The sequence below is a fragment of the Hakea prostrata genome, chromosome 4 (assembly GCF_041222555.1).
Source record: "Hakea prostrata isolate BN-2017 chromosome 4, UWA_Hpros_2, whole genome shotgun sequence".
Taxonomy (NCBI): domain Eukaryota; kingdom Viridiplantae; phylum Streptophyta; class Magnoliopsida; order Proteales; family Proteaceae; genus Hakea; species Hakea prostrata.
Genome location: NC_142603.1, coordinates 16,678,068 through 16,750,156, shown reverse-complemented (window position 1 = coordinate 16,750,156; position 72,089 = coordinate 16,678,068). Strand labels below are relative to the sequence as shown.

The following is a 72,089-nucleotide window of genomic DNA, read 5'->3' as shown; positions in this document are numbered from 1 at the left end:
CTTCCCCAAGGGACATAGAAATGATTGAAACCCTACCTCTTTCCCCACATCTCAATGCCAAATCTGGAATAATAGATTCCAACTCTCTCAAATGTTGCCATTGATATAAATGTAATCTACTCCTATAGATCATGGCACAAAGACTCATGAACTCACGCATTAACAGCTCCCTCATCGTCGAAAAGCCTACCTCCACCTTGCAGGTCCTTCTGTCGTCACCACCTTCTTCCACGGCAGTTTTGCCAGTGGTTGTGACGCCCTGTCAATTTCCACTCTCCACCACTGATGCATTTTCCCTTGAAAATGAACTAAGTTTCAGTTTCCAAGTTCACCAATCACACAAGACTGACGATGACCATTCTTTTTCTATGCCCGATACCCGATGGTCATTCTCTTTAATCCCTTCTTCTCTTCATATTATCTCTTCCTCTCTTGTTCTGGCATCTCTTCATAAACATTCTCCTCCTTCACAAGCTTTTTTTATATCTCCTATTGAACTAGGAATTTCTTAGCGCCCCCACTTCACTATTCTCACCTTCCACCTCTAGGTTTCGCAATCCCTTAGTTTTTAATGGCAATTGTTGCTTCACGACAACAAGCTCCCAGTGCTCCAAGTACCCGCTTGCTTGTGGTCTTCCCTGAACCTAAATCCATTTTTAGGGCTTCCTTGAAGCACAACTCCGACCAATTCTTCCGATAAACCCATGCTAATGCCTTTCCTTCCAAATGTTGGAGCACCACCCCCAACCTATGCTCATCCTCAATCTGGTGTTCCCAATAGAAGAGCATAACTTCAAGAAGCCATCTCTGCACATCCCCTTCGCAGGAAAACATGCATAATCTAATCTCCATCTTCTTTCTGTTGGATTGAAACGTGCTCGAATACCAGTTGACAAGAAACCGCAAATCAAATATGAAAATTAACATCAAAACAAAGAAACTAACAAAGATAATCCTGTAATAATGGTGCCAGTCACCTCCAGAGCATACAATGCTGCCCCTCAGCCAAAGGCTGCCCAAAAAACCGCTTATAAATATTCCATGACCTTCCCTCACTCCTTTCCCCATATTTATAAGCCACCAACCAACAGTTGGTTCCCTTTCTCTCCTCCACATGAAATGAACAGTTACCAAGGAAGAAGCCTGCGGCTGCTAGGTGTTTTCTGATTTTGCTGAAGTTCTTTAACCTCTATTCCCTCATAACAAGTACACACCCCATCCCTGCCCCTACCCTTCTCCTCTCTTCTTCCCTTTCTTTTCCCCCTCCCCTAGCCTGCAGCATCTCTTCATCCCTTCCCCTAACCCTAGTTCTTCTAGTTCCCCATCTCCCATCACAGCCCTAGAACAACAACCCTCTTTCCTCCCCAACCCCACCCCTATCGCACCTTCCCCTTTCCCCTCTTTTCTCTTTCTTGCAGCAGCCAAACTTTTCCCCAATTCCTAAACCCTAGGCTTCCCATTCCCTCTCCCACACCCCAAACCCCTTTGGCCCAGTCACCCCCTCCCTTTTTCCTAACTTTTGATCCCCATTTGCATCCCTAGTTTCTTCTCAAAACCATAAATTTCTGCACTTTTCTTCCCAAAACCCTTGTAACCCTAACCTTCTATCACCTAGATCTCTCAAACCCTTCAGCTAAATCCTATTTCCTTTTGGGCTCATCCTCCCCTATCCCTCTTCTACCTTCGATCTTAACCCTAAGCCTAGCCACCCCCTAAAAACACTTAACTTGGAAAGCCCTAATTTCTGGATTCCCAGATCCTAGGAAATTGAACCTGAATTTTAAATAACCCAATTCAGATATAGACCTCCATAAATCGTAGCTCCTAAACCCCGACCAAATCTTGTTTACCCTATTACCAAATCCTAGATCTTTCAAAAAAGCCCCTACACCATAACCATAGGGTTTAGAACCCTAATTTACTGCTGAATTCAACTTAACTGATCCTAAAGACAGGCACTCAATTTGAAGTTACATCTCCTTTGGTCTTGACCAAGGTTTAAAGTATCGCGTATCCGTAATGTATCATTTGAGTGATATTAAAAGACGTTTCATTGTGTATCGTATTGTATTGTAGATACATATCGACAAGCGTAAAATAGGATGGAAATTATCAAAATACATATGGAAATGGTTTAGTTTGAGCGAAAAACAGTAGATATAGGTAATAATAGTCATTTTATCATGCATAAACAGTCAAAATGTAACAGGGGAACTGGAGATACTAGTGAATTCCATAAAAACAGGCTGATTATACTTGTACCAAAAGTTTGAATCTATGCAACTCAATGAGTAGTAGTTGTTCACTAAATTGAAACACAAGAGAAAGCATAATGTCACTCTAAGAACTCTCAAAATACCAAATACATTTCCAGATCTTCACGGTCACCTCATCCAAACCAAGGTCCAAATAAATATCACCAAGTTGGTGTGTGAATTCGATTCAGCTAAAAGTCTTCACCTAGGCACCTAGCTATGAGAGCTCACTAGAATGTCAAATTTTAAGCAAGTGTGTTTTTCTTGGACAAAGAAGAGATCAATATTTTTGTTCACAAATACAGCCAAACTGTAACATGAGCCCCTAATCCTGTAGCCACAGAACAGATCTGTACCCTTTCATTATAAGTATGAGAAGTGACAAAACAGACAACCTTTGTAGCAACACAGACAGACAAAAGGGTCATTTAGACATGGGTTTTCTTTGTCAAGGGAAAGAGAAAGGGGAGAGAGAGAGAGAGAGAGAGAGAGAGAGAGAGAGAGAGAGAAGGAAAAAAGAAGAAGAAGAAACCCATGAATTGCCAGGTAAGTCATTAGAGAATAGAACAGCAGATTAAAGAGGGGAAGTGGCCATTTTAGATAAGGGTTTTCTCTATCAAAGTGAATAGAAAGAAAGAAAAAACCCGTGAATTGACAGAATAGAACAACAGGTTAAACAGGGAAACTCGTCGCCTGAAGTACAGAGTTGACAAAGGCAAGAACATTTCTCTGCATTTTGATGGTCACAACCTATTGATGAGGAAGATGTGAGGCATCATCGTCATCTGTGAGCACTGAATCCATCTTCCTGTATCTGTTTTTGGCTCCCCAAAGAAGGTTAGAGAAGCCACCTCCATTCCCATTTTCTTGCAGTCAAACGATTCCATTGAACCCAAAGAAGATGAAAAGAAAAGGACACAGAAAGAGATAAACACACAGGAACCCAGTTTTGTTTTTGTTTTGTGTTTGAGAGTAATTCAGCTCCTGAATTTAATCTAAGAATAAAATCTCAGGAGTCTTGAAGCAAGGTTTCACTTGTAGCTAGTTCAGCCTCTGTAAATGACTTCCTTTACTTTTTTTTAAGCTGAATCGATACGTACCGATGGTATCGATATGTACCGGTTCGTATGTATCAATCCGTATCAGTTCGATACTCATCGGTACATTTGATACTACTGATAGTTATCGATAAATTTAAATTAAAAAAAAAAAAGCGTGTCAGTGGATCAGTACATATTGTCCGATACATTGAAATACATGAAAAACAAGACAGAAAAAAATATATAGAGACATATTGGGCTGATACATAACGGTCAATACAAAACGACACACGATATTTTAAACCTTGGTCTTGACTGCAGTCTTCTAGATGATAGTCAAGGACAACATATCCAGCAGATCATCTAATCAAGAGATCAGAAATCTGTATTTGACAGTATTAATCACTTGACTATTAATGCACATATCCCATTCTTTCTTAGTAAACAGGTTGGTTTAGTGCAGGAGCTCTTAGTATCTCAAGCAAATCCCTTTTTCAGAAACTTCCAATTGCCTTTCGACTTGGCATGCTCTATCAGCTGAAGTGATAAATGGACCAATTAGGTAATACTGATCCGGGCACAATGTTAATGGCATATTGGCTGTCTCTCACATTGGTGGCAGCTCATCTAAAAGTCCTCGTGTACTAAGTCTAGAGGATGTTACTATGTTGATTGAAGGATACGATTGACACAGTGCTAATAGCTTGGTTCCACTAGACTTGTTTCTTTGTGTCTTACCACTGGTTTTTATGTTGTGTGTGCCTTTAACAGAAACACTATTTTTCTTTCCTCTAAGCAACACATCACCGTCATAAATCTATGGGTCTTGAGGTCTTCCAAGTAGAACATAAGTCAGATGAAGGAGGAACCATGGAAGTCAATGCATGTGATGAGGACATCAGTGAACAGTTCTGAGTTTACCGGCGACACCGACGTAGAGATCATCCCACGACAGCATCTATGTGGATGGATGATGAGTTCGGAGGTTATCGGATTGCTAGGATCCTATGGTTTGATGAGAAACATTGCTCATAGGCAGTTTGTAATTTTATTTTCCTTAGTCTTAGTGGGTTGGGTAGTAGTTTACTATTGAAATGTTTTAATTTCATGTTTGAGTCTTTATGGGCTGGGACTAGACTCTATTTTGGCCCAATTTTGAATTATTTTGGGTTTGGGTTATATTTACAACTTAAATTGGGGTTATTTTGGGAATTAAACATGTGGGGTTGTGAGGGATCAATTTTTTTTATTTAAACCTTGTATGAAATTCGTTTTTAGCAATCAATGAATAAAGAAAAGAATTAGAAAAGAAGTTCTCTCTCTCTCTCTCTCTCTCCTCCCTCCCTCTCCTGACGGAACTAGCTCTTCCCCCTCTCTCTAGGTAATCTCTCTCTCCTCCTTTCACCCTTGTTTCCCACTAGAAAGAATTACCTTGCTCTCCTCTACAAAGATCTACTCTCTTTTTTCTCAAAAAAAATTTAGTTTATTTCCTGGAAATCTTCTTCTTCTTCCCCAAACCCCACAGTTGTTCTGTTTTTTTTTGCAAAAAAAATCTTTGTTTCTTTTTTTTCTTTTTTCTTCCCTCTTTCCCTTATACGGCAGTCTAGTTTTCTTTTGTTAATCTCCCTTCCCGTCTCTTTGTTTTTTTTTTTCTCTCCCTCTCTCTTATCACCTACTCTCTTTCCTAGGATACACCATTACTTCAAAATATATTTTTCTCCTTTCCTAGGATTCACCACTACCTCAAAATATTTTTTCTTTCTCTTATTTCTGTTCCTAAATGCTTTCTAACCCCTGTTTTACAGCCAGGATCAGCAAGTAACATTATCTCTCCCTAAATATTTCTCATTTATTCTTTGGCAGTAGTTTTGTTTAAAACAAAAACTTTCTAAGACTCCATTAACATTGTTAATTGTTGAATTCCTTGTTAGAAATCAGATATTGATTAGGACAGCTCTATTTTCTTTAAGTTTCTTAATACCCTTGCATTCAATTTAATGTTATAGTGCCAAGATCCCCATCCCCTTGTTTCCCTATTGATTCTTGTTTAGTTGTGCTTACCAGTAGGACTTATTATGTTTATTTCTCTAATTTAGCTGTCTTACATGCATGATTAATCAGAATTCAAGTGCTGCAAATTCCTTTCTTTACTATCTGTCAAGAATAGGTGTCTAATTCTAAGAGTCTAGTAGCCCACTTTGTAGGTCCCCTAGTTTCTAGGGTTTCTCCTACATCAGCATGCCTCTCCAACTCTAGGTCAGCTAGCTGGCTATTCGACTGTAGAAAACAAAATGGCACCGCCAATCTTTACCTTTTGATTCAGGGATCAAAATGCAGTTCTGAAGCAATGAGCAGGAATTGTTTTTCATATAAAATATTTTAAGTTGGTAGTTAAGCAAACAATTAATTTTTTTTCTTATAAAACTTTGACTTAAATCACCAGTCTCAAGATGGCCCAGCCTCAGAGAACTGATAGCATCTACTTTGGGCTTATCCAATTAAGAACTAGAGCGGAAGACAAAGCCAACAACAGAAACAACAAAACCCAACAGGATATCCTATTGATACAATATTTGAATCATAGCTTAACAAGCCAAGACAGTTAAAACACCCCCCCCCCCCACCGACCCCCCCCCCCCCCATCCCAAAAAATAAAAAAAGAAGAAGAAAGAAAACTTTGAACATACAAATAAGAAGTTTTTATCATTGTGCAGTTAATAAATAGAAAAGCCTATCAGAAGTCAAGTGCAAGATCCATCAGTTGATAACTCCTATTGGACCAAACGCTACTTCACTTATATGATCTATGTAGAATTTTTTCAATTAAACAAAATACCACGAATAGAAGTCCAGCATATAGAATAACGTAATAGCATTCTATTACCTGTCCTGTATTCCTGCTGATAGCTGCATGCTCTTTAAGGAGAGCTTGCTCCCCAGAGCCACCGCCATCCTCCAGATCTAGTCTGCTTCTGTCAAATTCACGGAAATCCTCAAGAAGTGAAGCATGCTCCCTTTTGGATTTAAGGCTAGTTCGGAGCCGATAAAACTCCTGCACTTCAATCATGTTGAACATAGAATTAGTGTTTCACCATTGCAATCTGTCTGAAAACCTTTATCATGATCACATAATAAAAATGCCGAGCTTCGGCTTTAAAAAATTGCCACTTGCGGAAAAATAAGAATAACACCTGAGTAAGATCCTGCAGAATTTCTTGGTGCCGTGTCAGAGTATGGGAAACCATTTCAGAGCCCCCTGTTGATACCCAATCTCGCATCTGTGAATTTACTTGCTGAAGCTGTTTAAGCAATCGTTCGATCCCGGATTCCAGATCGTTGTCCGTATCATCAGCTTTTGTAGAAACCAACCTACGATATGAACTCAGCTGCTCATCCAATTGTGCTTCAAGTTTCCTTGCCTGATAGATCAAGGTTCAAGAAATTGCAATAAACTTGTGAGATAACCAGATCAGGATTCTCAAACAAAGAACAAGAAGAATTCAAAATAGAAATGAAAAAAACAAAAATCCCCTCAAAATCAGACACTACAGATGAGACCAATTACCAATTGAGGTAAATATCAAAAACCCATAACCCTAAAATGCGAGACGAAGCAATTGAAAACAGAATCAACTGGGGAACTGCGGGGATCTGGATGGATACCTGTTTACGCAGGGCGTCCCATGAGGTCTGCGACTCCATGGTTCGCTACTGCTTCTGCTTCTACTTGACTGTTTCTGATGAATCTGAACCCTCTCCTCTATCTTCTCTTGTTTTCTTCGTCTGCTCGAGCCGGCGAAGGTCGCGTGGTTTCAGCTTTCAACGGTACTCCTGCCTGGTTTTGGTCGAGACTCGGAACAATTGCTTTGACGTTAGATATTCTCAACAACCGTCAGGTGCTCAAGATTAACCGCAAAAAGATATCCTTTGAATTAGAAAATTTTGGTTATACAATTACCAAAAGAGATCTCGATAATGTACGTGATACGTCCAAAATTTTGTCGGTTTAGTGTCTTATATAATTGTGGGTGCACCCTGAAGAAACATGCTATTAATATAACGCCTCCATGCCAAAGGTGGTATGTTAAAGCGGTTAAAGATCCAACTTCCTTAGGGGAGGTCTTGGATTTGCACCCACTCGACGCATTAATATAAAACTACCCCCTGAGGAATTAAATCATGGTAACCCCAAACTGGCTTGGATGAACCTCAGTTTCAAAAAAAAAACCACAATCATAAATCATAAAGAATATATACAAAAGCAAAGAGTAGAAGAGACAGAGACATATATCTAAAAAGTTTTCTTTTCTAATTTGAGAATGTTTTCCTACCTAAGGTGAGATCCAATATGATATGGTAATGTTATGCCAATTTAGACCAAGTACTCAGCTTGGTCCCAAACCATGGGGTCAACTAGTCTTGCCACTCTAATCAAACCAAAACGAAGCAGACCACGGAGCTTGATCCTAAGTCCTTGGGTAGGTCCAGAGTCAGATCGTGAAAAGATGACCTAGAGATGCTACTGAATTGAAGCTTAAAAATTTTAGTTCAAGAGCTCATTGAAAATTAGAGCAAGGACTACCAATTGAGTTTCGTATTCATTACGAACGTGACATCCGATGCCAAATGCAAAAGGGATGGAGTGCACCCTGAGTAGCTCAAGATATGGCTATATAATAAACTCCCCAATTTTATTGGGATTGGGTTATATAGCCCATTATGGAAAGCCCTAACCAACTAACATCCAACTGTTGAGAAAAGAAGGAAATTCAACAACTAGCAATCTAACCGTCCTAGACGATTAGGTCACTTTATTTAAACCCTAAGCCTATCTCCTTCAATGCAACAAATGCTTGCTTCTCAACCGTTCTATGAGTTCTAAGTTTGGAGCCTTTCTTAGCCCCAACCAACAGGAAGTGTTGTTTCCACTTATTGATTCAATCGTTGAGGGCAGGCCGCCAACCAATCTGGTCAGCCTACTCTCACCGTTACTTTAGGTGACATGTTCCATTCTGAATTGGATTGGCTTCGTGAACAAGTTGGTTAAATTAAGGACACAAGAAATAGATTTTTCCTATTACTTTACCCAAAAAAAAGAATCTTTATTAAAATTTCTAGAGAACAAACTACAACTCAATTGAACGATTCCAATTGTCATAAGCTAGATGGAAGAAATCTCCCATTTCTTGTATCATGTTTTAATATATCTATGATCCTTTACACTATATAATCTTTTCACTTATTAATGTAATAACAATTGACAAGACGAGGAACAAACAATATCTATTTTTGAGTAAAAAAATCAAATTTTGGGTTCAATAGTATTTGTTTTCTCTACTTTATTTAACTTCAATTTGGATCTTTAAAATAAAAAACTAACTCAGTTTTATTTACAATGCCAAAAATAATAAACACCCAAGAAGGAGAAACTTCATTATGTGAAATATGTTATAAAATTGAAAAGATATATTAAAAATAAATAAGAAAATTATGACAAGATGATTTGAACATTTTCATTGAGTTATATGTATTACATTTTTATAGTAGAAATAGTATCTTCTCTAATATGAAAATAACATAATCATACATGGAAATAAAAATATATGACTCTTGCACACAATAAGATGCTCTTGATATTGGATGATAGATTGATGCCTATGATAAAAGGTGCACAAAATAGAAATATTAATTGTCAATATTGTGTGTTGAGATGACTATGATCTTCAATTAATATGGGAACATAGATCACCAAAATTAAACATTAAAGTGGCTGAGATCTTCGCTTGGAAGTTACACCTTTTGGTATTATCTCTTTAGGCATGATGAACATCCACAATCAATGTTATTTATAATATTCCCTCCGATCTTGTTGGAAACTTTGTGGAGGAATTTGCACAAACACTTGAGAGGTTGTTGTAATCAAGATACTTTGTCTGAGCTGAAACTTTCCAAATGTACTTTCTTTAAGGTATTTAGACACCCTGATTTATGCAATACATGTACCAAATGTGTCTTACCCCAAGATCTACCTTTAAGGTTACACCCTAGAAATGTTACTTCAGGTGTAATTAGGTTATGCGCACTGCTTAATAGAATAACAACAGAGAGAGAGAGAGAGAGAGAGAGAGAGAGAGAGAGAGAGAGAGAGAGAGAGAGAGAGAGAGAGAGAGAGAGAGAGAGAGAGAGAGAGAGAGAGAGAGAGAGAGAGAGAGAGAGAGAGAGAGAGAGGAAATTCATAAATAAAAATGAACTCGAAAATGGGTTTATATAAAGCCCCAAAGGCTGTTGGTGAAAGTGTAAGGTCACCTCCCTTTGTGAGGGCACTTATTTAGCTCAACTTCCTATAGGAAAGTATCTATTTAGTTGACCTCCCTAAGGAAAAGTGCCTCTTTAATGGCATCTCCATACTTCCACCCAGCAGTGGGTTTTCCAGATTAAGACCCATGGAAAAATGGATCTATTAAATACTAAGGATGAGACCTTTTGCAAGTTCAAGGAGTGGATGGCTTCGGTTGAAAATAAGAGTGAAAAATCTGTTAAGGTTCTTAGGACTGATAATGGGTTGGAGTTTGTCAATAAATCCTTTACAAATTATTGTAAGTTCAAGGGAGTAAAGAGACAAAGGACAATGAAGGCCACATCACAGCAAAGGGATAGCCAAAGGATCAATATGACCATTCTAAACAAGACTAGATGTATGCTTATAAGTTCAGGGGTTCCAAAACGTTTACCCAATTAATAGATGCCCTACAATCACACTATACCTCAAATCACCTGAAGAAGTTTGGTTAGGGAGACACCCTAATCTTAGGAATTGTGGAGTGTTTGGGTGTAAGGCCTATATACATCAAAACATAGGGAATTTGAATCTAGAAGTAGAAAATGTATTTTTTTTATAGGCTAACTTGAGGGGAGTAAAAGGTTATAAATTATGAGATAGGTCTATTGCAGGTACTTAGACCTTAGTGAGCTGTTTTCTTGATGTGGTATTTAGAGAGAGTGTCTTTCTTTGTTTAAGCATGATAATACCAATATGCTATTAGCATATCAAAGGCTGACTCATTTTACTCAATTTGAATTAGTCAAGAAGTTGTCCCTACAAAAGAAGATGTTGGTGTTCAAACAGAGGATGTTTTAGAACCTGAAATTACATATACACCCCTTTTCATACTCCAATAAATTTGGTAGTAATGATTTGCAAGTGAAGGGAGAGGCAGGGAGTCTATCGGTGTTGAAACTGAACTTCAGACCTTGAACAATTAGCTAGGAGAGAGTTAGGAGAGAGATTTGGGCATGTAGAAGGTACATGGTTAACCTTGCTGTAGTTGAAGAAACATCCTTGGATTTTGGGTTTTTTGAGCTCAGTACCTATGATGAGGCCATGAATTATGATAAAAGTTATGGTTGAAAGCAATGAGTGAGGAAATGAACTCAATAAATAAAAATCAGACTTTGGTACTTGTAGATAGACTTAAAAATTAGAAATTATTACCTTGTAAATGAATTTATAAAATTAAAGATGATGGTTCTAGTAAGAGGTATAATGCTAGGTTAATTAGTAGCTAAAGGGTTCGTATAACGAGGAGTGGATTTTAGTCACCAGACACCAATAGTTAAGTATTTGGACAACAAGATTGTTGTTGTCCTTGGTTGTTCAATTTGATATATTTTTAGACCAATTATATGTTAAAACTGCATTTCTTCATAGTGACTTGAAAGAAAGAACTTATATGCAACAACATGATGGTTTCATATCTATTGGTAATCATAATAAAGTTTGTTTGTTATTGAAATCCTTTTACGGACTAAAAGAAGCCCCTATGCAGTAGAACTAGGATTCTTTTAAGATTAATAACGTTTTCAAAGAAGTGATATTGACAGCTGCTTCTATTTTCTACAAATTTTGCCCATTTGTATTTGCTACTATATGTAGCTAACATATTGATTGCATATTCCATTTCTTGTGTAACTGTTAAACTTAAGAGTGAGTTCAAAACTGAATTTGAAATGAAAGATTTATAATTTCTTGTTTGTCTGTTTCAGTTTTCTTGCTTTTTCATTTTTGGCTTAGAAAGCTCTGATACCATAAAAGACAAATGGAGTGTTTTATTTTCTATCTTTTAATGAGATGATAAACATCACCATATATAATACTACAATTTGTTCACGTGGCTATCCTACTTCCCTAATATGAGGTACCAAAATTAAATAAAAAATTTTTGAATTAAAAATCACCATGTTAAATAGAAATGTAAAACAAAGCAAATCAGTTCTTTGAGTCACAAAAGGGAGCAAATCATGTCCCTGAGATAGAGAGAGAAAGTTGGTAGAATTTATACTTTAAAACCCACATCTAGTGGGCATGGTCTGGACAAAAACTTGCAAAATATTTAAGAATACTTTCACTCTATCAGAATGGTAATTACAACAATGAAGGTATTTTTCCCTTCAGACTCAAGAGTTGGAATGTTCTCTCTAGTTTAGTCTAATGATTGAAGAAATACTTCAACAAAGGAGAAAAACATGATTGGGTTTGATCAGGTTTGACTATGGTGAATCACCAGGTTTTTTTGAAATATGAAATGAATGGGAAAAAATCCGATTTCAAACTATGTTTTCACAAATCCAAAGGCCAACATTTGTCCTTTTTACGAATTACAATAAAACCAATAACCACAAACCACAACCTCAAAAGGGAATTTGAAGAAATCAAAACACCTCCAACTAATGCAAACAACAAATAAATTGGTCTCATTGGTGCAGTCTCAGATGCTCGATACTTTCCATCAATCTCATATGCTTTGAGAACCTAGCCTCTTTGTGCTTGGCTTTCAATAATCATTGCCCCGCTTTTCTTCTGCTTCCACAAAGTAGAGCCACCTCCTTTTTCATTTTCTCCACATAATATTCTGCCTTCTCCGTTTCCAGTCGTTCAAGTATGCTCCAAAGTCTTTGTCAAGGCAATATGAACTAATTGAAATGATCCCTAACACCTTTAATACTACCACTTGTGTATGATTGTAATGATTCAAGGCAAAGAGTATGAATTATTCAAAATATAAAAACCTCAAATTCTTTCCTTGTAAGCCACATCCTTCCTTTCTCTCTTTATGCGATGACTTGTCTAAGCTTCAAGCACTACTAGTGTTTTCCTTCGTTACTTCAGAGAATTGTTATAGCTAAAAGGTCATCAATGGTGGGTGGGCTGGGATATCCGGCACCGTTGCATGTACTGATGGTGGTTGATGACATTGTACACACAAGATATACAGAAGCAAGCAGCTGCATATCACCTTAACTAGATGAACCAGCCTCGTTCTTTTGAATATGCGCCTCCTCAAGCATCTGTTCTACATCTTTCATCACACTTGCAACCCTCCAAGCCCAATTTCGGTTTTCATCGCAGCAGCAATCCTCTATTTCAATTCTCCTCCACCCTGCATCTTATCTCTAGCAATGGAAATATCGAGATTTCGCTAATTCTCAAATTTCGCCAACCAACAGAAGGCAAAATTCGCAGCTTATTCTAAATTAAAGAGCCCAATTGCTAAGGTATTCTCTATTCAAATATGATATATGAAAGTCGGAAACTCTCAAATCTATCACAGATATAGTTTTAATTGGAGGTATTTCTTATCCTTCTCATCAACTTTTGGATTCTAATCCTCAGATTACTCTCACAATTTTCACACCCAGGGTTCCTCCTTCCAGTCTTAAAGAGAAAGGACATTGAATAACAACAGAATTTTACGAAATCATTGAAACTATATATTTGGATTTGAAGCTGGTGACTGACTTAGTGTTTCTTTACCCCTCAACTTATTGTAAGATTCACACAATTTTCTTTTTTGTTAGATAACCTAGAGTAGTTTACTTTAAAAATGAATCGTTAAGAGAACATCAATTTTGTACTAAAAATAGAAGAAACCCTTCAACCAAAAAAAAAAAACCCACTATGATATCAAAGGTTATATAAAAAACCATAGAAACCTACGACAAACACATTTTATTTGACTTATTTCCTTTCTCTTGGATGAGTACTACTGGAAGGACACCCCTGCTTGGCTATGGGGTAGAAAGAGTTCTAAGAATTACTTAAATGAATAATTGCCGGGTGGAACCTAGAGTCTTCCAAAAACTTAGTAAAGCAAGTGCCGAACGGTACACCAAGCTTGTCCTTGTTGAGTCTTCCATCCACAATGAGAGAGAGAGAGAGAGAGAGAGAGAGAGAGAGAGAGAGAGAGAGAGAGAGAGAGAGAGTTCTCTAGGAATTGCTTAAATGAATAATTGCTAGGTGGAACCTGGAGTTCCTCCAAACACTTCAGTAAAGCAAGTGCCGAAGGGTTAACCAGCTTTTGCTGAAGTGCTGGAAGGAACTCTAGGGTACACCAAGCTGCTTGTCTTTGTTGAGTCTTCCATCCACAATGAAAAGAGGCTTACCTTGCACTACAATTTATACTATCTTCTTGCATGAATGTAGACTCACAAAAAACTTGTAGTTCCAAAATCTCATTGAACTTGGACGAACCTGGATGGTATTGCGGCCTTGGCGGAAGAGAATCTTATGTTGTGGACATTAATTAGAGAGAATCTCATAGTGGGGCTAGCCTCTCTAAACCTTGTTTGTCTTGGGTGTTGTGTAATTAATCCGCAACACCTCCAGCTTAGGGTCGAGATTTTGATATCGATCGTCCGTTTTGCAAATGGGTGAAAAGTCTGATGCAACGGTCGATCTTGATCGTAGGCAGCACAATGCTGCGCATTAACTGAAGCACGACCCCCAACCTTGGCAGTTGCTAAAATCTTCTGAAATTTGATTGGAAAACTAGTTGATATTCTTCTTTTTTGTTTTTCCTCGCACACTTCTTTTTTCTTATATTTTCCTTTTCTTGGTTCTGTGCATGGACCATGTAGAGGGACCATTAAAACTGAGTGGCTTAAGCCTTAGTGATTTCATTTGATGGTTTTCTGAATCAACTTGTAACTCTCTTGATGGTATAGAGGGTTTCAATAAATTTTATTAGAGAGAAAGGTGATGGTTTTACAAGCAGCACAGGCGAAATCCATCTTTGTTGCTATGGTAAGGACCAAAACTCTAGACCATTCAAGTTGGGAAGATAAACACCGAAAGCGACAGAGATTCTCTTACCCAACGCCAGGCCACCACACCAATCCAACATTTCTGCAAAGGACGAAAATCCATCCAGGTTCGCTGAACACAATCTCTGTCACTTCCCTTTAACATCGTAACAGAAGGCAGTATAAAAATAAACAACATTTGCGCTTATTGAAGCAGGATAATAGGATCAATTACCAGAGCCTCTTGGTGGACAGCACCAGGTTTTATCTCTCTACGAGCATCTTCGATCCCCGAACTCTTGTCAACTTGATGCCCCAAAATCCGTTCTTAAGACTCCTTCTGATTTTCTCACCCAAGAATCCTTGACGTCCATCACTAAAACCTCCTTTGCCAGCTCGCACCACAGGAACATTGGCCTTCAAAGTTGCAGAGCAAGAATCCATTGTTGCAGCAGTTTCACTGTTATTACGATCCTGGGAAACAAGAAGCCCAGAGGATGTTATCAAAGTAAGAAAAGAGAAGCAGCCCAGTAAATAGAATAGGGGCCGGAGACAGAGGGACGGGATCACAGGGCAAACGGATGTTATAAACACAAGAAGGAGAAAAGAAATCACAGATGATTGGAATCACGAGAACCTGAGGAGAAATGGCTATATCAGTATATGAATATATGAGGAACGTGATCGGAGTGGATGCCTTCGCTTTAAGGCATAGTGCAGCTCAAGAGTAACCAAATGCGGTGAATATGAAACTGAGTAGTCACTGAACTCATGTAAAAAATGAATGTAGTTTAATTTTTAAGAAGGATCAGAAGGAAAAACAAATTAAAGGCACGTTTGGTGTTTCCTGGAGTTCCTCCATTCACTTCAGCAGAGATCGATTTTATTCTCTCTCACAAGCTTTCGTAGCTGAAGTGTTTGGAGGAACTCTGGGTACCACCAAACAATCAACATTCGTATTCAGCTCGTTTTAGGTCTGTCAGCTTCTTCTGTATCGTACTCACTCCTTCATTTTAAGATTTAATTTTCCTTTTTCATTTTTAGGGTTTCTGGCATATACTGTATTATACATTTATACTGCAATGTGTTTTTATATATGAAAACGTCTTCTTCATATTGTAGAATTGCTTGGGAGCAGCGCTGCTCCCAAGCAAAATCCTTCATACTCATGCTAGACTTCATCAGCAGCAGCTAGCTATTTTTACTTCATCAGCATACATGGGAGAAGATGTTCTGGACACAGCAAGAGAGATGAATGGATGACCATAGTTATTAAGTCAATCTGGCTTCTGTTTAGTTACATGAGTCGATGGAACTTCTAGATGCAATTTTTGGTTCAGTTTTATGGAAATTTGAGTAAAAATGGGTTGACACTCTTTGCTTTTGTTTCCAGAAGATGGAGAGACAAATTGTTTGTCAAAGGTCAGGTGTAATTGGTTAAGTTTAGTGTAGTATTTAAATTAACTTACATTAATTGGCTTTTAAATAAAAATTTGATCTAAGGTTTGATTGAAAGATTTTAATTTGATAAACTTCAATTGGAGGAGAAGTATCCACTCTAGACTTCATCACCTCACTGAAGACTATATTCTTGATCTCCAGTCCTCAAAGAAAAAGAACCCCCAAAAAAAAAAAGGAAAAAAAAGGTTTCGACTTAATTTGTCTTTGGCTTTTTGTTCTCAGACTTTAATGCTTAGCTCCTTGTTTTTTGTTTTGTTCGCTTGCCTTGTTGGCACTGCTAGAGAGATATCCTTTGTTTCTCGTTGTTCCTCCCCCCTTCTTTCCTTTCGGTTAATAAATTTTTAACTCATTCAAAAATAAATAAATAAATAAAAACTTCAACAACATGACAAGTAGTACATACCCTCTACATGACAAGTAGAGTTTATCCCTGAAGGGGGAGAAAATATTTTTACTGAAATTCACTGGCAATTTTCTTACAAAATACCAGCAAAAATCGTTGAAACTCCACAATACCTGAGATCTAGCTAGTTGCCGGAATCTTCACTGGAATTACCGAATTCTTTCCTCGTAAGCCACCTCCTTCCTTTCTCTCTTTATGCGATGATTCGTCTAAGCTTCAAGCACTACTGGTATATTCCTTCGTTACTTTAGAGAATTGTTATAGCTAAAAGGTCATCAATGGCAGGTGGGGCTGGGATATCCGGCATCGCTACATGTACTAACAGTGGTTGATAACACTGTACCCACAAGATATACAAAGGCAAGTAGCTGCATATCACCTTAACCAGATGAACCATCCTCGTTCTTTTCAATTTGCACCTCCTCAAGCATCTGTTCAACATCCTTCATCACACTTGCAACCCTCCAAGCCCAATTTCGGTTTTCATCGCAGCAGCAATCCTCTATTTCAGTTCTCTTTCACCCTGCACCTTATCTCTTGCACTAGAAATATCAAGATTTCACTGATTCGCTAGTTTCGGCAACCAGCGAAAGCCGAAATTCTCACCTTGTTCTAAACTAAAGAGCCCAATTGCTGAGGTATTTCTCTTTTCAATATGATATATGAAAGTCTGAAACTCTCAAACTTGTCACAAATATAGTTTTAATTGGAGGTATTTCCAATCCTTCTCATCTAGATTCTAATCCTCAGACTACTCTCACAATTTTCACACCCAGGGTTCCTCCTTACAGTCTTAAAGAGAAAGGACATTGAAAGTAACAGCAGAATTTTATGAAATCATTGAAACTATATATTTGGATTTGAAGCTGGTGATTGACTTAGTGTCTCCCCCCCCCCCCCCAGCTTATTGTAAGAATCACACCATTTTTTGTTAGATAACCTAGAGTTGTTTACCTCAAAATTGAATCATTAAGAGAGCATCAATTCTGTAATAAAAACAGAAGAAACATTCCTTCAACAAAAAAACAAAGTTAAAAAAAACCACTATGACATCAAAAGTTATATAAAAATCCACAGAAACCTACAACAGACACATTTTATTTAACTTATTTCTTCTTTCTTGGATGAGTACTACTGGAAGGACACCCCTGCTTGGCTTTAGGGTAGAGAGAGTTCTAGGAATCGCTTAAATGAATAATTTCCGGGTGGAACCTAGAGTTCCTCCAAACACTTTAGTAAAGCAAGTGCGAAAGGTTAACCAGCTTTTGTTGAAGTGCTAGAAGTAACTCTAGGGTACACCAAGGTTGTCCTTGTTGAGTCTTCCATCCACAATGTGAGAGTGTGTGTGTGTGTGTGAGAGAGAGAGAGAGAGAGAGAGAGAGAGAGAGAGAGAGAGAGAGAGAGAGAGAGAGAGAGAGAGAGAGAGAGAGAGAGAGAGAGAGAGAGAGAGAGAGAGAGAGAGAGAGAGAGAGCAGAGAGAGAGAGAGCGAGAGTGGAGGGTGAGAGAGAGAGGTGGAGAGGAGACCGAGAGAGAGAGAGGGTGAGCCATCCACAGAGAGAGAGAGAGAGAGTTCTCTAGGAATTGCTTAAATGAATAATTGCTTAATTGCTGTGTGGAACCTGGAGTTCCTCCAAACACTTAGTAAAGCAAGTGTTGAAGGGTTAACTAGCTTTTCCTGAAGTGCTGGAAGGAACTCTAGGGTACACCAAGCTTGTCTTTGTTGAGTCTTCCATCCACAATGTGAGAAGAGAGAGAGAGTGGTCTCTAGGAATTGTTCGCAATGTTTGGTGGAACTTAGGAGTTCCTCCAAACACTTCAACACAAGCTAATGTGCCGAAGGGTCCCCTAACCTAGCATTTTAAAAGCTTGAAGTGTTTGAAAGGAACTCTCTGTTCCGGCCACACTCTACAGTCTCCTTTGTCTTTGGTTTGAGTCTTGGACCGTCTAGAAGGCCCAATGAACTAGGAGGTTTACCTTAGTGCTACAATTTATACTATCTGAATCCACTTGTACCCATGGTAGACTCACAAATTTATTAGGGGAAAGGTGTAGTTTTCCAACAATCTCATTGAACCAACTGGACGTAAAGACCAGAATTGGTATGCCCATTCAGTTGGTGGATCAGAAAATCTTATGTTGTGGACATTAATTAGACAATCCGACATCGCAAAGAAGGGGAAAATCCTCCAGTCCATTGACGCAACCTTCTCCCTTAACATCTAAACCGTGTTTGGCTAATGGGTGTTGTGTAATTAATCCAAATTAGTGTTTTAATCTTGGCCTTCTATTTAGCATAGGGTTGAGATTTTGATGTCGATCGTCCATTTCCCGCAAATGGGTGAAAACTTTTAGGCTTTTATGGCGATCTCGATCAGCAAGCGTGCCCCCCGCCGCTCGCCCATTAGAACTCTCTCTCTCTCTCTCTCTTCTCTCTGAGAGGCTATCATCGTTTGCAGACAGTCGCGATGAATTATGAATAGTTGGTGGGTGGTACTAGAGAATTGATATGGAGGAGACGACTTTGCTGGAGCTAAGATGGAGACATCCTCTAGCTGGGAATCCTCCCTGATTTGTACGCTTTTCTTTTCTTTTCTTTTTTTTTTTTTTTGGGGGGGGGGGTAGAGCTGATTTCCAGGCTATCATATCAGAATTAGGGGTGTAAACAAATTGGATTCGGATCGGATAATGGTAATACTGTATCTGAATTCTATTATATTTGGACGGATTCGAATAATACCCTATCAGACGGATGATAATTAGATAGTTATAAATGAGCCAGAATAGCTAGATATTTAATACAAGTTTTCGACTACTTGTTGATAGCTTTATGATTTTATTTGTAAGGATTAAGTTTGAAATTTAAGAATTTAGCAACTTTGGTAGTTATCTTAGTAGAAAATCTAGAAAAATAGTCACATATTTCAAGTAAAAAATTATAAAAATAAGAAAAATAAATCCAAATAAGTAACTTAATCGGACGGATAATAATCGGTGGGAAATGGGCATACCATATCCACATCTTATTAGTAATTGGATGGATTCGCTAAACAGGTTGCAGCTGTGGATTTCGATTATCCATTTACACTCCTAATAAGAATATCAAATGGGTCCCACCCACCGCACGCATCTGTATAATTACAGCGTGACATGTTTAGCATTTTGCCGATTCATTAAACAAAAAAACACAAGATTACATTTCATTCCAAAACACAACTCATGTTATCTTCAATTCAAGGATCAATGCTTCTCAATTGTCCAAAATAAAAATAAAGATTATATTTCATAGAATATGAAATATATATATATATATATATATATATATAAAAATATATATTATAAAAATATTATATATATATATATATATATATATATATATATATATATATATATATATATATATATATATATATATATATATATATTGTAAACACTTTAGTGATCAACGTTATTTGTTAATTATATAATACAATGAGAAACTCATGGATGAAGCATAAGCCCATGAATTGGAATTGAACCAAATCGTCTTACCGGTAATGTCTTGTGGATTACCCATACAAACAAACCCCTTCTTCCAACCAAGTTGCATTAATCTTCATCATCTCACAATCGGCATAATTTTATTCATTTTTAACAAAGTAGCAGTACATTTTATTCTTCGGAGTTGTAATGACATGGTAGCAACCTTAAAATGGACTTCTAACTCCAGATCTTCAACAAAACCCAATGAAGACCTTTTCTTTCTAGTTTTATGACTCTTTTTTTCTGGCCATTTGTAGGCTTTCCTTACCAGTAATAGAGAAGCACAAGTTGTTTTGTGGGAGGCTTCATTCCTCTACAATTAATTATGGAGGGAAGTACCAAAATCAAATTTAAAAATTTCTGAATTAAAAATCACCATGTTAAATAGAAATGTAAAACCTAGCAAATCAGTTCTTTGAGTCACAAAAGGGAGCAAATCATGTCCCTGAGATAGAGAGAGAAAGTTGGTGGAATTTCTACTTTAAAACCCACATCTAGTGGGGCATGGTCTGGACAAAAACTTGCAGAATATTTAAGAATACTTTCACTCGATCAGAATGGTAATTATAGCAATGAAGGTATTCTTCTCTTCAGACTCAAGAGTTGGAATGTTCTCTCTAGTTTAGTCTTATGATTGAAGAAATACTTCAACAAAAGAGAAAAACGTGATTGGGTCTGATCAGTTTGACTAGGCTGAATCACAGGGTTTTTTCGAAATACGAAATGAATGGAAAAAAACACGGTTTCAAACTATGTTTTCACAAATTCAAAGGCCAACATTTGTCCTATTTACAAATAACAATTAAACCAATAACCACAAACCACAACCTCAGAAGGAGAATTTGAAGAAATCAGAACACCTCCATCTAATGCAAACAACAAATAAATTGGTCTCATTGGTGCAGTCTCAGATGCTCGATACTTTCCATCAATCTCATATGCTTTGAGAACCTCTTCATGCTTGGCTTTCAATAATCATTGCCGCTTTTCTTCTTGCTTCCACAAAGTAGAGCCACCTCCTTTTTCATTTTCTCCGTACATAATGTGCCTTCTCCATTTCTAGTTGTTCCAGTAAGCCCCAAAGTTTTTGTCAAGGCAATATGATCGAACTAATTGAAAAGTTCCATAATACCTTTAATACTACCACTTGTGTATGATTGTAATGATTCAAGGCAAGGAGTACGAATTATTCAAAATATAGAGACCTTAAATTCTTTCCTTGTAAGCCTCCTCCTTCCTTTCTCTCTTTATGCGATGATTTGTCTAAGCTTCAAGCACTACTGGTATATTCCTTTGTTACTTTAGAGAATTGTTATAGCTAAAAGGTCATCAATGGCAGGTGGGGCTGGGATATCCGGCACCGCTGCATGTACTAACGGTGGTTGATAACACTATACCCACAAGATATATACAGAGGCAAGCAGCTGCATATCACCTTAACTAGATGAACCATCCTTGTTCTTTTCAATATGCGCCTCCTCAAGCATCTGTTCTACATCCTTCATCACACTTGCAACCCTCCAAGCCCAATTTCGGTTTTCATCATAGCAACAATCCTCTATTTCAGTTCTCCTCCACCTTGCATCTTATCTCTAGCACTGGAAATATCGAGATTTGCAAATTCATGGGTTTCCCCAACTAACGAAAGGCGAAATTCGCACCTTAATTATTCTAAATTAAAGAGCCCAATTGCTAAGGTTTTCTCTATTCAAATATGATATATGAAAGTCCGAAACTCTCAAATCTATCACAGATATAGTTTTAATTGGAGGTATTCCTTATCCTTCTCAACAACTTTTAGATTCTAATCCTCAGATTACTCTCACAATTTTCGCACCCAGGGTTCCTCCTTCCAGTCTTAAAGAGAAAGGACATTGAAAATAACAACAAAATTTTACAAAATCATTGAAACTATATATTTGGATTTGAAGCTGGTGACTGACTTAGTGTTTCTTTACCCCTCAGCTTATTGTAAGATTCACACCATTTTCTTTTCTGTTAGGTAACCTAGAGTAGTTTACTTTAAAAATGAATCATTAAGAGAACATCAATTTTGTACTAAAAATAGAAGAAACATTTCCTTCAACCAAAAAAAAAAAAACCACTATGATATCAAAGGTTATATAAAAAACCATAGAAACCTACGACAAGCACATTTTATTTGACTTATTTCCTTTTTCTTGGATGGAGTACTACTGGAAGGACACCCAGGCCTGCTTGGCTTTAGGGCAGAAAGAGTTCTAAGAATCACTTAAATGAATAATTTCCGGGTGGAACCTAGAGTCTTCCAAAAACTTCAATGAAGCAAGTGCCAAGGGTTAACCACTTTTGTTGAAGTCGCTGGAAGAGACTCTAGGGTACACCAAGCTTGTCCTTGTTGAGTCTTCCATCGACAATGTGTGTGTGTGTGTGAGAGAGAGAGAGTCCTTTAGGAATTGCTTAACTGAATAATTGCTAGGTGGAACCTGGAGTTCCTCCAAACACTTCAGTAAAGCAAGTGCCGAAGGGTTAACCACTTTTTTGTGAAGTGCTTTGGAAGGAACTCTAGGGTACACACAAGCTTGTCCTGTTGAGCTCCACCCACAGAGAGAGAGAGAGAGAGAGAGAGAGAGAGAGAGAGAGAGAGAGAGAGAGAGAGAGAGAGAGAGAGAGAGAGAGAGAGAGTTCTCTAGGAATTGCTTAAATGAATAATTGCTAGGTGGAACCTGGAGTTCCTCCAAACACTTCAGTAAAGCAAGTGTTGAAGGGTTAACCAGCTTTTGCTGAAGTGCTGGAAGGAACCCTAGGGTACACCAAGCTGCTTGTCTTTGTTGAGTCTTTCATCCACAATGAAAAGAGGCTTACCTTGTACTACATTTTATACTATCTTCCTGCATGAATGTAGACTCACAAAAAACTTGTAGTTCCAAAATCTCATTGAACTTGGACGAACCTGGATGGTATTGCGGCTTTGGTGGAAGAGCATCTTATGTTGTGGACATTAATTAGAGAGAATCGCAAAGTGGGGCTGGCCTCTCTAAACTGTGTTTGGCTAGGGTGTTGTGTAATTAATCCGCAACACCTCCAGCCTAGGGTCGAGATTTTGATATCGACCGTCCGTTTTGCAAATGGGTGAAATCTCTAGCGAAACGGTTGACCTCGATCGTAGGCAGCACAATCATGCGCATTAACTGAAGCACAACCCCCCAACCTTTGCAGTTTCTAAAATCATCTTGAAATTTGATTGGGAAACTAGTTGAGATTCTCCTTTTTTGTTTTTGCTCCCACACTTCTTTTTTCTTACATTTTCCTTTTTCTTGGTTCTGTGCATGGACCATGTAGAGGGACCATTAAAACTGAGTGGCTTAAGCCTTAGTGATTTCATTTGATGGATTTCTGAATCAACTTGTAACTCTCTTGATGTTATAGAGGGTTTCAATAAATTTTATTAGAGAGAAAGGTGATGGTTTTACAAGCAGCACAAGCGAAATCCATCTTTGTTGCTCTGGTAAGGACCAAAATTCTAGACCATTCAAGTTGGGGAGATAAACACCGAAAGGGACGGATCGAGATTCTCTTACCCAAACCAGCCCACCACACCAATCCAACATTTCTGCAAAGAAGGACGAAAATCCATCCAGGTTCATTCAACACTGCCTCATCACTTCCCTTTAACATCGTACCCAGAACGTAGTATAAGTACAAACAACATTTGCGCTTATTGAAGCAGCATAATAGGATCAATTACCAGTCTCTTTGTGGACATCAGTTGTAAGGACAGAGTAAAATTTCAAAAAGGATCAGAAGGAAAAACAAAGTAAAGGCACGTTTGGTGTTTCCTAGAGTTCCTCCATTCACTTCAGCAGAGATCGATTTTATTCTCTCTCACAAGCTTTCGTAGCTGATGTGTTTGGAGGAACTCTGGGTACCACCAAACAATCAACATTCGTATTCAGCTCGTTTTAGGTCTGTCAGCTTCTTCTGTATCGTACTCACTCCTTCATTGTTTTAAGATTTAATTTTCCTTTTTCATGTTTAGGGTTTTCGGCATATACTGTATTATATTGCAATGTGTTCTTATATATGAAAACGTGTTTTTCATTGCAGAATTGCTTGGGAGCAGTGCTGCTTCGAGCAGCAGACGGCGCTGGTCTAGATTAATTATGGACCATGCAATTAATCCACATGTAAAATGTCCAGATTAAGTGAATCTTAATTGTACAGTCGAAATGTCCACTGCTCGAAGTAGCACTGCTCTAAAGCAAAATTCTTCATACCCATGCCAGACTTCATCAGCAGCTGCTAGCTATTTGTACTTCATCAGCATACATGGGAGAAGATGTTCTGGACACAGCAAGAGAGATGAAGGGATGACCATAGTTATTAATTCCATCTGGCTTCTGTTTAGTTACATGAGTTGATGGAACTTCTAGATGCAATTTTTGGTTCAGTTTTAGGGAAATTTTAGTATAAATGGGTTGGCACCTTTGCTGCTGTTTCCTGAGTTTTGAGTGACGAATTGTTTTAGATAAAAGGAGTGAGACATTTAGAAAGAGAACTTATTTAGAGTCCTCAATTCTCGTTGTCCCCCCTCCTTTCTTTTCTTTCGGTTAATGAAGTTTTAACTCATCCAAAAAATAAAAATAAAAAAATAATAAATTCAATAAAATGACAAGTAGTACATACCCTCTACATGACAAGTAGAGTTTCTCTTGAACCAACCTTGAGGAAGGAGGTCATGGAAAATGCAAATGGATGCAATGTGTGAGGAAATGAAATCAATAAATAAAAATTATGGTTGAAAGCAATGTGTGAGGAAATGAAATTAATAAATAAAAATCAGACTTGGGTGCTTGTAGATAGGCATAGACCTAAAAATTAGAAATTATTACTTTGTAAATGGATTTATAAAATTAACGATGATGGTTCTAGTAAGAGGAATAAGGCTAGGTTAATTAGTAGCTAAAGGGTTCGTATAACAAGGAGTGGATTTTAGTGAAATCTTCTCACCAGTAGTTAATTATATAGACAATAAGATTGTTGTTGTTCTTGGTTGTTCAATTTGATATGTTTTTAGACTAATTAGATGTTAAAATTGCATTTCTTCATAGTGACTTAAAAGAAACAACTTATATGCAACAACATGATGATTTTATACCTACTGGTAATCATAATAAAGTTTGTTTGTTAATAAAATCCTTGTAGTCATAAAAGAAGCCCCTATGCACTAGAAATAGGATTCTTTTAAGATTAATAACGTTTTCAAAGAAGTGATATTGACAGCTGCTTCTATTTTCTACAATTTTTTCCCATTTGTATTTGCTACTATATGTAGCTAACATATTGATTGCATATTCGATTTCTTGTGTAACTCCCAAACTTAAGAGTGAGTTCAAAACTGAATTTGAAATGAAAGGTTTACAATCTACTAAGAAGATTGTTGGTCTTGAAATTCATAGAAATGAGGGGGGATGAACTATTTATGTTAGCCACCAAAGTTCCTACTTATTAAAGTTCTTGAAAAGGTTAAGATGTTTGATTCTAAATCAGTTAATATCAGGTTAGCTATACTTTTTGACTTTTCAAGTGACCAATGTCCAAAGAATGACATTGAAAGGGATGAAATGTCCAAGTTTCTTACTCAAATATGATTAGTTCAATTATGTACTAGATGATATGCACTAGACATGATATTGCACATGTTGTGAGTGTAATTAGTAGGTTTATGGCTAATCCATTTTAAGGACATATTTGGGTTGAAACATTTGTTGAGATATTTAAAATGAATAGTTAATAAAGGTTTGATAGTCTTTATATTGTAGAATTGCTTGGCAGCAGACGGCGTATATTAATTGGTCGATCTAGATTAAGTCTAGATTAATTTTGGACCATACAATTAACCCACACGTGTAAACGGTCTAGATTAAGTGAATCTTAATTGTACGGTCCAAATGTCCACTACTCGAAGCAGCGCTGCTCCCAAGCAAAATCCTTCACACCCATACCGGACTTCATCAGACTTCATCAGCAACAGCTAGCTATTTGTACTTCATCAGCATACATGGGAGAAGATGTTCCGGACAAAGCAAGAGAGACGAAGGGATGACCATAGTTATTAAGTCCATTTGGCTTCTGTTTAGTTACATGACTTGATGGACTTGATGGAACTTCTAGATGCAATTTTTGTGGAAATTTGAGTATAAATGGGTTGGCACCCTTTGCTGTTGTTTCCTGAGGATGGAGAGACAAATTGTTCTAGATAAAAGGAGTGAGACAATTAAAAAGAGAACTTATTTAGAGTCCTCAATTCTAGTTAACTGTATCCTAGAAGATTTATGTCAAAGGTCAGGTGTAATTGGTTAAGTTTAGTGTAGTATTTAAATTAACTTACATTAATTGGTTTTTAAATAAAAATTTGATCTAAGGTTTGATTGAAAGATTTTAATTTGACAAACTTCAATTGGAGGAGAAGTATCCACTCTAGACTTCATCATCTCACTGAAGACTACATTCTTGATCTCCAGTCCTCGAAGAAAAAGAACCAAAAAAAAAAAAGGAAAAAAAGGTTTTCGGCTTAATTTGTCTTTGGCTTTTTGTTCTTAGACTTTAATGCTTAGCTCCTTGTTTTTTGTTTTGTTCGCTTGCCCTTGTTGGCTCTGCTAGAGAGATGTCCTTTGTTTTCTCGTTGTCCCTCCCCCCCTTCTTTCCTTTCGGTTAATGATAAAATTAAAATACAAGAGAACTTCAATAAAATGACAAGTAGTACAATACCCTCTACATGACAGAGTAGAGTTTCTCCCTGAAGGGAGAGAAAAGATATTTACTGAAATTCATCGACGATTTTCAGGCGAAATACCAGCGAAAATCGCCGAAACTCCACAGTACCTGAGATCTAGCTAGTTGCCGAAATCTCCATAGGAATTACCGATTCTTTCCTCGTAAGCCACCTCCTTCCTTTCTCTCTTTATGCGATGATTTTTCTAAGCTTCAAGCACTACTGGTATATTCCTTCGTTACTTTAGAGAATTGTTATAACTAAAAGGTCATCAATGGCAGGTGGGGCTGGGATATCCGGCATAGTTGCATGTACTAACGGTGGTTGATAACATTGTACCCACAAGATATATAGAGGCAAGCAGCTGCATATCACCTTAATCAGATGAACGATCCTCATTCTTTTCAATTTGCGCCTCCTCAAGCATTTGTTCTACATCCTTCATCACACTTGCAACCCTCCAAGGCCAATTTTGATTTTCATCGCAGCAGCAATCCTCTATTTCAGTTCTCCTCCACCCGGCATCTTATCTCTAGCGCTGAAAATATCGAGATTTCGCCGATTCACGGGTTTCGCCAACGAACGAAAGGCAAAATTCGCACCTTATTCTAAATTAAAGAGCCCAATTGCTAAGGTATTCTCTATTCAAATATGATATATGAAACTCCAAAACTCTCAAATCTATCATAGATATAGTTTTAATTGGAGGTATTTCTTATCCTTCTCATCAACTTTTAGATTCTAATCCTCAGATTACTCTCACAATATCACACCCAGGGTTCCTCCTTCCAGACTTAAAGAGAAAGGACATTGAAAATAACAGCAGAATTTTACGAAATCATTGAAACTATATGTTTGGATTTGAAGTTGGTGACTGACTTAGTGTTTCTTTACCCCTCAACTTATTGTAAGATTCACACCATTTTCTTTTCTGTTTAGATAACCTAGAGTAGTTTACTTTAAAAATGAATCATTAAGAGAACATCAATTTTGTACTAAAAATAGAAGAAACATTTCCTTCAATCGAAGAAAAAGAAAAAAAAAACCACTATGATATCAAGGGTTATATAAAAAACCATTGAAACCTACGACAAGCACATTTTATTTGACTTATTTCCTTTTTCTTGGATGAGTACTATTGGAAGGACACCCCTGCTTGGCTTTAGGGTACAAAGAGTTCTAAGAATACTTAAATGAATAATTGTCGGGTGGAACCTAGAGTCATCCAAAAACTTCAGTAAAGCAAGTGCCGTGGAAGAGAGGAAGGGTTAATTGCTGGGTGGAACTGGAGTTCTTCCAAACCTTTAGTAAACAAGTGCTAGAAGAGACTCTAGGGTGCACCAAGCTTGTCTTTGTTGAGTCTTCCATCCACAAAGTGAGAAGAGAGAGAGGTCTCTAGGAATTGATAAAATGAATAATTGCTAGGTGGAACCTGGAGTTCCTCCAAACACTTTAGTAAAACAAGTGTTGAAGGGTTAACCAACTTTTGTTGAAGTGCTGGAAGGAACTCTAGGGTACAGGGTACACCAAGCTTCTCCTTGTTGAGTCTTCCATCCACAATGTGTGTGTGTGTGTGTGTGTGTGTGAGAGAGAGAGAGAGAGAGAGAGAGAGAGAGAGAGAGAGAGAGAGAGAGAGAGAGAGAGAGAGAGAGAGAGAGAGAGAGAGAGAGAGAGAGAGAGAGAGAGGGTGTGTTTTTTTTTTATAATAAAAATTTTTGGTAGGAATTGCTTAAATGAATAATTGCTAGGTGGAACCTGGAGTTCCTCCAAACACTTCAGTAAAGCAAGTGCCGAAGGGTTAACCAGCTTTTGCTGAAGTGGTTGAAGGAACTCTAGGGCAGGACACCAAGCTGCCTTGCCCCACAGGGCGGGGGGGGGGGGGGGGGGGGGGGGGGGGGGGGGGGGGGGGGGGGGGGGGGGGGGGGGGGGGGGGGGGGGGGGGGGGCCCCCCCCCCCCCCCCGGCGGGGGCGCCTGGTGGTTGAGGAACTCTAGGCAACACCAAGCTTCTTGTCTTTGTTGAGTCTTCCATCCACAATGAAAGGAGGCTTACCTTGCACTACAATTTATACTATCTTCATGCATGAATGTAGATCACAAAAAACTTGTAGTTCCAAAATCTCATTGAACCTGGATGGTATTGTGGCCTTGGTGGAAGAGAATCTTATGCTGTGGACATTAATTAGAGAGAATCGCACAGTGGGGCTGGCCTCTCTAAACTGTGTTTGGCTTGGGTGTTGTGTAATTAATCCACAACACTTGCAGCCTAGGGTTGAGATTTTGATATCGACCATCCATTTCACAAATGGGTGAAAACTCAGGTGAAACGGTCGATCTCGACCGTAAGCGCGCAACCTAGTGCTTAATGTGCAGTATTGAAGCACAATCCCCCCCTCCCCCAACCTTAGCATTTTTTAAAATCTTCTGAAATTTGATTGGAAAACTAGATGATATTCTTCTTCTTTTTTTTTCCTCCCACACTTCTGTTTTTCTTACATTCTCCTTTTTATTTGGTTTTGTGCATGGACCATGTAGAAGGCACATTAGAACTGGGTGGCTTAAGCCTTAGTGATTCCATTTGATGGTTTTTTGAATCAACTTGTAACTCTCTTGATGGTATAGAGGGTTTCAGTAAATTTTATTAGAGAGAAAGGTGATGGTTTTACAAGCAACACAGGCGAAATCCATCTTTGTTGCTCTGTAAAGACCAAAATTCTAGACCATTCAAGTGGGGACCATAAACACCAAAAGGGATGGAGATTTTCTTACCCAACACCAGCCCCCCACACCAATCCAACATTTCTGCAAAGAAGGACGAAAATCCATCTAGGTTCATTGAACACAACCTCGTCACTTCCCTTTAAGATCGTAACAGAAGGCAGTATAAATATATTCATCTTACCAAAAGGGCATCCCTTCAACCTTTTAGGCTTTTATGTCCTTGTACTGATCACCTCTTTGGCCCTCTCTCTCTCTCTCTCTCTCTCTCTCTCTCTCTCTCTCTCTCTCTCTCTCTCTCTCTCTCTCTCTCTCTCTCTCTCTCTCTCTCTCTCTCTCTTCTTTTTGAGAGGCTTTGATCGTCTTGCAAACAGTCACGATGAATTATTAATAGTTGGTGGGTGGTACTAGAGAATTGAGATGGAGGAGACGACTTTGCTGGAGCTAAGATGGAGACATCCTCTTGCTGGGAACCCTCCATGATTTGTACGCTTTTCTATTTTTGGGGGTAGAGCTGATTTCTAGGCTATCATATCATAATTAAGGGTGTAAACGAATTGGATTCGAATCGGATAATGGTAATACCGTATCTGAATTATATTATATTTGGACGGATTCAAATAATATCCTATCAAACGTATGATAATCAGATAGTTATAAATGAGCCAGAATAGATATTTAATTCAAGTTTTCGACTACCTGTTGATAGCTTTATCATTTTATTTGTAAGGATTAAGTTTGAAATTTACGAATTTAGCAACTTTGGTAGTTATCTTAGTAGAAAATCTAGAAAAATAGTCACATATTTCAAGTAAAAAATTATAAAAATAAGAAAAATAAATTCAAATAATAAGTAACCTAATCGGACGGATAATATCGGTGGGAAAGGGGCATCCATATCCACATCCTATTAGTGATTTGGGCATCCATCCCCAAATCCATAAGATTTGCAGATGCGGATGCGGATTTCGGTTATCCATTCAAACTCCTAATCAGAATATCAAATGGGTCCCACCCACCACGCGTCCGTACAAATACAGCGTGACGTGTTTAGCATTTCGCCGATTCATTAAACAAAAAACACGAGATTAATTACATTTCATTCCAAAACACAACTCATGTTATCTTCAATTCAAGGATCAATGCTTCACAATTGTCCAAGACAAAAGATAATAATAATAAAAAAAAATATTGTAAACGCTTTAGTGATCAACGTAATGAAATTCATGGATTTTGCCCTTAATTTTAAGAATTTAGGGTTGTATAGAAAATTTATTCTATTTTTGGATTGTGAAACATATGGTAACATATGGTTAATTATATAATAAAGTGAGAAACTCATTTTCACCAACCAAAAATAAAAAATGAAAAATAAAAAAATATGAGAAACTCATGGATGAAGCAAAAGCCCATGAATTGGAATTGAACCAAATCGTCTTACGGTTCACGGTAATGTCTTGTAGATTACCCATACAAACCAACCCCTTCTTCCAACCAAGTTGCATTAATCTTCATCATCTCTCAATTAATCAGCATAATTTTATTCATTTTTAACAAAGTAGCAATACATTTTATTCTTCCGAGTTGTAATGACACGGTAGCAACCTTAAAATGGACTTCCCACTCTAGATCTTCAACAAAACCCAATGAAGACCTTTTCTTTCTAGTTTTATGATTAATTTTTTTTTTTGGCTGTTTAATTGTAGGCTTTTCTTACCAGTAAAAGAGGAGCACAAGTTGTTTTGTGGTAGGCTTCATTCCTCTGAGCAATTAATTATGGAGTGAGCTACCAAAATTAAATCAAAAAATTTCTGAATTAAAAATCACCATGTTAAATAGAACTGTATAACATAGTAAATCAGTTCTTTGAGTCACAAAAGGGAGCAAATCATGTCCCTGAGTAGAGAGAGAAAGTTGGTGGAATTTATACTTTAAAACCCACATCTAGCTAGTGGGTACGGTTTGGACAAATACTTGCAGAATATTTAAGAATACTTTCACTCTATCAGAATGGTAATTACAGCAATGAAGGTATTCTTCTCTTCAGACTCAAGAGTTGGAATGTTCTCTCTAGTTTAGTCTTATGATTGAAGAAATACTTCAACAAAGGAGAAAAACATGATTGGGTTTGATCAGGTTTGACTATGGCGAATCACCAGGTTTTTTTGAAATACAAAATGAATGGAAAAAAACCCGGTTTCAAACTATGTTTTCACAAATCCAAAGGCTAACATTTTTCCTATTTACGAATTACAAGAAAACCAATAACCACAAACCACAACCTCAGAAGGAGAATTTGAAGAAATCAGAACACCTCCAACTAATGCAAACAACAAATAAATTGGTCTCATTGGTGCAGTCTCAAATGCTTGAGACTTTCCATCAATCTCATATGCTTTGAGAACCTCTTCATACTTGGCTTCAATAATCATTGCCCGCTTTTCTTCTGCTTCCACAAAGTAGCGCCACCTCATTTTTCATTTTCTCCACATACTCTGCCTTCTCCGTTTCCAGTTGTTCCAGTATGCCCCAAAGTCTTTGTCAAGGCAATATGAACTAATTGAAATGATTCATAACACCTTTAATACTACCACTTGTGTATGATTGTAATGATTCAAGGCAAGGAGTATGAATTATTCAAAATATAGAGACCTCAAATTCTTTCCTTGTAAGCCACCTTATTCCTTTCTCTCTTTATGCGATGATTCGTCTAAGCTTCAAGCACTACTTGTGTTTTCCTTCGTTACTTTAGAGAATTATTATAGCTAAAAGGTCATCAATGGCGGGTGGGCTGGGATATCCGGCACCGCTGCATGTACCAACGGTGGTTGATGACACTGTACCCACAAGATATATAGAGGCAAGCAGCTGCATATCACCTTAACCAGATGAACCATCCTCGTTCTTTTCAATATGTGCCTCCTCAAGCATCTGTTCTACATAAGACACTTGCAACCCTCCAAGCCCAATTTCGGTTTTCATTGCAGTAGCAATCCTCTATTTCAGTTCTCCACCTTGCATCTTATCTCTAGTAGTGGAAATATCGAGATTTAGCCGATTCGCGGGTTTCGCCAACCAACGAAAGGCGAAATTCGCACCTTATTCTAAATTAAAGAGCCCAATTGCTAAGGTATTCTCTATTCAAATATGATATATGAAAGTCTGAAGTCTCAAATCTATCACAGATATAGTGTTAATTGGAGGTATTTCTTATCGGGCCTTCTCATCAACTTTTAGATTCTAATCCTCAGATTACTCTCACAATTTTCTCACCTGGGGTTCCTCCTTCCAGTCTTAAAGAGAAAGGACATGGAAAATAACATCAGAATTTTACGAAATCATTGAAACTATATATTTGGATTTGAAGCTGGTAACTGACTTAGTGTTTCTTTACCCCTCAACTTATTGTAAGATTCACACCATTTTCTTTTCTGTTTAGATAACCTAGAGTAGTTTACTTTAAAAATGAATCATTCAGAGAACATCAATTTTGTACTAAAAATAGAAGAAACATTTCCTTCACCCCAAAAAAAAAAAAAACCACTATGATATCAAAAGTTATATAAAAAACCACAGAAACCTATGACAAGCACATCTTATTTGACTTATTTCCTTGTTTTGGATAAGTACTATTGGAAGGACACCCCTGCTTGGTTTTAGGGCATAAAGAGTTCTAAGAATCACTTAAATGAATAATTGCCGGGTGGAACCTAGAGTCTTTCAAAAACTTCAGTGAAGCAAGTGCCGAAGGGTTAACCACTTTTGATGAAGTCGCTGGAAGAGACTCTAGGGTACACCAAACTTGTCCTAGCCTTGTTGAGTCTTCCATCCACAATGAGAGAGAGAGAGAGAGAGAGAGAGAGAGAGAGAGAGAGAGAGAGAGAGAGAGAGAGAGAGAGAGAGAGAGAGAGAGAGAGAGAGAGGTTCTCTAGGAATTGCTTAAATGAATAATTGCTAGGTGGAACCTGGAGTTCCTCCAAACACTTCAGTAAAGCAAGTGCCGAAGGGTTAACCAGCTTTTGCTGAAGTGCTGGAAGGAACCCTAGGGTACACCAAGCTGCTTGTCTTTGTTGAGTCTTCCATCCACAATGAAAAGAGGCTTACCTTGCACTACAATTTATACTATCTTCCTGCATGAACGTAGACGCACAAAAAACTTGTAGTTCCAAAATCTCATTGAACCTGGATGGTATTTCGGCCTTGGTGGAATAGAATCTTATGTTGTGGACAATAATTAGAGAGAATCGCACAGTGGGGCTGGCCTCTCTAAACTGGGTTTTGCTTTGATGTTGTGCAATTAATCCGCAACACCTCCAGCCTAGGGTCAAGATTTTGATGTCGACCGTCAGTTCTGCAAATGGGTGAAAACTCTGGCGAAATGGTTGATCTCGATCATAGGAGCACAATGTTGCACATTAACTGAAGCACGACCCCCAACCTTAGCAGTTTCTAAAATCTTCTGAAATTTGATTGGAAAACTAGTTGATATTCTCCTTTTTTGTTTTTCCTCCCACACTTCTTTTTTCTTACATTTTCCTTTTTCCTGGTTCTGTGCATGGACCATGTAGAGGGACCATTAAAACTGAGTGGCTTAAGCCTTAGTGATTTCATTTGATGGTTTTCTGAATCAACTTGTAACTCTCTTGATGGTATAGAGGGTTTCAATAAAATTTATTAGAGAGAAAGGTGATGGTGTTACAAGCAGCACAAGCAAATTAATCCATCTTTGTTGCTCTGGTAAGGACCAAAATTCTAGACCATTCAAGGTGGGAAGATAAACACCGAAAGGGACGGAGATTCTCTTACCCAACGCCAGCCCACCACTCCAATCCAACATTTCTACAAAGAAGGACGGAAATCCATCCAGGTTCATTGAACACAGCCTCTGTCTCTTCCCTTTAACATCGTACCAAGAAGGTAGTATAAATATAAACAACATTTGTGCTTATTGAAGCAGGATAATAGGATCAATTACCAGAGTCTCTTTGTGGACATCAGTTGTAAGGACAGAGTAAATTTTCTAGAAGGATCAGAAGGAAAAACAAATTAAAGGCACGTTTGGTGTTTCCTGGAGTTCCTCCATTCACTTCAGCAGAGATCGATTTTATTCTCTCTCACAAGCTTTCGTAGCTGAAGTGTTTGGAGGAACACTAGGTACCACCAAACAATCAACATTCGTATTCAGCTCATTTTAGGTCTGTCAGCTCCTTTGTATCGCACTCACTCCTTCATTGTTTTAAGATTTAATTTTCCTTTTTCATTTTTAGGGTTTTTGGCATATAGTGTATTATATTGCAGTGTGTTCTTATATATAAAAACGTCTTCTTCATTGTAGAATTGCTTGGGAGCAGCGCTGCTCCGAGCAGCAGACGGCGCCGGTTGGTCGGTCTTGATTAAGTCTAGATTAATTCTGGACGATGCAATTAACCCACATGTAAATTGTCCAGATTAAGTGAATCTTTATCGTACAGTCCGAATGTCCACTGCTCGAATTGGTGCATCTCCCAAGCAAAATTCTTCATACCCATGCCAGACTTCATCATCAGCAGCTAGCTATTTGTACTTCATCAGCATACATGGGAGAAGATGTTCTGGACACAGCAAGAGAGATGAAGAGATGACCATAGTTAATTAATTCCATCTGGCTTCTGTTTAGTTACATGAGTTGATGGAACTTCTAGATGCAATTTTTGGTTCAGTTTTATGGAAATTTGAGTATAAATGGGTTTGCACCCTTTGCTGCTGTTTCCTGAGGATGGAGTGACAAATTGTTTTAGATAAAAGGAGTGAGACATTTAGAAAGAGAACTTATTTAGAGTCCTCAATTCTAGTTAACTGTATCCTCGAAAATTTATGTCAAACGTCAGGTGTAATTGGTTTAGTGTAGTGTTTAAATTAAGGGTAATTTTCATTTGGACCCCTGAGATTTGGTCCAGGTCACTTTTAGTCCAATTTAAGTTTCCTTTTGCATATGGCTCCCCTATGGTTTTAAGAAATGATTAAATAAGGACAATCTTAACAGAAACCGTTAGTTTAATAAATTTTGTGACGAAAATACCCTTGTGTCATTTGAATTTTTATTTATTTATTTTCATTTGAATCTACTAAAATAGATACTAAAATAAATAAATGAAAAGCCTTACCAAACTATTTCCCTTGCAAAAACAGCAGAGTTTGAAAATAAAACGGAATATGAACAGTTTGCTTCGCAAGTTCACACCGAAGGAAGAAGACCAATAGTCTACTTCAAATCCATCACTTTACTTTCATTGTTGGATCGGCACGAAGAGCCCATTTGGAAGCGGCATACAGTGAAGATATCTGAAGGGGGTTGTTCATAAAGCTTCCTAAGCGAATGTTTAAGAACCTCAGGGAGAACGTCTGCTTTAGCTTCCTTGTCAATAATCAAAGTATCACTCGGCACTCCTCCATATCAGTGAGCACATATCTTCTTCACTTTTGAGTCACCCATTTCAAAAGGATCTGCAGTAATCTAATAAAACGAACTTAAGATGAGTGGCAACGGATTCAAGCAAAAGGTGCAGAAAGGTAGTAAAGTTGCCGGATTAGATAAGTTCAGGAGGTTCTCCGGTAGTGAAAACATGAGGAGGAGACGAGAAAAAGAGAAGGTTGATACGCTCGTGCACTTAATTTCTTGTGTTCTCAAGTAATTAATCTCGGTTGGTAGGGTTTTACTGTTTCTATAAATGCTAGTTTCTAGGTCAGCTAATGGTTCAATTAGTTATATAGATCCTCAGATAGAAGTAGGAAGTGTTTTACTGTTTCCATAAATGCTAGCTAGCAATCTGAGTTATAGCTTGATGGTTTCATCGTTTATAGATCAGTTTGGAAAGGCTTTACTGTAATGCTTAGCTTTATGGAATGGTCATCTAATTCTCTATAATCATTAATCTAAGTCCTTTTTGAATTTCAGTTCGAAACCATACCATCAATCTTGGCTCTCAAGGATCCTAAATTAATTTGTTTTGTACAGAATTTTGATTGAGTCATTGGACAGGCAGTGCCAGTTTGAGTTTATTTAAAATAGTATCGGTTGTTGTCTTTCTCACACAAAGGGAGAAGACGAATATTTAGAGTCCTTTTCTTGTGTAACTGAATTCCATCTTGCTTAAGCTAATCTTTCGTGGTCTTTTTTTTTCTTCTCTTTTCTTAAGGGTTGAGCGTGGACACCCTACAATGAAGAGTCCAGTGATGAATTTGAAGCCATTCTTGTTCCTTCAAACTTTCTATTCCTTTTGCCTTTCTCAAGGAAAATAGTTTGATAAGGCTTTTCATTTATTTATTTATTTTAGTATCTATTTAGTAGATTAAAACTAAAATAAATAAAAATATTCAAAGGACACAAGGGTATTTTCGTCATAAAATTTATTAAACTAACGGTTTTGTTAAGATTGTCCTTATTTAATGATTTCTTAAAACCACAGGGGAGCCATATGCAAAAGGAAATTTAAATTGGACTAAAAGTGACATGGACCAAACCTCAGGGGGTCCAGATGAAAATTACCCTTAAATTAACTTACATTAATTGGTTTTCAAATAAAAATTTGATCTAAGGTTTGATTGAAAGACTTTAATTTGATAAACTTCAATTGGAGGAGAAGTATCCACTCTAGACTTAATTGTCTTTGCTTTTTGTTCTCAGACTTTGATGCTTGGCTCCATGTTTTTTGTTTTGTTCGCTTGCTCTTCTTGGCTCCACAAGAGAGATATCCTTTGTTTTCTTGTTGTCCTCTCCCTTTCTTTCCTTTCGGTTAATGAAGTTTTAACTCATCCAAAAAATAAAAATAAATAAATAAGAACTTCAATAAAATGACAAGTAGTACATACCCTCTACATGACAAGTAGAGTTTCTCCTGAACCAACCTTGAGGAAGGAGGTCATGGAAAATGCGAATGGATGTAACCGAGGAAGGAGGTCATGGAAAATGCGAATGGATGTGTGTTGTGAATGTTATTGATGTTGTCATCAAAGACCTCAGTGAAGAAGATGATACGGCAATGAAGGTTGGATCTAAACTTGAACTTAATTACAAGAAGAAGAATTTAGGTAATAAAATTTATTCGAAAGAAAAAATTTATGGTTTTAAAATGGATGCATATTTAAATTTAGATTAAAACCTAGATACATTTAAGAATTAATACAAGACTTGGCAAATACAATGGGGAAAAATTAATTGGATGATCATGACCTGTTTATTACAATGTTGAATTCATTGCATGATTGCTTTGTAGATATGAATGCACTTAAACATTCTTGCATATCTGTTACACTAGGTTAGTGTATTGTGAAGCTTTGAAAAATAGAGAATCTAAATTGGTTGTTTCTAATAAATCAGAGAATGGTGAGAACTTGTTTGTTAAGGAAAGGGCTTCAATAAACAATACAAATTTAAGAACAAGGGCAAGGGAAATAAATTTCAAAATAATCAAAATAATAATAATACTAGTAATGGGAATGTTAAGAATGGATCAACAGTAAGAAAACATTTTTTTTTAAATAAAGAGTGTCACCTAAAGAGGAACAGCTATGCTTATAAAAGAAAGTTATAGAAAGAGAGTCCTGGCTTGTTGGAGAAGTATTCTAGGAAGTGTTGTGTTTTCTTTCCCAATTCAATCTTAGTGTTAGAAAAATCTCTATCAGACCAAACAATGAGATTTTTTATCCATAAAGTTAGTAGAAGAAAGTGGGTTTTCTTGTCATTAATTCTTATTACACCACCTTCTTACCTATTCAATTGTGAGTTTGATGACCTGCATTGCTTCAATGGTCAGATCAACTCATTTCGTTAATTTTATGTATAACATGTTTCTTCTTTATGCCCAAAGAAAAGAAAAAGGTTTTTTTAAGCAGAATATTAACTCATCAGAAGCAGGATATAGATACTCAACTCGAACTTCCTCAAAAGCTGGATTTTTCTTTCCATCTGAAGCTCAGGAGCTTTGATTGACGAAGTCAGTGTATCTGGTCCTAGAGAACTATTCTCATGATATGGGTCTGAGCCGGAGGAGAGAGGACTAGCTACCCATACAAGTTAATGTCAGGTGGTACCTGGAGTTCCTCCAAACACTTCAGCAAAGCAAGCATTGCTGAGAGTTAACTGGCCTTCACTGAAGTGATTGAAGGAACTCTAGTGAACACCAAACGTGTCCTTGTTGAGTTTTTCTATCTACTTTGAAGGAGGGTTGGCTGCACCTGAATTTAATAGATAAACTCGCTTCCTTCATGCATCCATTCCATACTTGCACTAACAACTCGTGGCTCCAAAAGCTTAATAATACAGAATGAACCTGGATGGGTTTGTGGCCTTGGTGGAAGAGAATCTATATATATATCTTCCCAGGCATGTTTCGCATTTGAATCTATATCTATAGAATCTACCCATATGAAACTTTTCTTTTTGGAACTTTGAGTGAACAATCTGGACATCAGACGGGAACTTAGAAAGAACCTTCTGAAAACAAAGTCATGCAGCTGGGGTGGTAACTACCGAAAGGAACAGAGATATATTCAACCCACCTCAAAGATTCCTGCACCAACGACGTAATTCCGTCCAGATCCATTGAGGAAAGCCTAAAGCTAGCCATCTACTTGCCTTTCATGGTTGGTATAAATATAGAACCCAATATTTCTAAGCATGCATCTTGAAGATGGATCAAAAGGATAACAAACGCACGTTTGGTGTTCCCCAGAGTTCCTTCCATTCACTTCAGCAGAAACATTGTTTCACTTACACAAATTTACATGGCTGAAGTGTTTGGAGGAACTCTGGGTACTACCCAACACAATACTTATTCAGATGTGGCTCTATTACAAGGTCTGTCAACTTCGTCCATATCCTATTCCTTTCTAGCTTCAGTTTTTATTTTCCCCAAGGGTGGAGTAGGAAGAGTTGTATGGATATTGGTCAGCATTCCCTTTATACTTTTCTACCACATATTTGAGGTAAGCCCACCTCTAAGTGTTGACAAATTAATTCAGAAGTGGGACCCTAAGTAGGCCCTAAGTGGGTCCTCTCCTAATTGTGATGGAAAGGTGCGAAGAGCGCATACCTCTACTTGTCATCTTCGCTCAAGTGGGGACGTTGCTAGATTTCTTGGAGTAAGCAGCTCTTCAACTATGGGAGGTTGGGGCAAGAACTACTTTTCCCATCAGGTATATGTCTGATTGCACTTAGATAAGAATTTTATCACGTCCATTTCTAACAAAGATAGAAATGAACTCAAAAGCTGAGGTAAGATTTATAAAATTATAAATTATTTATTTTAATTTAATTTGAACCTTTGGATGTAATTAATGGGCATGTGTGTCATTCATCTAGAGTGAAATAGATGATCCACCAGATAAAAACCCACTAAGATGTGTTCCCAAAATAGAGAGAAACTGCTTCTTGCTTCTTGCTGCTTGCTGGGGATTACTTTGGTACTAAGCAAAATTAGTTGTTGGTTTTCTTTTTTCTTATAGTTTGATCCCCATTTCCTTAAATTTTAAATTTTAATGGGCTCTATCTGGATTTATGTCGCTCTCTGCTGGTGAAATTTAAAACGGTGACTGGTTCTAATGATTTGGATTTAATCATAAACAGGGTTCTATGGAAGCCATAGTTTTCTTGATCATGTTGAAACGTAAGAAGACCAAAAAAAAAACCTGATGTGCGTTGACAATTTGCACCCTTGGAAAGGTATATGCTAAGCCAACCCATAGAAGGCATAAATGCTCCTGCTTTCTGCACAAATGCTGATGTAAAAAATGTTTGACCCGGAGCAGGTAAGGTCATTCGATAAGTTAGTTTTTTCTTTTTTAATTTTTTAAATCTATTCAATTTCGATTCAGTTTAGGTTTCATTTGTATTTTGGATCTTCTTCAGCCGGCAATTCTGTTCTGATTAGTGGGTGGTTTTTAATGCATTTGGACTTGGGAGGCAGCCTCTTGTTAAAGACTTGAAGTCATGAAGGTCTGTGGTTTGATCCTCCATTCCCTTTATATCCCCATCCCATCTCTAAGCATGGTACCTTGTGTTGGTGATTTTTCGCTGTGTCGCTGGGGGGCGACACAAAACCCTCCAGCGATACAATAAAATCAATTTATCATCGATATATCGTAATAACTATTGATTGCTTAGCTGTCAAGACTGAAATCGCAATGCAATGCCCCCCAAATCCATTGAAGGAAGGTCATATCTATGTTAAGGGCCACTCAATACTATTTCTAGTATTTCTTTAGTTTTAGGGGTTAAGGTTCAGAATTTCTATTTTTTATTTTTTTGGCCTGAGGTTCAGAATTTATTGGATTTGGTTGAACCGGGTTACAACTGTGCCAGGCCAAAAGAATTTCCAAATATTTAAACCTTGCAATGTGCAGAAGCTGAATGAAGCAAGTGAAGTCACGAACACAACGGACTTTTATTTGCGGCAGCAGTTGCTTGCTGCTGCCGATGGCTCTGCTTGAGCCACGTCATCAAAATAAAAATGAACGATCTAGATTTAAACAATGAGGGGTTATTGTAAATATTAAATTTTGTTCTCACACTTTAATCCCTTAAAACTTTTTTTAATTTACAATAACAGGTCCTTGTCTGAATTCACCAACTGGCGACACTGTTCGTTCCAAAGGACTCATCAAAAACCCCAATTTCCGGCGGTGGTCTTCATCAGCTAACTCGATACGTGATGAATTTCCTCAGTTTACTGTTCGATTACAGTGGAATCCTCTCTGATATTATCGCCAATTGCCCGGAGAATTCATCTCTACCAGCGTCTTACTTCGAAAACCCTAACCCTAATGACAACCCATTGTCGGGTTCGCTTTTAGGATGATATGGATCTGATATTCCTCTGCAAGCTCGACGGCAAGGCAAAGCTATACAAATACTCCGTGCAGAAGAGCCTAACCTCCAATCTGAGGTTCTTCTGGAGACGATTGGATATTGAAGCAGAACGCAACGGCGAAAGAGTACACGGCGAACTTCAAGCGGATTGTATGGCGAGAAAACAGAACCATCAAGTTTTGACTTGCAGAGAAGAGGTTGGTATGTAGACGAAGATGAAAAAGAAACCTTCTTCTGTTTGTTACGCTTTTCCATTGTTAGCATTCTCACTAGCAGATGCTCTGCTCTCCTCTGCTGCTTCACTTCAGCGTAAATAGAAAGAAGAAATCCAAGTTTGAGCTTTGAGAAAGGGTTCTCAGATTGGTAACTCATTACAAATTGTGAGTAGAAACCCATTTCTGAGATTCTGAAGGATCTCCAAGAATGGAAGTTCTTTCCAATTTTTGAACTAGCAACGGTTTAAAATACAGAAATTTACTATTTCTAAAAGATATTTGAGATTGAGTTCAAATAACCGATGATGGGGTTATTTCACCGGAGTAAAAGATCACGTTCTCTTGGCTTGTCGGAATCTGCTCCCAAATCGCATCGGCGTCCGTGTGAAAAGGCAAAATGAGAAAGAGTTTTGGGGTTGGGTAAGAGAAGGGTTTGAAGTTGTAAATTGATAAAATTTAAGTACTTAAAATGTAAAAATAAAAAATTAATATTTACAGGTAAACTTCACCATCTGAATCTCAACCGTTGAATCAAAGTTTGTTGACGTGGCTCAATCAGAGCCGTCGGCAGCAGCAGGCAGCTGCTGCCGCAAATAAAAATCCCGAACACAACTAGCGCGCTCTTTCCCCGCTTAGCCCTTTTGAAACTGTACGATTGATGTCATTGAAAATTGCAATTACGAGCTAGGCCGAGGAAGATACACAGCTCATCACAATGGACGACGATTCCGCCATTATCACGAAGTCGAAAGAGAAGAAGAAGAAGCATTTCTTTCAGCGAAAAGAACCACCCGAAAATCCATTGTCTCAATGTGTTGGTGGTGAACAGGATTGCCGCCGGTGAGGTCATTCGAATTCTATAACTTGAGTAAACTCGCTTAACGGTTGAAGGACATATGCTTAGGTCAGTCGTAACTCAAAACTATGTTTATATATTTCTTTTGGGTGGCTGGTGAGTACTTAAACGTACGAAGAGAAACAACAGTTCCTAAAATAAACAGATATTTATTTGATATTTTATGAAACAAAACATGGTTCCTACCTGGGTGGAGAATGTTCCTGCTAGCAGCAACTGAACTGGAGTACTTTAATTCCCAACGGTTCATAAGTACTTTCTGAGTTATTGCATTTCAGGAATATCCTTTCAGATTTCATTTCATTGGCTGCAAGTAGGATATAGAGCCGTGCTTCTTGCTTCTCCCGTTTCCACTAATTTGACCTCCAATTCCCCCTCAATTTTAAGTTTCAACCAGCTCTGGTTTATGTCTTTCTGCTGGTGAAAATTTAAAACGGTGACTGGTTCTAGTGATTTGTTTTTAATCATAAAACAGGGTTCTTAGAAGCCATAGTTTTTTTATTTTTTTATTTTTTGGATTGGTTTGGGTAAGAAGAAGCCATAGTTTTCTTGATCATCTTGAAACGTAAGAAACCAAAGTACAGGTTTTATTTATTTATTATTATTTATTATTTTTCAATTTTACTTTGACTTAGCCCACCTGGAGTCCTCGCAGTTTCTCCAAAGTTCAAACCATTGAAATATGTCAAAACCTGCCCATTGGTTCTTCCTTCACAGGGTTTGCTTACGGTTACAGGGCTTATATAATGAGTTCACCTAGGTTAAGAGTTTATCAACTTGTCATAGAAACAGGTACTACAATAAGTGCAGAAATAGCATGGCTGAAGATAATGGCTTGAATTGCAATATAGACGCCAATGATATCTCAACGAGGATCAATCATTTGCCTACAAATGGAGAAGCTGAAAGCTCAGAAAATACCCTTGAAAAAAAATGTTTGGGGGAGGAGAAAAGGCAAGGGGAGGAAACTATGGGTAACCTTCCATTTTACAAGCTGTTTTCCTTTGCAGATTCTATAGATGTTTGGCTGATGGTCTTGGGTACTATTGGTGCTGTTGGAAACGGCCTTTCCATGCCCATTATGACCATACTTTTTGGGAATTCAGTGAATGCTTTTGGTGATACCATGGGCACCAAAAATGTAGTTCATGAAATGTCTAAGGTACTTATATATTTTATAAGCTTGAGCATATATTTATTTTCTTTTCATAGGTAAATTTTTTGTATTATGGAAGAGGAAATTACAGAATTAGCAACACCAAATAATCCAAATGGTGGAGTTGCTTCCAACCAAGGCAGGCATTAGTTCCTTAGCCAGTATCCCATGTAGGAAACTTGAGCATGTCTTCAGTATTGAACACTGATTTTGGTTCGGTATGTCAAAAATTTCTACTAGAAGTCATTATCCTGCTTGTCATATCAAATTAAAAAAAAATTTTGACCAATGAGGTGGGTTCATTAACGATTCACAGATTAAAAATGCCAAAAAAGAAAGCATTCACTCCCCTCCCATATCTTGCATCTATAGTCTTTTTACCTGGTGGATCTCTCTCTCATTTAATAAATGTATGGAATCTTGGATTACTAATTGGTGGAATACGAGGCAATCTATCTCATTGATGTTTGGCTTAATTCTTATAACATAGGAAATTATGATCTGTTTCCACTTTTAAATGTAATTGCTGAAGCAATCACTTTCATTGGCTCTAACTCATCTGACTTTATGTTTTTCAGCAATGTCTTTATCTAGTTTACTTGGCTATTGGAGCTGGTGTCACTTCTTTCCTTCGTAAGTACCCTTAAAGATACACGGATTTGGAGTCTGGGCATGTAATGCAGGGTCCTCCCCCCCCCCCCTCGCACCAAAAAAAAAAAAAAATCCCCTTTGAATTTTGCCACTATTTTGGAGGATGATTTGGTCTAGACCTTTGATGCATGATCATATATGTACAGTATCTCAACTGATTAACAGAGATATTACCTTGGTTGTTTACAGAGGTGGCTTGCTGGATGGTCACAGGCGAGAGACAGGCTGCAAGAATAAGGTTTTTGTACTTGAGAAGTATATTAAGGCAAGACATCAGTTACTTTGACAAGGAAACAAACACAGGAGAAATTGTTGGGAGGATGTCAGGTGACACGGTTCTTATTCAAGATGCCATGGGTGAGAAGGTTCTATTTCTACTGCACTTAAACCTTAAAATGGTCTTTGTTTTCTTGATTCGTGTTGAACTTGAAACTCTAGGTTCCTTCAATTCAATTCCTTTTCAAATTTTCAGGTCGGCAAGGTCATACAGTTGGTGTCAACATTCTGTGGGGGTTTTGTAATTGCATTCATAAAAGGGTGGCTCCTCACCGTTGTCCTGTTATCATTCATTCCTCTTCTTATATTATCTGGTGCACTCATGTCATTTGTTGTATCCAAGATGGCATCACAAGGACAAACTTCCTACTCACAAGCTGCAATAATTGTGGAACAGACTATAGGTGCAATTAGAACTGTACGTTCTATTGCCTAATTTTTATACTAATTTTGTTGTTTCTTCTGTATGAACTAAAATACTCAATTTCCCATACAGGTTGCTTCGTTTACTAGGGAGCAAGAAGCTGTAATTCAATACAACAAGTCTTTGATGAGTGCTTATAAGTCTAGTATTCATGAGGGCTTGGCTTCTGGATTCGGTCTTGGTGCTTCAATGTTTACTGTTTTCTGCAGTTATTCTCTGGCTGTATGGTATGGTGCAAGGTTGATTATTGACAAAGGATATACAGGGGGTACTGTAGTTAATGTAATGGTTGCACTGTTGGCCGGTTCATTGTGAGTTTCAGATTATTTTTAATCTTAAAAGATTTGGTTTAATGTTTTCATCTGATTTCTCTTCCAACCCTTCCCAACCCCCCCCCTCCCCTCTTTTTCTGGACTTGAGATTCATGTATTTTCTAGTATCATGTTCTCCGTATCACTTCTGATTTTAATGATTTATCTGAATAAGTGATGCTCCAAACTGATCATCTTGACTGCCTTTTGTAGCTCCTTAGGTGAGGCATCTCCATGCATAAGTGCATTTGCTGAGGGAAAGGCAGCAGCTTTCAAGATGTTTGAGACAATCAACAGAAAGCCAGAGATAGACGTTTATGACACCAACGGGAGAGTACTCAATGATATTCAGGGAAATATTGAGCTGAGGGATATCTACTTCTATTATCCAACAAGACCATCAGAACAAATCCTCAGTGGGTTGTCTCTTTCAATACCTAGTGGCTCTACAGTAGCTTTAGTTGGAGAAAGTGGAAGTGGGAAATCAACAGTTATCAGCCTGATAGAGAGATTCTATGATCCACAATCTGGTCTTGTTCTTATAGATGGTATAAATTTGAAGGACTTTCAGCTTAGATGGATCAGACAGAAAATTGGACTTGTCAGCCAGGAAACTGTGCTGTTCACTTCTAGCATTAAAGATAACATCACTTATGGAAAAGATGATGCAACTCTTGAAGAAATCAGAGCTGCAGTTGAGCTTGCAAATGCTGCGAGATTCATTGATAAACTGCCTCAGGTTTGAATCTTTTGCCCTTGCAGACAGTCAATATTACTTCTTATTTAATTTTAGAATAGTTTGGTTTCTGTTACATTAACTAATTGCGACTTCTATCATTCACTTATAGCATTAAAGGTAAGATCACCTATAGTTTATCCCTTTTTTTCTTTTTTTTTTTTTTTGGGGGGGGGGGGGGGTAACCGAAATCTGTGCAAAACCATCACCAGAAGTATTGGTAGTCATTTACAGGAAAAAGGCATCTTTATAAATTGATCCAAGAATGATTAGTTTTCAATTCTTTGTATGATGCATATGTTAATGTTTTGTTATGAACTGTTGTTTCCTGCTGTATTTAATGTAAGTTTGTCTTTTCTTTACCTTCCAATGTAAAAGGTTATATGTCATTTGCATATAGGGACTAGAAACCTTGGTCGGTGAGCATGGAACCCAGCTGTCTGGTGGTCAGAAACAAAGGATAGCTATAGCTAGAGCAATTCTGAAAGATCCACGAATTCTTCTTCTTGATGAAGCTACAAGCGCACTTGATTCAGAGTCTGAACAAATTGTGCAGGAGGCACTGGACAGGGTGATGGTCAACCGGACTACTGTAATTGTTGCCCATCGGTTGACCACAGTGAGGAATGCTGACATGATCTATGTCATTCATCAAGGGAAAATTGTTGAAGAAGGTGAAGATCTTACATATATTTTTTTTGTTAAAATCATAGAACAAAATTCCATCGAAACTTGCGAAATTTCCACTGAAATTTCCTATTTTGGAAAATGCGAAACAACCCAAAAACGAAACTAGCGAAACCGAAACCCGCGAAACTAGTCGAAACCTTGAAACCTGTCAAAACTTTGTTCCCCACCCGTTGGTTCATGAGGGAAAAAAATTCCCAAATTTCGTGGGAAACTTGGGAAATTTCATGGGAAACTTGGAAAATTTCGTGGAAACTTGGGAAATTTTGTGGAAACTTTGGACTTTTTTCCGAAATTTGTAGCTTTCCCAAAATTTTAATTTGTTTATTTCATGTTTCCCCAAATACCCTCCACGGACTTCCCATCTAAAGTGCGATCCCTCGGATTGGTTATCTAAGCATAAAGACTCGAAAGTACAGTATCGATTAACTGACAACCATAGGAATAAAATGTCATGGGATGTCTATGTTCGTTGGTTGGAGGAGAGGATGTTACGAGGCATAGTATTACTACCACAAGATGAATCCACCTTGGCACTCCTCTTAACACTAAGTTTTATTTTCCTTTTATTGTCAACATTTTGAAGTTAGAAATTATATATTGAATGTTGTGTGCTTAAGTAGTTAAGTTTATAATGTACTTTTTGGATAACTCTACATTGATGTTATGTACATTGAATGACATATCTACATTGATTTTTTTAGCAAAATACAACAAATATATTCTTTATACTCTAATTAGCTTAAATACAGGATCCCACCCCAAAATACTCTTTAAAACCTGTCGAAACTTGTACGGAAAAGTCCTCGATTTCCTCAAAATTTCCCTAGTTTCCACCTAAGTTTCCCATTTTCACCCAGTCGAAACTTGAGTTTCCCTTGAATTTTTTACCATGGTTAAAATACCATTTTCTATAACCGACTTCATGGATAAAACTTTTAGCATGTAGAGTGGTCTATCTTTAGATTAAGATTTCCTTAATTGTTTTATTTTGCGTCAAGGATAAAGAGATATGCACTACTAAGTTAGCATCTTTGTCAATTGAATAGGTGCACACTCTGAACTACTCAACCATCCAGGGGGTGTATACTACTGGCTAATACACTTGCAAGAAATGAAGTCAAATTCAGAACATTCAGCAATAATTGAAGGAAAACTGGAATTTAAGATGGATTCCAGTAGGTCCTTGACCAAACATTTATCACTCAAACGATCTCTAAGTCGTACGTCATCTGGGCATGGAAATAGTGATCGCCACTCACTATCATTCGTGATTCCATTTGGTTCATCCAATGGACAACATATTCAGGAAATTATTTCAATAGAAGCTGAAGCACCTCCTGACCTGCTACCTCAATATCCACAGACAGTTGCATTCTGGCGGCTTGCTTATTTAAACAAACCAGAGATCCCAGTGCTGCTACTTGGTCTTATTTTTGCAGGAATCAGTGGTGTTATATTGCCTGTTTATGGTGTACTAATTTCTTTTATGATAAAAACATTCTATGAGCAGCAAAGTGAGCTTCGGAAGGATTCAAGGTTTTGGGCACTGATGTTTCTTCTACTTGGTTCTATAGCATTAGTGGCATACCCATCACGATCATACTTCTTCTCTCTGGCTGGTTGTAAGTTAATTAAACGAATCCGATCGATGTGTTTCGAAAAGACTGTTTACATGGAGATAGGTTGGTTTGATCATCCTGAGCACACAAGTGGTGCAATTGGTGCAAAACTCTCCGCAGATGCAGCTGCTGTTCGTGGTATAGTTGGGGATGCTCTTTCACTGCTTGTTCAGAATGCCACAACCTTGATTGCTGGTTTGGCTATTGCATTCCAGGCAAGCTGGCAATTGGCTCTTATAATCCTTGTTTTGCTTCCTCTCATTGGAATTAATGGGTGGGCTCAGATGAAATTCCTGAAAGGATTCAGTGCAGATGCTAAGGTATGCTTTAAATTTTGGAGTGCTAATTTCTCTGAAGCATAAATTCAACAATGATGTTCTACAACCACTGTTCATGTCTCAAATCAGATAAGACATCTTTAAACCGCTGAAGAAATCAAAACTTGAAACTTTTAATGCTCAAAATATAATGAATCATGCTTGTCACTCTGTAATGATGATGAATATTAAAATGGTTGCAGATGATGTATGAGGCAGCGAGTCAAGTTGCTACTGATGCAGTTGGCAGCATCAGGACTCTTGCTTCTTTCTGTGCCGAAGATAAGGTGATGACACTATATAAGAAGAAATGTGAAGGTCCGACGAAGACAGGGGTAAAGGAAGGTTTGGTTAGTGGGCTTGGATTTGGGGTTTCATTTTTCTTATTGTTCTGCGTGTATGCTGTCAGTTTCTATGCTGGAGCACAACTTGTTCAGGATGGCAAGACAACAGTCACAAAGGTTTACCGAGTAAGAATTGTTTATTGAAGATATTATTATTATTATTATTTTTTTGCTAGATGATTTTTCAGGATGTATATATTTAGCATTTAATTTTTCAGTTACTCAAGACATAGCAGTTGTGCTATCAGTTTATTCTCTCTATCCCTATGCAGGTTTTCTTCGTTCTCACTATGTCAGCTGTTGCAATTTCTCAATCTAGCTCCTTGATACCCAATGCAACTAAACTCAGGACTTCTAGTGCTTCCATATTTGAAATTCTTGATCAGAAGTCAACCATAGATCCAAGTGATGTTTCTGGAATGACACTGGAGAGCATAAAGGGCGAACTTGAGCTTCAGCATGTCAACTTTAAGTATCCAACAAGGCCAGACATTGAGATTTTTAATGACCTCTGCTTAACCATTCGTGCTAGAAAGGTTAATGTCATTGCATATTCTGTTTTCATGCTCAATCCCATCAAAAACATGTTTCAGAAAAATAAAGCTAAATAGTTAGATTGAAACAGTTACAGGCTTCCTACTAACACAGAGGTTTAGTGTGTTTAACTGGATATCTTCTTTCAGACTGTCGCTCTGGTTGGAGAAAGTGGGTGTGGCAAATCAACAGTGATCTCGTTGTTGCAGAGATTTTATGACCCAAGTTCTGGCCACATTACATTAGATGGAATTGAAATTCGAAAGTTCCAGTTGAAGTGGCTGAGGAAGCAGATGGGTTTGGTAAGCCAAGAACCTGTTTTGTTCAATGATACGATCCGTGCCAATATTGCATATGGAAAAGAAGGAAATGTGACTGAGGCAGAAATTGTAGCAGCGGCAGAGCTTTCAAATGCGCACAAATTCATCTGTAGTTTGCAACAGGTTGGTACACTGTGACCTTCATTTGAACTGTCTCTACTATAGTGAACATAATTCCGTTTACTGGTGAACTGGCACATGTGTCTGCCATGACTACTGCTGATATTGTGATTTTCATTATAGGATGGATAGTGTAGCATCTATGATTGACTTGACTACATGTCATATTTAGCCAGTGTTTAGCATGCATTCTTGGAATTTGTTTTAGGATAATGAAAATAGTTGCTTTTATTGGCTCGAGAATGAGAAATCAATCTAGAATGCATTCCAAGAATGCGTAATAAAAATAGTCTGTGTCCTGAATATTCCTTTTTGCCCACAATGGATCGATTTCACTTGTATTTCTAATATTCTGAATTTTTCAAAAAGTGAAATTGTTTGTCATCCTACTCAACCCAATTAGATATTAGTTTTTTTTTGGGTAGAAAATTAGATATTAGGTTGACACAAGGGAAAGTCCTACTGGACTGACACTTGACATAGTTGTAGGACAACTGTTATTTGTCTAATGGGGCTCCATCAAGTAAATCAGCTTGGACAATCTTGTATGGGATAGGTTCAAGGGTTTGATGAATGCATTCAATCACCTCTAGAGATTTTAAATGTACTGGTCTAGTACCCAGCATTTGATATCAAAGTCGGGCACTATAGAGCATCAACAATACTTTCTAATGTTTACTCATCCTACTATGTTGAATGATGCAGGGTTATGATACTTTGGTAGGTGAACGGGGGATCCAATTGTCCGGAGGTCAAAAGCAACGAGTGGCAATTGCACGAGCTATAATAAAGGAACCAAAGATTTTGCTACTAGATGAGGCCACAAGTGCGCTTGATGCCGAATCCGAACGAATGGTTCAAAATGCATTGGACCAAGTCAAGGTGGACCGGACCACAATTGTGGTGGCTCATAGGTTATCCACAATCAAGGATGCTGATTTAATTGCAGTGATTAAAAATGGGGCTGTAGCTGAAAAAGGGAAGCATGATGCACTGATCAATATCAAGGATGGCATTTACAACTCCTTAGTGGCACTTCATATGGATTCTACATTGAAATGAGCTATTGTCTCAAGATCTTCAAGCTTTACTTTTCCTCTTATGTTGTTGGTTGGAATTTTTCTCCATGTTTGTAACACTATTATTCTGTTTTTATTTTAATTTATGAATCTTTGTCACTATTTATCATATGTATATATCCAAATGGTCAGATATTTGTCTTTGATTTTCATATGTAAATATGCTTTGGGCCCAATGCCTGCAAAGTAAAGATTGATATTTTATGGCTATTTCAATATGTAATTAAGATTTGTTTGGTTTTTTTTTTTTTTTAATTTGAAAATATAAATATTCGATTTGGTTGAAGCTGGTTTGATTCTGAACCAAACCAAACCAACCTTTGCATATGCCAGTGAAGTCACGAGCGCTTCTTTTTTTCGTGAAGAGTCACGAACACTTCTCGCGCGCTCTTTGCCCGCTTTAGCTCTTTTGAAACAGCTCGATTGAGTGACATTACGAGCTAAGCCAAGAACGAAACAGAGTGAATTCATAATGGATCACGATTCGGCCATTATCGCGGAAGAGGAAGGAGAAGAAGAAGCATCTCATCAGCGAAAAGAACCACCGAAGATTCATCGTCTGCCCGAGTCGGTGGTGAATAGGATTGCCGCCGGCGAGGTCATTCAACGCCCTGTTTCTGCTGTAAAAGAGCTCGTGGAGAACAGCATTGATGCTGGGTCTACCTCCGTCAGTGTAGTCGTCAAGGACGGAGGCCTAAAGCTCATCCAGGTCTCTGATGATGGCCACGGAATCCGAGTAAGCGGTCCATATAACACTAAAAAAAATCCCTTTTCGTTTTCTTTTCTAGAGCAAAATTGCTTCTTTTCGATTTTACTTACTATATGCAATTAGTATGAAGATTTGCCGATTCTTTGCGAGAGACATACAACTTCAAAGCTATCAACATTTGAAGACCTTCAAACCATCAAATCAATGGGGTTTAGGGGAGAGGCGTTGGCCAGCATGACATATGTTGGCCATGTTTCTGTAACGACGATAACTGAGGGTCAATTGCACGGTTACAGGTGTGTTATTTAGTTCATAACAGTACAGGGTTCGTAAAGCAGAACAAGTTAAATTTATTATGGAATTTATTTTCTTTGGTTTTAATCTATTGGTGATGATTTTGAATTCCAGAGTTTCTTATAGAGACGGAGTCATGGAGCATCAACCACGACCTTGTGCTGCCGTTAAAGGAACTCAGGTTATGGTAAGGCGGTTTGCTTGTATTTTTAGAAGTCATCTTAAGCGTTAAAAGACGGGTAATTTAGTTCAATTTACTGATGCAAGCAGCTTTGTATGGTTTCAGATTGAAAACCTATTCTTTAATATGTCTGCTCGAAGGAAAACACTGCAGAACTCTGCTGATGATTATTCCAAAATAGTGGACGTAATTAGCAGATTCTCAATTCATCACACGAAAGTTAGCTTCTCTTGCAGAAAAGTCTGTACCATCTTAATGTCGTTTCCTCTTATTTATTACTTTTAATGGTATGAAACTAAAAAATTACTGTAATAGTATGACATGCTTAATTTCTTAATGGATATTGTCTTATTTAGCATGGTGCGGCCAGAGCAGATGTTCACTCAGTTGCCACAGGCTCAAGGCTAGATGCGATCAGGACTGTTTATGGTGTAGCCATTGCTCGTGATCTAATCGAAGTAGCAGCTTCAGATGATGATGCATCTGGGTCAATCTTTAAGATGCATGGTTATATGTCCAATTCAAATTACAGTGCAAAAAAGACAGTGATGGTGCTTTTTATCAATGGTATGTTTATTCTATGTATGGCTTTTTATTCCAATGGCATTTAACCACAATCTTTGAATTTCTCTTGATTCATCTATGCAAAGGATATGTTTCAAGAGGGGGGAGGGTATTCTGCTAGGGGAGCCTCCTCAAGGTCCATTGTTTGTACAAGTCCTAATTTTTGGACATGCATTCTTTTCTGTTTCGTAAAGGAGTTAAGAAATGAGGAAATCTCTGAATATATGAAAATTCATGGAGAAGACGGGGTGAAGAATTTTCAGAGTTGTGCTCTACCGGGGTTGCTTGTATTCTTCTTACAGTTAGCTAAAATTTGGTATTTTTAAATGAACCTTCTTTTGAGATGGATATCTGAGACAGACTAGCAGTTTCTCATTTTGTGTCTGAGCATGTGGTCACCTATATTCTGCAGGAAAATTCTCATTTGTGAAAAAATTGATTCGAATTTTGGTAGCCGAAATGAACTATGATAAATGTGCTTATGGTTCCCTCTTATTTATTATTATTATTCCTTAGAATGTTTTTCTTTTTACTCATATGTTGAATATGATTCTATTGATAAGTCACTACATATATGGTATTTGATACCTTAATTGTTCTTTGTTATTTCAGACAGATTGGTTGAGTGCAGTGCCCTTAAGAGAGCCATTGAAGTTATTTATGCTGCAACTCTTCCAAAAGCATCAAAACCCTTCATTTATATGTCTATTGTACTACCACCTGAGCATGTAGATGTTAATGTTCACCCAACGAAGAAAGAGGTAAGTTAATCCCCCCCCCCCCCCAAAAAAAAAAAAAAAAAAAAACAGAAAGTGACAGAGAAGTACAGATACCTGAATAACTGATCAATTGAAGAAGGTTGGTATTCAGTGAATTGTGAATCTTCTGAATTCAGATCACATGGATTTTCAGGTAAGCCTTCTGAACCAGGAAAGCATCATTGAAAACATACAAGCCATGGTGGAATTGAAGTTAAGGAATTCCAACACATCAAAAACATTTCACACTCAGGTACTTTGTATAAATTTCTGTTAAATAGCTGGAACTGCTTTGAATTTCATAATTTGATACATCCAGTTCTGTTCTCCTATGCTAAATTTGAGAGGATAAAGAAACATAGAAATTAACTCTTACCACAACAGGTAGCTAAAGTTTTTATTGGATTTACTGATAGCATGAAGGCTGTGGTGTAGTGAAGGGTGCATTTGGACTGTCAGGTGATCGACGGTATTTGTTTAATGCTCAAAGGAAAAATTACACAAGACAGCCATAAGGCCATAAATGACGTATTGTTTGAAGTGTTGGGCTATTAAGAAGTGTCATATGGATAAGCTGAGTGTATAATAGAAGAGAATGTGGAGATGGATGAGTCAAAAATCCAGGAAATCATAGAGGTTCAGCTAAGAACCATTCTATAGTGGGATTGATGACATGTTGGACCAGAACATAAAATGGCAAAAAATCATTTATTAACTTAGGTATATGAAATGAACCAGCCAGAAGTACATCTCCAAGTTTGTATCAAGTTAAGAAGAATGCTGAGAGGGGTTTGTACTTTATACACCAAAAAGCAACCAATTCCAATGGCTGTAGGTAAATAAATATGAAGAGGATCCCAAAGAGAAAGATTGGATGAGATCTTACAATGGAGTGTGGATTCCTAACAAGGATCGAGTGGAGCTATCCTTGATAGGATTCACTTTTCCAAATCACTTCTGGACCTGAGTATTAGTTAACTAACATGTCAAAGCTGGAAGATGGCTCGGTCTTCAGACCTCACAAAAGGCATGCGATGATCCCTTGTTCTAGCTTTCCTTTGACAAAGACCTATCAATTTCAACGTGCTTAGTTCGATCATGTTGTACAGGATTATTGGCAATACTAATGGCAGCCTTATTGTCACAATATAACATCATAGGATTTGGAACTTGGACTCCAATATTTTCTAGTAGGCCTTTCAACCATAGTAGCTCACAAACTCCACGAATTATAGCTCTATGTTCAACTTTAATACTTGATAAAGCTACCACATGTTGTTTCTTACTCCAAGTAACAAGATTACCTACAACAAATGTACAATAACCTGAAATTGACTTCTTGTCAGGAGATACAGCCTAGTCTGCATCAATGTATGCTTCTACCTTGAGATTATCAATGGGTGACAAAAATATTCATTTTCTAGGAGTCCCTTAAAATACTACAGTATTCTGGTAATAGCTTTCATATGAGCTAAATATGGATCATGAATGAACTGGCTCATTATCCCAATGGCATAAGCAATGTCTGGCATAGTGTGAGACAAGTAAATAAGTTTCTCTACCAACCTTTGATATCTGCCTTTGTCCACTGGTTCTCCCTATTTTTCCTTGAGTTTAGTTTTAGCCTTAATGGGGGTATTAACTGCTTTACACCCCCAACATTCCCACTTCTAATAATAAATCTAGGATATACTTCCTTTGGGATAGCCACCTCAATCCCTAAGAATAAACTTCCTTAGATCTTTAATCTCAAACTCTTTGCCAAGAAAGTCTTTCAACCTTTGAATTTCCTTGCCATCATTCCCTGTGACGACAATATCGTCCACATAAACAATGAGAAGTGTGATGTTGGTACATGACTTCTTGATAAACAGTGTATGATCAGCATTTCTTTATTTGTGCCCAATAGAGATCATTGTCTTCTGGAGGCGTCCAAACCAGCATCTAGGAGATTGTTAACCCATAAATTGACCTCTTTAACTGACAAACTTTTCCTACAATATTTTCATTAGAAAAATCATGTGGGATTTCTTCCTCCAACTCCCTATGCAAGAAGGCATTTTTTACAGCTGGTTGGTGTAACTCTAGTCTTTGTTCAAAGCTACAAACAACAGAACTCTGATAGTGTTCAATTTCGCAACAGGGGCAAAAAGTCTCCTGATAATCAATCTCATATGTTTGGGTAAACCCGTTTGCAACTAGTCTAGCTTTGAACTATTGACGGATCCAATCCATATTTTGTTTAACCACAAACACTCATTTACAACCCACGTATTTTTTTCCTAGAGGAAGTGTAACCAGCTCCTAAGTATCATTTTTCTTTATTGTCTGCATTGCCTCTACCATAGTTGCCTTCCATCTCTTATCAGCATGGGCTTCTTGCCAATTTTTAGGAATAAAAACAGATAATAGAGAGGATATAAAAGCACGGTAAGAGACAGGCAAAGAGTCGTAAGAAATATATTTAGCTATGGGATGTTGAGTACAAAATCGACTCATTTTCTAATAACAATAGGAAGATTAGAAGAACATACCTCAAGTGGGACAATAGAATCTGATTCTAGAGAAAGGACTAAAGTGGTACCATGTCACTTTTCTCCATCTGCTTTAGTCGATTGTACTTCTTCCTTTGATAACTCTGCACCTCCTTATTTTGGTCAATCTTGTTTTGAAAGACCTCGATAGTGTAACTCACAAGAGTGGTCTCCCCTGACCAGGTTCTTCACATGGGTAAAAAAACAGAGGGGGAGAATTAGTGTCCTCAGGTATACTAGGCAAAGTTTCCCCCTAGTCCGAAAACTCTTCTTGAACTCCTAAGTTGTGTTGTGGTAGTGTTTGGGAGTCAATGTGTGTGATAAGAAGGTCTAGTGGTGGAAAGAACACCTCTCCTCTAGGACTCTCCCCTTAGAGAGGTGTATAGTAAGGGCAAGACTCATTAAAAACTACATCCATGGACACAATGATTTTTCTGGAAGGAGGATGATAACATTTATACCCTTTCGAAGTAGTAAAATACCCCAAAAATATGCAAAGTAGGCTGCGGGGAGCCAACTTATTCTAACGGGTTATGATTCTGGCATAACACACATATCTAAAAATCTTTGGGGGAATACCAAAATAAGAAGCTCCCTAGAGAATCTCATTAGGACATTTAAAACCAAGTATCCTACCAGGCATCCTATTCATAAGGTAAGAGGCAGAGAGTATAGCATCACTCCAGTATTGGTCAGGGACATCCATAGAATCATAATTGAACAAGCTATCTCTAAAAGATGCCTTTTCTTCCTTTCGGCAATCCCATTTTAGGCAGTCATAGCAACACAACTGGTCTGATGTATTATGCCAGAGTCAAAGTGATATTACTGAAATTCACCATTAATATACTCGGTGCCATTGTCACTGCGAAGGATCTTCACAGTGGCATTGAACTGAGTTTTAATCATATTATGAAAATCACGAGAACATCGAAAAACCTCATGTTTTTGTCTTAAAAGATAAATCAATGTAGAACAAGAGTGATAATCAATAAAAATAACAAAGTACCTATGGCCAGCAATAGACATGTCGGCATGGGCCCCACACATCAGTATGAATTAGCACAAAAGGAATATATTTTCTATTATGAAGAGAGAGTAAATAAGTAGAATGAGTATGTTTTACAAAAAAGCAGGCTTCAAAAAAAAAAAAAAACCATCCTTGTTACAAGAAGAAACTAAATCAATAAATACTTTCTTAAGAATTTCTAGAGGGGGTGACCTAGCCTACGGTGCCATTATTGAAGGTATGATATTATCGAATGGACCTGATTAGAAGATTCAGTTAAAGTAAAACTAAATCCTCCAATCGGTTTTAGCAAATAAAGTCCATTGTCTAGTTGACCACATCCAATCTCTTCCCCGTTACCAAATCCTAGAAGACATAGTAAGAGGGAAAAAATGTCACTTTACAATTCAAGTCATATGTAAGACTATTGATAGATAACAAGTAAGAGAAAGAGGGAACATATAAAATTTAGATATAGAAAGTGATAGAGAATGTTGAATGATCCCTTTTCCAGCAGTGGAAGAATAGGAGCCATCAACAATTCGAACTTTATCTTTTTCAGAAGTTGGAGAATAATGTGAGAAAAATGAGGATGAACTTGTCATATGATTTATGGCTCCTATATCAATGATCCAAGGAGCAGAAATTGAAGAAACATGGAAGCCTATAAAAGTTTTACTTAAAGTAGCAATGTAGGAATTAGTATTGGTAGTGGGGGAAGTAGTAGTAGAGGTTGTACCAGCAGTAAAAGATTCCACAATACATCGCAGAGTAGTTGACTCCTCTTGTGAAAAATCAACGTAAGGTGTTGTGGAAACCATCTCATAAATATTAGCCTTCGGTTTTCCTCTTCTTTTTCCCTTTTCTACTCAAAATTAGCAGGTTTCCCATGGAGCTTCCAACAATTGTCCTGATATGGTTTGTGACAGTGCTCATACTTGACAATCTCCTCGGCCGAATCAGATTTAGTGCTAACAGACTGTAAGGCCGATTTCTCCACAATAAGAGCATGAAGCATGGCTAATCGACGGCTTTCCTCACACTGAACAAGGGCATAAGATTGTTCTGGTGTAGGAAAGAGAGAACGACTCAATACTTGCACTCTAATTTGGTCATACTCTACATTCAAACCTCCCAAGAAGTCATGTACCCGAATCTTATCAACATACTTCCTATAAGTAGCCACATCATCTAGATTAGGGGGTGATAATCCCCATAATGATCCAATTCCTGCTAATGAGATCGCAACTTAGTATAAAATTAGGCCACAGTCAAGTCCTTTTGGGTAGTCTCATAAAGCTTCTTTCATAGCTCATAAACTTGTGCATCATCCTCCAACTATCCATATGTTTCAGTAGTAACCTTCCAGATTTGGGATGCAGTATCTAGTAATAGGTATTCACGGGCAATATTTGGATTCGTGGAATTCAAAACGAATGACATAATAAAAGAGTCATTCGAGATCCATTTATCCTATGAAACACCTGTGTTGGTAGCTTTGATAGTGGCACCGGTAATGTGTCCAACAAGTACTCTTTTGGCAATAGTCAAGTAGGTAGATCGAGACAAATAATTTGTTCCATCAAATATTACCAAAAGAGGATGAAAAGTGGGGTAATGTTTGGAGCCGGTGGAGGTCGTAGTACCATCGGTGGTTGCCAAGCCAAAAAAGTTGTCTGCGATTCTTCGATTACACCCTTTCGCGACAATTGAAATGTCGCAGAATGGAATAACCAAACAAACCTATGCACCTTTTGAGTCCTATGAGTCCTATAACTCCTTAGATTTGGTTGGTGGCTTCGCTATTCTATTTTGCGATGTTTCAGTTGTTTTGAAAGGGTGAAGATTTGAAGAACTGCAGACAATATTTTTGGCATGGCAACCACCGATGCTACTACTGCCTCTGTTGGCTCTGAACATTACTCCACTCTTCATCCTCTTTCGGTAAGATTTGATGGAACAAATTATTTGTCTCAATCTGCCTACTTGACTATTGCCAAAAGAGTACTTGTTGGACACATTACCGGTGCCACTATCAAAGCTACCAACACAGGTGTTTCATAGGATAAATGGATCTCGAATGACTCTTTTATTATGTCATTCGTTTTGAATCCAAATATTTACCGTGGATACCTATTACTAGATATTGCATCCCAAATCTGGAAGGTTACTACTGAAACATATGGATAGTCGGGGAATTATGCACAAATTTATGAGCTATGGAAGAAGCTTCATGAGACTACCCAAAAGGACCTAACTATGGCCCAATATTACGCTAAGTTGCGATCTCTTTGGCAGAAATTGGATCATTATAGGGATTATCACCCCACTAATTCGGATGGTGTGGCTACTTATAATAAGTATGTTGATTAGATTCGAGTACATGACTTCTTGGGAGGTTTGAATGTAGAGTATGATCAAATTAGAGTGCAAGTATTGAGTCGTTCTTCCTTTCTTACACTAGAACAATCTTATGCTATTGTTCAGTGTGAGGAAAGCCATGCGATTAGCCATGCTTCGTGGAGAATCGGCCTTACAGTCTGTAAGCACTAAGTCTGATTTGGCCAAGGAGATTGTCAAGTGTGAACACTGTCACAAACCATAACATAATAAGGCCAATTGTTGGAAACTCCATGGGAAGCCTGCGGATTTTGAGCAGAAAAGGGCACAGAGAAGATGAAAATCGATGGCTAATCTTTCTGAGATGGTTTCCATAACACCCTCTGCAGACGTTGGTTTTTCACAGGAAGAGTTAGCTACTCTGCGACGTATTCTGCAGTCTTTTTTACTGCCTTTGCTACTACTTCCTCCAATATCAATTCCTACCTTGCTACTTCAAGTAAAACTTTTACAGGCTTCCATGTTTCTTCAGTTTCTGCTCCTTGGATCATTGATACAGGAGCCACAAATCATATGACAAATTCATTCTCCTTTTCTTACATTATTCTCCAACTTTTGGAAAAGATGAAGTTTGAATTGTTGATGACTCCTATTCTTCCATTACTAGAAAAGGGACCATTCAACATTCTCCAACACTTTCTTTATCTAAAGTTTTACATGTTTCCTCTTTCTCCATTAACTTATTATCTATCAGTAATCTTACATATGACTTGAATTGTAAAGTGACATTTTTCTCATCTTACTACCTCTTTCAAGATCTGGTAACAAGGAAGGAGATTGGACGTGGTAAACTAGACAATGGTCTTTATCTGTTGGAGCTAATTAGAGGATTTAGTTTTACTCTGACTGCATTTTCTAATCAGGTCCATTCGGTAATATTAGACCTTCATTAGTGGCACCGTAGGCTAGGTCACCCCCCTTTAGAAATTCTTAAGAAAGTATTTCCTGATTTAGTTTTTTCTTGTAACAAGGATGAATTTTTTTGTGAAACCTACATTTTTACGAAGCAGACTCGTTCTACTTATTTAGCTTTTCTTTATAATAGAAAATCTATTCCTTTTGTGCTAATTCATGCTGATGTGTGGGGGCCCCGCCAACTTATGTCTATTACTGGCCATAGGTACTTCCTTACTTTTATTGGTTGTCACTCTTGTTCTACATGGATTTATCTTTTATAACAAAAACTTGAAGTTTTTCCATGTTTTTGTGATTTTCATGATATAATTAAAATTCAGTTCATTGCCACTGAAGATCCTTGGCAATGACAATTACACCGAGTATATTGATGATGAATTTCAGAGATATCTCTCTGACTCTGGCATAATACACCAAACCAATTGTGTTGATATGGCTGCTCAAAATGGGGTTGCCGAAAAGAAGAATCGGCATCTTTTAAAGATAACCTATTCAATTATAATTGCTATAAATGTCCTTGACCAATATTGGAGTGATGCTATACTCACTGTCTCTTACCTTATGAATAGGATGCCCAGTAGGATACTTGGTTTAAATGCCCTAATGAGATTCTCTAAGGAGCTTCTTATTTTGTTCTTCTCCCAAAAGTTTTTGGTTGTGTGTGTTTTATGCCAGAATCATAGCCCACCAGAGTAAGGGCTCCCCGCAGCCTATGCTGCATATTTTTGGGGTATTTTGCTACTAAGAAAGGGTAAAAATGTCATCATTCCCTTTCTAGAAAGACTTGTGTCTATAGATGTATTTTTTAATTAGTCTTGCCCTTACTATACACCTCTCCAGGGGGAGTCTTAAAGGGAGGTGTTATTTCCAACTTTAGACCTTCCTATCACACACAGTTACTCCCATACACCACCACAACACAACTTAGGAGTTCAAGAAGAGTTTCTTGATTGGGGGAGACTTCAACCAATATACTTGAGGACTCCAATTCTCCCCCTCCATTAATTGAGCCATGTGAAGAACCTAGTCAGGGGGAGACCACACTATTAAGGTCTTTCAAAACAAGATTGACCATAATAAGGAGATGTAGAGGAAGAATTACAATCGACCAAAGCAGGTGGAGAAAAGTGACATGGTATCACTTCAATCCTTTGCTCCAAAATAAGATTTTATTGTTCCCCCTCAGGTATCTTCTTCTATTCTTCCTATTGCTATTAGAAAAGGAGTTTGATCTTGTACTCAGCATCCCATAGCTAAATACGTTTCTAACGACTCTTTGTTTGACTCTTACCGTGCTTTTATATTGTCTCTATTATTTGTTTCTGTTTTGAAAAATTGGCAGGAAGCCTATGTTGATAAGAGATGGAAGGCAACTATGGTAGAGGAAATGCAAGCAATGAAGAAAGATGATACTTGGGTGCTAACTACACTTCCTCCAGGAAAAAAAACTGTGGGCTGGGGTGTTTGTGGTTAAACAAAATATGGATGGATTCATCAACAGGTTCAAGGCTAGACTAGATGCAAAGGAGTTTACCCAAACATATGGGATTGATTATCAGGCGACTTTTGACCTCTTTGCGAAACTGAACACTGTCAGAGTTCTGTTGTCTGTAGTTGTGAACAAAGACTGAAACTTACACCAACTAGATGTAAAGAATGCCTTCTTGCATGGGGAGTTGTAAGAAGAAGTCTATATGGAAATCTCACATGATTTCTCTAATGACAATACTGCAGGGAAAGTTTATCAGTTGAAGATGTCAATTTATGGGTTAAAACAGTCTCCTAGATGCTAGTTTGGACGTCTTTAAAAGGCAATGATCTCTATTAGGTACAAACGAAGCAATGTTGATCATACACTGTTTGTTAAGAAGTTAGGTACCAATATCACACTTCTCATTGTTTATGTGGACGATATTGTCATCACAGGGAATGATGGTAAGGAAATTCAAAGGTTGAAGGACTTTCTTGGCAGAGAGTTTGAGATTAAAGATCTAGGGAAGTTACAATACTTCCTAGGGATTGAGGTGGCTCAATCAAAGAAGGGTATATACCTATCCCAGAGGAAGTATATCCTAGATTTATTGCCAGAAGTGGGAATGTTGGGTTGCAAAACAATTAATACCCCTATTGAGGTTGAAGCTAAACTTAAGGAAAACCAGTGGACAAAGGAAGATATCAAAGGTTGATAGGATAGCATATTTACTTGTCTCACACTACGCCAGACATTGCTTATGCCGTGTGGATAATGAGCCAATTCATTCATGATCCATATTTAGCTCATATGAAGGTTGTTACCAGAATAATTGCAATATTTTAAGGGCACTCCTGGAAAAGGAATACTTTTGTCACCCACTGATAATATCAGGGTAGAAGCATACATTAATGCAGACTAGGCTGGATCTCCTGATAGGAAGTTAAATTTAGGTTACTGTACCTTTGTTGCAGGTAATCTTGTTACTTGGAGAACTAAGAAACAAAATGTGGTAGATTTATCCAATACTAAAGCTGAATATAGAGCCATGGTTCGTGTAATGTATTATTGTATTTGATTGATCAAAACAGTAGCCAAATAGGACCTTTCACAGGGAATAAAGTCCAGATTTGATAGACTTAAGATGAAACAAAAGTTAGATGTGAAAGAGGGCTGAAACTAGAGTGGTTTTATAAGGATAATAGCATAACAAAACGGGCTAAATAGATCTTCAAAACAGGGGCAAAACTATGATGAAGAAATTGAAAGGACAATATGAGAGAATTGAAAATAACAATATAACACCCGGGTTTCACACCGCAAGGTGGATCAAACACCAACCTACCTTGATCAAACACAAGGAGTCTCCATAGAGAGGAATGCTAACAAAACAATTTGATTTCAATAGATGGGTTATCTTCACCTCTTACATAAGTCTCTTTATATAGTATTCTAAAGAGACATAAACATTAATAGTAACATCCAACCATTAGCTAACACCACCTACCTCTTAATAACTTAACTACTACCTACCTCTTTAACAAAGGAAAACTCCTTTGACAATGAGTTCTTTTATTTTCAAACCACAGCCCCTTTTATTGACTTTTTAAAATCTAGACTTGGGCTTAGGTCTAGACTATGAAGTTCAACATATGTGGGTTAACTTTAACCCACTAAAACAATGCTAGCCCATGAAAGCCATGGGCTGATTCAAGTGATAGTTTTAGGCCTTTGATGAGCCTAACCCAATGGGCCTTTTCTTTCTTAGACATGTCTTTAATTCTGCATCATCGTGGAGTTTGTGAGCTACTATGGTTGAAAGGCCTACAAGAAGATATTGGAGTCCAAGTTCCAAACCCTATGATGTTATATTGTGACAATAAGGTTGCCAATAATCATGTACAGCATGATCGAACTAAGCACATTGAAATTGATAGGTTTTTTGTCAAAGGAAAGCTGGAACAAGGGCTTATCTGCATACCTTTTATGAGGTTCAAAGACCAAATGACAAATAGGTTCATTAAGGGTTTGAAGGAAGGAGATATTCTTCCTATTATAGGCATGACTAATATCTATCCCTCAACTTGAGGAGAGTGTTGATTGAGTCCAATTAGGAGTTCAATTCTGTTAGAGTTTTAGTTAGTGTAATTTTTTATTTCTTGTTAGTTGTTACCCAAGTAAAGGTATTTATGTACTAGTCCTCTTTCCACCTTATTATAAATAGAGGGCTTAAGATCACAGTGATTGATTAAGTCATTCTTATCACAATCGTTTTTTCTCAACAAGATCTGATTTAAGCAATCATATGATTGAATGGGCAACCTCATGAAAGCCCTGTAGGATCTTCTTGTAGCAACCTCACGAAAGCAAAATAAGAGGCTGTAATATGTTGATGTGAACAATAACGTGCAGTGTTTTGGCAGATGTTGTAAATGATTCATGGCTTGCCTTTCTCTTGGATTCTCAAAATTCAAATCACAGTTTGACTCTGATATTTCAATAATTTACTGAGAGGGAAAAATGAATCAATGAAATGGCCTTTTCACTTGTTTTGTGTTTTACTGGTTTTAATTGTGTTTATCTTGTTTTCTATAAGATTGCACCTTCCCTGGATCTAATTTTTTTTTTCTCATGCACAAGACAGACAGTATGCCCCTCGACCTCTGGTAGTCTTGGTTCAAGCAGGAATACTCAGCTTAGTCCCCCAAAGGATGGTAGGAAGAAGTAACAAGTTTCTTACTGTATTGTTCAGCAGTTATTGTAGAATTGTTAGCTATTTATGATTCTCATATTCCTTCTTACAGGGTCAAGATCTCAGAAGGTTCCAGTCAATAAATTGGTCAGAACAGATTCACTTGATCCAAGTGGAAGGTTGCATGCATACTTGCAAGTTAAGCCTCCTAGGCAACCTGAAGGGAAAACTGACTTGACTACTGTGAGGTAGGACTTTGTTCTGTAGTTCTAAATGTTGTAATTGTAGTGATATTGCTAGAATGAAATTTTGGATGCTATTCTCATAATACATGAAGACTGGATATTTAAATAGAAAATTCATCAGTTTGTTTCTATCTTCAACAAGAAGTTTCTCAAAAATTAGGAATAACAGCCAGCCTAAGCATTTTGTATATGGGTATTAAAAATTAGACAGAAAATTAAGAATAATATCCCAACCTTTCTTTGAAAGTAGAATAGTAACTAAAATAAGATAGGAAATTAAGTTTCCTAAAGAATCCCATAATCCTGGTTCCAAGGAAGACAATTAATCTTACACAAAGAGCCAGTTTTGGTCCAAAAGCTGATCAGATTATGCTTGAACCAAACCAACCCTGGTGCTGCATTAACTTACCCAGAATTGAGCCCATTCAACATGCCATGGGGTAGTTCCTAGCAAACCAGATATAATCACCTTTGTAAATTCACATGTTGGTTTCACTTCCATCCTTCACCTCAGATCTGCCGTAAGACAGAGAAGGAACCCAAAGGAATCTGCGGATCTCACTAGCATTCAGGAACTCCTAAGTGACATTGACTGTAACTGTCATTCAGGTGAGTTGATTACCCTCTCTCTCATTCTCTTAGTTTGCAGTTTACTTTCTTTTTTTTTTTTAACTGTTCTTTCCTGTTTGTAGGTTTGCTGGAAGTTGTTAGACATTGCACATATATTGGGATGGCAGATGATGTTTTTGCGGTACTTCAGCACAATACTCGCCTGTATCTTGTTAATGTAGTGAATTTGAGGTAATTGATATATTGTAGTAATCTAGCTATAAATTAATATGAAGTGATTCGCCAGTGCTTGCAATGAAATTTTTAAGGGTGTTATGCATCTTTTGAACCAATTAACATGGAAAAGATAAGAGTTAATTTTCTATCCTATAGGCTTCTTATACAATTACCCTAAAATTCTTTCTTGGGTTCATAGAACTGATTCATAGATATTTCAAATAGCTGTGCAATTAGTTCATTTATTTTTTGCTTGCCATGCTTGCTCGTTTAGATTTAAGCCTCAAGATATTTTTCATTGCTTGAGCTTACTTTTTTTTCTTTGATTTCTAGCCTAGAGTAAGTGGTGGTTTTATTTATTGTAAGATTCTCCGTATTTCTGCAGCAAAGAACTCATGTATCAGCAAGTTCTTAGGCGATTTGCCCATTTCAATGCTATACAATTGAGTGAACCAGCTCCCCTCCCAGAGCTATTAATGCTGGCACTTAAGGAGGAGGATCTAGATCCAGAATGTAGTGAGAATGATGATCTGAAAGAAAAGATTGTAGAAGTAAGTTGATTTTCCTCTTTAGATTTAGATTTGCTAGCTTTTTGTCTTTCTTTAATGCATCTTTCAGCATCTATAACCATTCTTTTTATACCATCAAATGTATGGCGCTACAGATTGTAGCTAGCTTTTTGTCGGACTTTCAGGGGGGGGGGGGAAAACCCAAAGGAAAGAAAGGGAGGGGGAAAAATACAGAGAGTACTAGGGGCTAAGCCCAGCCAAAATCAAAGGAACAAGCAAAGCCCACAAAAAGCACCAAACATAGCCAAAAAGGGGAGGGGCACAAAGCTACTAGGGAGCAGCTAAACTGGATTAGGGTTAGATTTTCTGCCTGATCTTTGTCACTAGTTTCTCCGTTAAAACATTATTGTTTCACTAGCCCATCCTGTTGCACAAAAGAAAAATATGATAGCTACTCCCTGATCTAATGTGCAGTCCTAATCAAATCTGGCGCTAATGGGAGTGTTAAAGATCAGAAGTGTGACAAGGCATGCTTCTGAGTTTTGGGCCTTTGGCAGCATACCATACAATGCCATGCTGTTTTTGGCAGCATACCGTACAATTTGGCAGTTATCAGTGGCAAGGTTGGCTGTACAGTCCAGAAATCTTCTTTTTTTTTTTTTTTTTTTTGGTGTAAATCCAAAATTGTCCTTTTGGTGAAGAGTATAAAAAGGAAAATGAAGCATTTCAAGCGTTCAGTTTGCTTCATCACCTTGTGCTCCTTTTCAACACAGGCGGATATAATAGAAAAGCAGCACATTCAAGGAGTTGTATTGTAACCTTCTATTAAAAATGCAACTCTGCTAGTGGTAACATGATGTATAGAGTATGACACTTGCCTCTCCGTTCTCCATTTGCTTGCATCCAATTTTTTTCTCCTTCCTGAATCAGTAATGAATCTTAGCAAAAGCCCTAGTCATATATATATATATATATAGCGGGGGGGATCCCAGTTTGCCAAACCCGGAGTTGTATTTCTCTTGTTGAACAATTCGACTGGTATCGACTAGGGCAGACTGCAATCCAGTAAGGTGAATCCTTTGTTCTGACCGGATTGGAGGCTGGAGAAAGGGCATTCTTTCAGAAAATCCCACCTTAAATATATGACGACACCCACATCCACTTCCAAAATTTTCATTTTCTTCAAGAGTGGTGAATGCCAATGATTAAAAGCAGATGTAACTGTGAATTTTACCATACCAGACTGAACCAGGCCTGCTGACTGAACTCCCCGATCTGGCCTATCTGTGAGAATGATTTCATGAGTGATCCCCAAATGGATACATTACCGTGACTCTTGTAGAACTGCTTTTTTATTTCATTCACTGCTCTGGTTCCCTATGCTTAACTAGTAGTCAGAATTAACCCCTGTTCAAGCCTCTAATGATTTCCGCTTGGAAATCACAAAGGTGCAAAAGCCACTTCTCTTCCTATGTTCAGTGCAACAGGGCAAAATGAAACAGTCCTTTAGAGGAAATCTTCTGTAGTACTATTATTGATATTGTTTCACTGAGGTTATCATTCTGCTTAATTTGTTGCTTGCAGAATTGTATTTTATTGAATCTCTTTATTCAGGCTGCTTTATCTTTCCCTTACTATATTTCTAATAACTGACATGATCTTTTTCTTTTTCTTTTTTGATTTTTTCATAATTTGATCTCTTAAATTTTTTTTTTCCAGATGAACACTGAGCTGCTCAAGCAGAAGACTGAAATGCTAGCAGAGTATTTTTGCATTCATATTGATCAACAGGGGAATTTGTCCAAGCTTCCTGTCATACTTGACCAGTATACACCAGACATGGATCATGTACCGGAATTTGTATTGTGTTTGGGGAATGATGTAGGTCCTAATATATTATTGTGTGTGGTGTTACGCTTACCACTTTCTTTTAATTGATGATGATTGTGTTAACTGGTCTCTTTGTGCATCATAAACTGTGCATTATCAATACAACATCTTTCTTGTAGGGATTTTCTAGTTGACACCTCTAAAGGTGCCATATAATTTCTAACTTTTTTGACCATTTTATGTCACACTTTCTCCCTTCCAATTAGGGTTGTCAGAGGTATGAAAAATTATGTAACACGATTGGGGGAAGTCCCCCTATCATGGTTGGCTTATTGCTGTAGGTCTTTTGTTATTACTGTCCTAGTCCAAGACGTTGTAACTGGAAAGTCTGGAAGCACCCATTCCATAGAGACATTTTACCTGATGCAGATGTTCAAAAAATACATCTTGGTATTTGCCAGCCTAAGATTTTAAGTTTTCCATCTTGAATATCTCTACTGGATGTGTAATTCATAGAAATATTCAGAATGTTCTAAAATTTGTTCAAAGTTTTGGTATTCTAAGATGACTAGACAAGAAAAGGTACAGGGAATTACTTAGGGGGATTAGTTTCAATCATTTTCGTTAGTTGTTATATTTCTCAATGACTCATGGGGAGTTTGTATAGAGATTTAAAATGACTTTGACTTCCTTATGATGAACATCTAGCCTTTGACAATTACAGCTGCTAATAGAGTTTACTGGTGGCCATCTTTGTAGGTTGATTGGGAGGATGAAAAGAATTGCTTTCAGACAGTTTCAGCTGCACTGGGAAACTTCTATTCTATGCGTCCTCCTCTCTTGCCAAACCCATCTGGCGACAATTTACAATGTTACAAGAAGGGGACAAATCATGGAGATACAAAGAACGGAAGCAGTCCTAATGATTTAGGTAAGAAGAGTTATAACATACTAGTTATATTATAGGTTTTCTTTGGTTGATACTGTTGCGTGTTTTCTGTTTGATTTGTTTGAAATCTTTACGGTCTTCATTTCTGGTTTCCTACAGAGGAAGACACTGTCATGGAGGATGAGTATGACAATGAATTACTTTCTGAGGCAGAGACAGTGTGGGCCCAACGTGAATGGACTATCCAGCATGTCTTGTTCCCATCCATGAGGCTCTTTCTCAAGCCACCAAATTCAATGGCTACAAATGGAACTTTTGTCCAGGTTCTTTCTTACTTATGTTTACTATCATTAACCATCTGAATCATCTGATATATTCCATCCTCTAGGATTGCAAAAGCGTGACAAATAGTTTAGAAATCACTTCAACTCTATATGTTGAACTTACCTGGAACCTGCTTCACGAGAATCTGACACAGGCTCCAGGTCATAGACCACATGACCCTCTACTAAAGATAGCAAGGTTTCTGCCTAAATCTCAGTTCTGGCAAAAGAATTCTACTGGTTTATTATCATGCTCGCTGGAAGAGGAAAAATCTGTACATGGCAGGTCATAAATTTGAGCCCTACCGAACTTGAAATTTTGGTCTGGAGCGAATTGGCTATTCAGATTGACCATACCATCATACCGGCTCACTATTGTCAACAGAGAAATGTAGGCAACTCACCTAGGAAACATCTTTTATTTCTGAACCCCTTCATATAATTGATGCTCTAGCTAGCATTTGTGTTTTCCTTGCATTTGTGTTTTCCTTGCAATGGTACCGGCTCACTATAATTGTGCTTTTATTCCTAGGAGCCTTGATTTGGTTTTTTGCATTTGAGAAATTGGGATAGAAGATAAGTAGCCTTCCCCAAATGGATTTGGCCCCTCTCCTTGGAAAAATCTCCCCATGAGTGCCCAATGAGTAACAAGATTCAGTCACATGTAAATATTCTAATCCAAGGGCACTCATTGGGATATGTCTCCAAGGAGAGGATCCAAATCCTCCTCAAATCCATTTACTTATGATACCTTGTAAATCAGTATTTCATTTTCCTGTTCATGCCTTCCCACCTCCGGTGGCAAGGGAGCACTTTTAAGTTTGTTCTAGAAAAGTAGTACTTCTGATTTTTGGAATAATATTCAGATGTCATTTGTGATAGGTGGCTTCCTTGGAGAAACTTTACAAGATATTCGAAAGATGTTGATCAAATTTTACTGAAATCTGGAGAACCTGAGAAATTTTGTCAGGTCATACTGCAGATATTCCTGTAGATTCACAGCAGATAGGTAGAGCTGCAGCTCTGTAAATAACAAATCACCTTATACTGTGGCAAACTAAGTTGATATTTTCTCTCTCTCTCTCTCTCTCTATTTTTAGGGGTAAAAGTAAGTCCTCTCTATGTATCCTCTGTTCTCCCTCCCTACCCTCCTCTCCTCCCTTCAACACTCACCCCCAACGACCCTCTTTCTATTCCTTTTCACGGCTAAAAAAAATAACACCATTAGCTAGATGTTTGTGTTAACTGAAATTGGTTCAAATAATAGAGTACCAAATAGGGCAATCACTAACAGGACCTTGGAAATGCTCCTTTGTCAATATGTGAACCGTGAACCTCAGAGTTGGATACTCGGACCTGTTGCTAATGCTTTTAGATTCAGAAGCGGACGAGTTTTTGTCGATTAATTGTAAGTATAGGATTTCTAGATTTTCACATAACTCACAATCTAGTAAGGCTAGAATTGTATACCTATGGTTCTGAAACTTCTGATGAACCAGAAAATGATTCGTTTTCAGTTAATTGCTATTCGTTTTTTATTTTGGCAATAAGTTAATTGCTGTTCTGTGAAGAAGGTTCAAAGAGAATGTGCTACTGAACCACACAACTTGTGTGTAATTGTTCCCAAAGATGGACAAAGTTTTCTAACGTTAACATTACAAGAATTGGAAAGATGGTTCAATCTTGTCGGACTTATAAAATTTTCAAAACTTTTGTATGTTTTGGTCAGAAGATCAGACCGATAAGAGATGTTATAAAGCCATGGAGGTTCAGGTGCGATTGGACCTCAATCCTTGAGATTCAGGACCTGGGAAGAACTCTCAGGTTTCCAGCACAACGTGCCCAAATTGAGTAGGGGGATGACTACGGCTCTCATGTTATGTTGGGGAAGTTTGTTTCACACAACACTTTTTTTCCTTCCTATTACCATTAATTCTGGAACTTCCAAGGTTATTAGAGGGTTCTGGTTTGATGTTCCTCTTTGATAGAGCAGTCTTTTTCTGGATTTTGAATCATCATTTGAGAAAATTACATGATTAACTACTTTTTGGGGTTTTTTTTTTAAAAGAAGTAATCGCTCAATATTTCACTTAATAAATTAGCTAAAATTGTGTTTGCATTTATAAAACTAACCAAAAGTGATTTTTCATCCTTTTAGACATTTTCATTAACCTCTAAATCAAGTCACACTGAAGAGAGAAAATCTCAAAAAGATGAATTTTGTCCAAATGTAAGAAAAAATGCAAATTTCCATAATCCTTTGACTAGTTTGTTAAAAATACCCCATATTGGTGTGGTCAATTTTAAGGGGAAAATGTTCAAAAAAATGAAAAATGATTATTTTTGCTAGTTTTGCAAATCGCAGAATTCACTGATTGACGCCAGAATTTGTGAAAAATAAAACGGTTTGTTATTCATTTCCGTACAGGATCAAACTTAAAACTGGCTAATCCGGGGTAAAGCGAATAGAAACAGGGTAAGTTTGTCCAAATCGAGGACCTGACGCCCAGAATTTTGGAAACGTAGAAAAAATTTCACCAAGGGAAAATGGGATATTTTGATATTTTTTCCTTTTTTCCGTTTTTTTTTAAAAATGTTTTTCCATGAAAGGCCACTTGACGTGATTCTGTGAGTCTTTTTGCCCTTTGGCAGGCTTTTCCTTTTCTTCCTGCTTCCATTATCTTTTTCCAAAATCCATTTAATCGTCATAACATGTGTTTTTACTTTATAATACAAAATGGTTCTTGAGACTCCGGAAACCACACGAACCGTATGAGCCGGAGTTGACCGCGTTCGGTTTATCCGTCTATTTCCTTATTTTAGAGACTTGTCGGTCTGGAATAGACTATGACACTTCTTGAAATATCTCTATCAGCCATCTACTTGTCGGCAGGCACTTGCCTGGACGATGGCTTAGTGGCCTTTTCGACCATCAATTGTTGGCATGGATTGTTATCAAATACAAGGCATTCCTTATACAGTTTTATACATGCTAAGACATTAAATTCAACATTTAATGCATTGTACCTATGTATTAAATGAATCTATACTTATCAAAAAATATGTCAATATCCTGAAATCCCTTAAGTATTGCTTCCCACCAGCTTGTCAAGAGATCAAGACAAGACAAATCATTTATGGTGTCAACTTTTGCAGAGATCTATACAGACCTTGTTGGGAATCATATCTGGCCATCCTACTGCTAATATCAATCGTCTCCATGATCTTCTCCAACTATAAAAGTGGTCCCTTAAACTCT

At 37.6% G+C, this 72,089-nt stretch overlaps 3 protein-coding genes across 4 annotated transcripts in view; 2 read left to right on the top strand and 1 right to left on the bottom strand.

The window, feature by feature from the left end:
• GOS11 (golgi snare 11) overlaps window positions 1-7,244 on the bottom strand; it is a 17,744-nt gene extending 10,500 nt beyond the window's left edge. The window contains exons 1-3 of the mRNA XM_089152535.1: window positions 6,959-7,244; window positions 6,487-6,714; window positions 6,180-6,347 (exon numbers count right to left, since the gene is read on the bottom strand). Of these exons, the coding sequence (XP_089008661.1) occupies window positions 6,180-6,347; window positions 6,487-6,714; window positions 6,959-6,997 (435 nt within the window). The 5' untranslated portion in view covers window positions 6,998-7,244. The remainder of the gene's footprint in view (window positions 1-6,179; window positions 6,348-6,486; window positions 6,715-6,958) is intronic.
• A 34,657-nt stretch (window positions 7,245-41,901) lies between these two features.
• Window positions 41,902-50,918, top strand: LOC149018222 (ABC transporter B family member 4-like). Of its 2 annotated transcripts, none has more exons than XM_089152534.1 (12): window positions 41,902-42,192; window positions 43,879-43,933; window positions 44,141-44,316; window positions 44,424-44,645; window positions 44,724-44,962; window positions 45,176-45,701; window positions 46,099-46,372; window positions 47,435-48,327; window positions 48,528-48,794; window positions 48,941-49,204; window positions 49,352-49,645; window positions 50,348-50,918. In XM_089152534.1, the coding sequence occupies exons 3-12, from the start codon at window positions 44,155-44,157 to the stop codon at window positions 50,702-50,704; spliced, it is 3,498 nt and encodes a 1,165-aa protein (XP_089008660.1). In that variant the 5' UTR covers window positions 41,902-42,192; window positions 43,879-43,933; window positions 44,141-44,154; the 3' UTR covers window positions 50,705-50,918. The 2 variants fall into 2 exon arrangements, with proteins under 2 accessions (XP_089008660.1, XP_089008659.1); XM_089152533.1 differs by lacking the exon at window positions 41,902-42,192 and adding an exon at window positions 42,853-43,306.
• A 139-nt stretch (window positions 50,919-51,057) lies between these two features.
• MLH1 (MUTL-homolog 1) lies at window positions 51,058-69,907 on the top strand. Its single transcript, XM_089152532.1, has 16 exons — window positions 51,058-51,457; window positions 51,554-51,726; window positions 51,839-51,911; window positions 52,011-52,145; window positions 52,262-52,472; window positions 53,082-53,230; window positions 53,382-53,480; window positions 64,201-64,270; window positions 64,361-64,496; window positions 65,008-65,102; window positions 65,186-65,294; window positions 65,665-65,830; window positions 67,508-67,669; window positions 68,378-68,549; window positions 68,667-68,830; window positions 69,713-69,907. Exons 1-16 carry the CDS (start codon window positions 51,194-51,196, stop codon window positions 69,755-69,757), a joined length of 2,223 nt encoding a protein of 740 aa, XP_089008658.1. The 5' UTR covers window positions 51,058-51,193; the 3' UTR covers window positions 69,758-69,907.
• The last annotated feature ends 2,182 nt before the right edge of the window (window positions 69,908-72,089 follow it).

Bases quoted from the DNA above. Each gene is read 5' to 3' on its own strand.
- LOC149018222 (XM_089152533.1), top strand. From the start codon at position 42,962: ATGGCTGAAGATAATGGCTTGAATTGCAATATAGACGCCAATGATATC. The intron at 45,702-46,098 runs GTTTGAATCTTT...ATTTGCATATAG, and splicing joins TCATTGATAAACTGCCTCAG to GGACTAGAAACCTTGGTCGG. The intron at 46,373-47,434 runs GTGAAGATCTTA...TCAATTGAATAG, and splicing joins AGGGAAAATTGTTGAAGAAG to GTGCACACTCTGAACTACTC.
- MLH1 (XM_089152532.1), top strand. From the start codon at position 51,194: ATGGATCACGATTCGGCCATTATCGCGGAAGAGGAAGGAGAAGAAGAA. The intron at 51,727-51,838 runs GTGTGTTATTTA...TTTGAATTCCAG, and splicing joins GGTCAATTGCACGGTTACAG to AGTTTCTTATAGAGACGGAG. The intron at 64,497-65,007 runs GTAGGACTTTGT...CCTTCACCTCAG, and splicing joins ACTGACTTGACTACTGTGAG to ATCTGCCGTAAGACAGAGAA.